At 32.0% G+C, this 54,014-nt stretch overlaps 1 protein-coding gene across 1 annotated transcript; it reads right to left on the bottom strand.

The window, feature by feature from the left end:
• Nucleotides 1-23,132: 23,132 nt before the first annotated feature.
• On the bottom strand, nucleotides 23,133-41,883 carry LOC145312272 (uncharacterized). Its single transcript, XM_080151512.1, has 3 exons — nucleotides 41,562-41,883; nucleotides 40,041-40,433; nucleotides 23,133-24,848 (listed from the first exon to the last, which is right to left on the bottom strand). Exon 3 carries the CDS (start codon nucleotides 24,813-24,815, stop codon nucleotides 23,259-23,261), a length of 1,557 nt encoding a protein of 518 aa, XP_080007638.1. The 5' UTR covers nucleotides 24,816-24,848; nucleotides 40,041-40,433; nucleotides 41,562-41,883; the 3' UTR covers nucleotides 23,133-23,258.
• Between the last annotated feature and the right edge of the window lie 12,131 nt (nucleotides 41,884-54,014).

Raw genomic sequence — 54,014 nt, forward strand, 5'->3', positions numbered from 1 at the left:
ATATAGAATTTAATTATGATAATATGCAAGTGGTAAAATTTTCATCAATTTAGCTTGCTAACATTGATTTCGTTTATTAGTCAGTTCGTTCATCTTGTAAGAGGGGAGGGGAGGGGGGTAAAGTTAGTAATTGAGAGGTATCGTTATTTTAGCCCACTGCAAGTTCCACTTTATTCGGGAACATGAAAATCTGGTGTAAAATCCAAGTAATATTTATCCATTATATTGAGATACACTTTTGTGAAAGTGTTGGTCCACCGTTCATGACAGTCTTTAATTTAGTACACATAATAGATATATTTATAAGTAATAATTTATCTGTATATAAAATAACAGAATGTCTTTCTGTGAGTCTGTCTATACCAAAGGATCTCACTAACCACTGAATTCTTCTTTTAAGTGTAGCTTCTCACAGGTCTTGGGAAGGTTTATAGCTATTTTTTTTGGGGGGGGGGGGGGGTATACCAACACCCTCCCCTGAGCAATCTCACATAAAAAAATGAACCACGTCCAATTTTGCTCATTATGAAGCTAAACAAAAAAGGAAAATTAATTATTGATAATATTTAATAGGCAATGATCTTAAGAGATAAGACTATGGATGATAAATTGATATACAATATACATCCCCAATCATAATAAACAAAAAAAAAACCTTCTATAATAAAAATTAGAAAATTTATATTGACTCTAAGTTATAATATCTATTCTCCATGACAACCTGTGATTTAAAGGTTTTTAATTGAAATACTTGTAATAGTTTCACGTACAAACAATTAAAATAAAAAAAATATATAGACGTACAAGATTTGATGAATAAACCAAATTTTACAAATATAGTAAAAATATAAGTAAGTTTTTAAGAATAGAGATGTAGCTCTAGACATTTATCGCCTTCGCCCCTACAATAAGATTAAATCGCAGCTATGAAAATAACATTCCCCTCATAGTTCAAAGGACTTACGGACGGACAGATAAAGTGAATTATAGAGTAGTTCTTTTCCTAATAAAAATATTAATAACTAAAGTTCCAATTATGAACTTTCCACGCATTAGAAAGTGGCAAATCAAATATGCTAAAAAATATAAAAAATTGCCCTCTAATCCAATAAGTGGATTGTATTGTTGTTATTAAAGCAGGGGTTAGTTTGCAACTTCCTTTAAACCTTTTTAGATAAATAGATAGATAGAAAGATAGACAAAATCTCTATAATAGATTGATACATAGATAGGTTGATAATTTGGAATAAGATCTTACTTGATATCCTTATACTAAAGTAACAGGATGTTTGTCTGTCTGTTTGTACCGAAGGATCTGGCTAACCGCTGAATCGATCGGGTTCTCCTTAACAGGGTAGCTTCTCATAGGTTCCTGGAAGGTTTATAACTATTTTGGGGGAGAGTACCACCACCCTCCCAAGAGAAATAATAATAAATCGAAATTTTTATTTTAATTTTAGAGACTCCTACGTAACATTGCGAGGTATAGTATAAAGAGACTCTTACGCAACATATCGTAGAAACTTGAATGCAACAAAAAACCAAACATTTAAAGTGCCACTAGAGGCTTCTAGGGGCGTAGCCGCTAGTATACAATAAGATATTGTCAGCCCATTCTCTATACCTACGAATACAAAGCCTCTAGATACTTGGGGGGCAGGCGCCAGTAACAAATAAAATAGAAGACAGATATATTTTTTATAGAAAGATAGATATTAGATAGAAGATAGCTAGATAGTATATAGGAAGAAAGATAGCATATAAAATCAGGTGTATGGCTAATTTATGCAGTATAAGAAGAATGTCATTTAAGTCGATGTTGGAAGTCGAAATCACCCCATGATGTCCTAAGCACTACAGCTACTTACCCCCCCCCCCCCTCATGATGTCCTAAGCACTACAGCTGCTTACCCCCCTTTTTCTGTCTTCAAGCACACAGTTGAATAAAAGTCTTGAGCTCATTGCATTCCACAAGCAAAGAAACATTTTGAGATCAAGACAATTTATATGAATAAAAAAATAACAGTAGAGTCAATTTAGTCAATTTTTGAGTCTTTTTCATTTATTTTTAAGGAGAGAAAATTAAATAGTGGTGAAATATAAAAAGATTGCTTTGTTAGAATTAATTAAAGGATTTTTTAAGTTTAAAGAGCGAAATAAAATCTCTATAAGTAGAAATTAGAAATGATAAACTTTGGTTTCACGCACCCAACTTTACTACCAGTTTATTAAAAACTCTTGTTATATCCCATAGTATATGAAATTCTACTTATACATCAGAGAACGACATTGCATACTGTCTTATAGTAGTTGGTTTGGGGGCTACTTTTTGTTTTTAGCATGTCCGTTTGTTCAACATAAAGAACTTTGTAATAAACTTTTCCGATAATTTTCGTATTTAAAATGAATCCTAATTCATCTGCCATTGTTCTTTCCCTAAAGCCCTGAAAATATTTATCTATTATTTTCCAATGTCCAATCCCTGAAGAAGAAAATCTTCCTATACTACTTGTTGACAGCGGGTACATTTAGTTGACTTGGATGTTCCTACAAACAAAACTAAATTTTATTTCAATATTAAAGTAGCACAATTTACATTTTAATCAGTGACGATTGTGTCCAAATGTAGCGCAGCTTAATCGAGAGACAATCAGCCACTGACCCACAGATATAGTCAAGTCATAGAGAAGGGGACATTCGAATGTGAATTAAACTGGTCCCTATTGTTTTATAAACACATTATCTCATTTCTTGACCCAAAACCTGTGTTGAATGTACGAGAAAGCTCAAAGTGTCATGTGTGACGTCATAAAAATCCATCTCTTTTTTTGGGGTGTTCTTTCCCACTTCTCCTCTCATCCCTCCTTTATAGACGTATTTTTATGACTTACACATGACACTTTGAGCTTTCTCCTATATACAGAAGTGATTATTTTGTTTATCACTATTGGGTTGGATACATTGATCAGTGTCTTATCTATTAAAATCCATGGATATACCTATAAGTTATAGGATAAATATATATACTAAGGCAAAAAGACTTTTTAAAAACTTTTATTCAAAATCTAATTCTATTTTCTTTATTTGTGATTTGTTAAAATATCTGAACACTTTAAATGACAGCAGGACCCATAGTATCTCCTGGTACCTGTACCTATCACCCCCTGGGTAGTCCATATATTTACTACCTATGTAGCTCTCCTCAACCCTCCCTTCCTAACATTGATTAACAAGGACAAATATTTTCATAATTAGCACAGCAATAACAACCTTTCAATAACATCTATGGGCTCTGTATTCAAAGCACAATGAAAGAACAGAAAAATAGCCTAAAACTATCCGGGGACATGTGTGAAGCTTACTTTATTTGAGAATCTTTAAAAATTTGTCATAGCACTACAGTACACAATACGAAAACTCCATGAAGAGCAGACAGACTGACATTAACTTTTATAAGCGTAGCTGTGCTTTGCTGAAATGACACGAGTCCTTTTTTCGCTCCCCAACCCCTTTTTCTTACCCCATAACTAAACTAAATGTCTCAAGAACTAACTCCCGCCATTTTTTTTTCTCTTCTTTTGAATTAATTTTGCATATATAAGAGTATGTATGTCCTTTTCTGTTTCAGTAGAGCAGCTACTCTTTAATGACAGTACGCCAGTATTACACTGGTATCCAAAGTTTTATACTTTGGGTACCTTTATTAAATTTTGTTTGGATAGTTTTAGGAGTGTATAAACTTTCAAACAGTAAATTTAATCTACAGAAGGGATAATCTTGTCTATCATCATTGGAAAAGCATATCGTCCATTGTCTTATCCCTTAAGACATCTGAGGTGAATTCTTAAAAAAAATTTACCTCACTAAAATCAGTTTGCCTCACTTAAATCAGTGATGCTCACTAAAAATTTAGAGGGGATAATTTTGCCTCACTAAAATTTTAGTGAGGCAAACTGATTTTAGTGAGGCAAAAGTTTTTTAAGAATTCACCTCTGGTTTAATTTGATTTACAATTCTTTCTGCTGCGCTATTTATGAAAAAGCATTCCTTGTCTTTTTCTTGAATTAATTTTGTGAATGTTTTAGGGTTTATGTGACCTTCTTTACTTATTTAAAATGTCAATAGCTGCAGCTGAGGTGCGATGCATCTCTACAATATTTTCTTCATGTGATATTTCACTCACTGATAAAAAGAAAATATAATTAATCAAAATTTATCAATGTCCAAAATGATTATTATTCCACAAAATGTAATATTTTTTTTTAAATTCCGTTCTTAGTTACTTAACTCACCGAATTATAGACGACATTCTGCGGAAAGTTAAATATTAGATAAATTATAAGATTAATTCCGGTTTTGTTTGCCCCGAGGAGCCGAAGAGCTGGGCTAACAAAACTGATATTAATATTATGATTTTTCATTTTACTATTCTTTGAAATTGTTTATAATAAAACACGATACACAATTTTTTAGTATGGCTGAGGACCAGCGGATATTAAACGGATTGGAAACTATGCTATTTTCCTTGACGATTCTTTAAGTTTTGCATGGAGTTTAGGAGAAAAGACAATAGACGATAAATAGATGTAAACCCCAAAATATCAGTGGCAAAGTTTGGGCACTGTTCGTTTATAAAACTTTCTTGATCAGCACATCCCAAATCCCCTAATTTTTTTTGCTGTAAATGCATGGACAACTTTTGTACTTGTTATTTTTCCCAGCTCCTAGTGGAAAATTTATTCACAATTTCACAAAAAAAGGTTTCTTAACCTTTAAAAAAGATATATTAGCATAAGTTTAGAATAAAAACTATTTTTGTATTTCGTTATATATGTTACAACTGTCGTTTTATATCTTTTGATTTGCATTTTTATAATATTCAGTATGTAACTGAAATTTTAAGGGATAAGACAGCGGACGGTAAATTGATCTCCAATTAGGATTCTTAAAATTAGAAGTCATTGGTTAAAACGTTTGGACACTTCTAGTTTTGAATTAACAAATAATTTGAGTAAAAGTATCCAATAATTTTAACCCATCGTATTGGAAAACGTGATTATAAAACTTTGGATACTAGGGAAATTAAGTGTCCCATGTCCCCTTCAACACATATATTTCATGAGCAGGGTGATAGGGGAAATTGGAATGGAAATTACACGTTGATTAAAAATTTTTGGGTATGTTTATCTTGATTAAGTAAGACAAACTAAACCAAAACTTTTTTTATTTTAAATTATAGAGAGGGTAATTTTGTTTGTCATGATTAGGGTTGTACATTAAATTATCGTCCATCGTCTTATCCCTAAACAACCCTGAGAGATTAAGGGTTAACCTTTTAATGATAAAACAAAATGGTTGTGTCATGTCCATAAAAGTAAAAAAAGTTAAATTATTACTTTAATTGTTCTAAACAAGCAAAAACCCAGTAATTAGGTCGAAAGGAAGTTGACATCTATCTATCTATCTATCTATTTATCTATCTATCAACCCATCAATCTATCTATCTATCTATCTATCTATCTATCTATCTATCTATCTATCTATCTATCTATCTATCTATCTATCTATCTATCTATCTATCTATCTATCTATCTATCTATCTATCTATCTATCTATCTATCTATCTATCTATCTATCTATCTATCTATGTAATAATCCAGGTGTCCCCACACCTCACCTAATGTTTATAATACAAGTGAATGATAAATCTCCAAGATAAATAAACAAATCTTTATCACATGTTCCAGCAAAATTGCTAAAAATTTGATAGCGAATCAACTCTTTTTTTTCTGTTATTCTTGATAGAAGAAAGGCAACATTGGCCTGTTTATTACACTAGCCCCCAAAGTTTTAAAATAACGAATCCTCATTCGTTGGTTTAACAACTATGGGGGACTTTCATTGAATTTTTTATTGGTTGCTTCATTTAGTTAAGTAATAAAATGTTTCAACAAATATTTGTATATAATACAGAAGGAATAATTCTTTACGTCTTTTTGCTGAAATTATCCTTTAAAATTTTAGCTGTTTTTTAAAAACCTAGAATCTGTTAAATTTTGAAGTGTTACTATTTTGTTTATCTTTGTAAACTTATTTTTTCATTCATACGTAGTTACTTTATTATCAGTAGTTATCTGACCGCTAGTGTGATAACATTAACATGTGTGCTTGTCTATATATAGCACAATGTTTGTTTATGTTATACTAATGGTGTCTTAATATTTTAAGAGTGACTTATCTATTTAAATAAACTTAAAGTTAAAATATCATTGAAATACTAACATTTTAAACCAGTTAATATCTAAACCATAGCATCCAACTTTTTATCATCGTGAGCACACTGTGCTGATTTTCTAACATATTGCAATAAACATGACGGGTGCAAAAAGTAAAGTGAATGTTGACAAACGAAAAGCTCTGTCAAACTTTAATGGCAGAATATCAAAGATAGAGAGCGAGCTGGGAGCTTTATCCAAAACAGATAAGGAGCATGCGAATCATATGCTTGCTCTGTATGATCTAGTAAATGACATAAGAGGAGAACTTTCATCTCTAAAAACTAGGCTTGGGCTTGATTATGGCAGCCCTGACAATTTAGTCACTTTGCATAGTGATATTTTACCTCCTGAGTTAAGCTATCTACAGCAATCTCTTCATATCCCTGATGCTAGGCGTATCATGAAGGTCAATTATCATTTATGGGGTAAGCAGTATTCACATTTTCATGCATTTGCTGATTTGTTAGGCGTTGGGCCTGCAGGGATTGACCATGTGAAAGAGTTTAGACAACTTCCTGCTGTAGGCTCTGTTAAACGGTATCCCATCAACATTGAGTTTAGCAGCAGGATTGCCAGGGACATGGCAGTAGAGTCCTTGACTAAGTTGGGTAAGGAGAAAGGGGAAATATTTCCTGTGCACTATTGTGTTAATAAATTTCCTCTGTTAAAACACAATATGAGAGCTGTCACTTCTGTTCTAAAACAGCTACAAAAAGAAGGGGAGATCACTTGGTTTGCTACCAACAACCTTATGGCGATTAATGGAATGGAGAAAGTGGCCCCAATGTATGTTTTCAGAACACCAGGGATGAAGGAACCTACAAGCTACAGCGACTGTGCTACAAATGAGATGTTTCACAATGGAGTTTTTATTCCATTAGATGACAAAAGCTTTGAATCTGACGAGTTCAACATGCTCATGCACGCTATTAGAAAACATGTGGAGGGGAAAAAATCATTGAGCACACAAATTGATGGCACTATCCCTGTAGCCCCTGGAAACACACGCTCTCAGAGCAACACCACACCTCAGAATGTGGAGGGTAAGACTGCAGCAACCAAACCATCATATGTTGACATGGTTAAAACACCAGCTAGAAAAACAAAGCAAAAACCATCCGCCAGCAATAGTGACAGGCTAAATAGCCAAGGAAAGCGTGGGGCTAAAAGTAGTCCATTGTCTAATAATCAAGGGCGTAAAAAAGTTAAAATGAGTGAAAATGTTAAGTCCTCATATTTTGGGGAAATAGTATGCAATAGCACGCCACTTAACAGTGAAAAAAAGAATAGCATTTCCCCAAGGAATATAATGCTATCTCCTATTCAGCAATCAACCAATCATGCAACAATGCAACAACCCAACCTACCAATGAGTGCAATTATGGCAGACCTAAGGCTATCGCAACAGCCAAAATATCAAAACATATATACAACCACTTTTAAGCAAGGTCCATATTTGCAGCAAAAACACTATAGCGTTGCATATCAAGCAATTGGCCCAAGTATATTTAACAATTGTCCAATTTATACAAGCCCACCAGCTACTCAAATATATTCAATGCCACCACAAACAGTAAGCCAAAATAGTTCACTTCAGGATCAACAAGAACAAAATTCTAGCATTGATGCATTTGCTAATATGCTAATTGGATTTCATAATAGCCAATAGAATAATTTAAATAGTATTAGTGTACCTATATTAACCTTTATAATTGAACTGTATTATTTTATCTAAATTGCATGCAATAACAAATAATTATAGAGTAGCTGCGTTACAATAATAAGTATATATTTCTTACAGTTCACATGAATATATAAGGAGTTTTGTAGGAGGGGGGGAGGGGGGGGTAAGTTAACCCTTTACTTATACGTGGGAAAAATACTTATGTTATTCCTAGCTGCGGGGGTCTACTATAAGGAGATGGGGGGAAGAAATTTAATGGATAGATGGAGGGGGATGGGGGGGGGGGGGGAGGAAAGTTTAGATACAAAAATAAAAATTTTCACACATACACACTAGACTGGTAAAATACTTCTAGATTATAATTCTGTTTCAAAAAATTTATTTAGGAAAGTCCTCTATATTTTAAGATATTAATAGTTCTTCTGCTTCTTTTGATAATTACTCTACAAGGGAAAAAACCAACCCATCAATTTTGAACATTGGTTTAAGGGGTTTATTTGATAAATAGACCTTAGATTGTATTGGTTTGCTAACCAACAGCAATAGTGTAATACTTTTAGGGAATGAATAGTTTACCTAAAAGCCCTGTAAATATACTATGTACAAACGTCAGAGGTTTGGGACAGTTTAAGAAAAATAGATATAGATTAAATGGTGTCCCGTATAAAATTAAGGAAATGGTTTCTTCTTGCAGACATATTCCAACTATTTATTTTTGCCTTGAAACTAAACTTAAATCTTTTCACAGAAGGATTCGATTACCCAAGGGGATGAAATATATTGGGGAGACTTCATGTGATTCGGGGCAAGGAGGCATTTTTGGATTCATGGATAATTGTTATTCAATTGAGGACAGAAAAAGAGATGTAAAAGTTATTGTCTCTAAACATGCTATGTTTGTAAGGGTAAAAATTGGGAATGAATATTTGAATCTAGTCCCTGTCTACTTGCCCTCAAATAGGGAGGAGTGCAACAAAATATTAAAAAAAGTTAGCTCATTTTTAGACAGAAACAACATAACAAATTTTAGTATGTTTGGTGATACCAATTGTGATTTTAATCAAAAACGACATAATAACAGGAACATCCTTATTCAATCCTTTCTTGAAAAATATAATATGCATGATTTAGCAAATAAACTAAATATTGAACCAGGCTATACCTGGAGGGGTACGAAGCAAAGAATTAATTCTTATTCATATATTGATCATTTTTATACAAATATGGATTTTTTTAACTTTATTGAATTTTCTTACAATTCTTTCTCTGATCATAAATCAATGAGAATTGGAAACAAGAAAAAATTTAAATATTCAGCACCAAAATGGCAAGGGTATCTATTTAATAATAAGGATTTTATTAATTTAATGAAAGAAGAAACATCTAAATTTCTAATTGAAAATGCAGATCCTATTTCTTTTAAAATTAGCAGTCACAATTATAGTAATAATTTTGGGTTAATAGATAATGATTTTACATATGTAAGCTCAGAACATCAAAATAGCACAGTTTTATTTGATTTAATAAATCATCTCAAAAAAGCGCATGATAGATTTTTTTCTAAATTAAAGTTCAAATCTTATAACAAGACTAAAGAATTTGACAAACAAATTAATTTGCTTTATGATATGATTGATTCAAATATAAATTGTGGCCAGGCTAGTAAGGAAATCAATCGGCTTATACAACAACAGCAAGAATATTTTAAAATGCTTGTTCAAACCAATTCTGAAACTTTTCAAATGAGAGCCCTCTTACTAGATGGTTTACCAAACAACTTTACTTATAAAAACTTTAGAAACTCAAAAAAACAATGTTCAAACTTGCTGGTTGATAATGAATTGATTGATTGTCCAAAGAAAATAGCCAACATTTTTGGTGATTTGCATGCACAACTAGTGTGCCCAAATGTTATGCCTAATTCGAATTTAGATGAATTACTTAATTTTTTTGATTTAAAGCTTGATAATATGTATCCTAAAATTAAGCATTTAACGAATCCATATTCAACAACAGGTGAATTTAGAAAAGTAATCAAGAGCATGAAGTCAAATAGCATGCCTGGTCCAACTTCACAACCAACACAATTATTTGCTTTCTTGCTTGATAATTTACCTAAATTCACCACTAAAGCTTTTAACAACATGTATGATATTGATTTGGATAATTCTAGTTTATCATTTGTTAAGGAAAGAAATATTACATATATTCCCAAACCAGGACTTGATCCAACAATACCTGGAAACCGCCGCCCTATTGCACAAATGGAAAATGTTTTGAAAATTCTTGATAAAGCAATTAATAAAAAAGTTACTCCTTTACTTTCTAAAATTTGTCATTCTGACCAATATGGATTTATACCTAAGCGTCATATGGCCAATGCCACTATTTCTATTGTAAGCATAATAAATCATATAAAAGCGCACAACTACAATAGCCAACTTATATTTTTTGATCTACAACGTGCATATGATAAGGCATTACATTGTGTATCAAATACTATAATTAAACATATTTTCCCAGAAGGAAATTTTGCAAAATCTTGGATCTCTCTTACAAATGGCGGAAGCTTTAAAATTGTTGTAAAAGGAAACTCATCTAAGAAATATAAAAATAAAATTGGTTTCTCTCAAGGGGCACCTTCAAGTGGAAGTTTATTTGATATTTACAACCACATATTTTATTGTTGTTTAACAAGTCCTAAAATTAAAAACCTAACTTTGAAGTTGGATGGAAAACCATTTGATCCAATTTTTTTTGCTGACGATGGCTTTAATGCCTTTCAATTAAAATCAAATGAAGACATACAATTGGTTTCCAACTCACTTCAAAAATTAGAGTCAACAGTAAACATCAAAATCAACTTTCAAAAAACTAAAATTCTTACAAATGGGGAGTGTCCTCTTAACATATCAATTCTAGGGACTAAATGTGATATAGTAAAACATTTAGGGGTATATTTATCTTTTAATTTGACTCAAGCAGCAGATTATACATATGAACAGTTATTTGAAAAACTTAACACAAAATCTAAAAAATTTGCATTTTTTTGCAGTGATAATGTTTTCAAACGTAGAAATATTACTTTCTCCTTAATGAACACCATGGCTTTTCATATTTTTAGAATTTATGCTCCTAATCAAAAGCAAATAAAAAAACTTTGGAAAATAACAGCAAAATTTCTTTGGTCTTCAAAAAGCAATGAAGGCAACAATTCTTATAGATACAAGGTTGCAAAAAATAGAATAGAGATGGATTTTTCTCACGGTGGGCTAAATATGTTGCTACCATCTCAACAATCATTTATTATTTGGTTTAATGCTTTTTTAAATTTAATCAAGCACGCCCATCTTTTTCCAAACTCAAATATTGCAAGACTTTTGTCTCACAAACATGTACCAATAAGTAGTATTTTTGATAACCTTGGATCTGAAATCTTTCATAATTATATTAAAAATTTTAGAACCTTTTATCCATTAGAAAGTGGACTAATGTTTAGAAAAGCCAAAGGATTTTTAGTACTTTTAGAAAAGCATAGAGAAACCTTTCTTCATTCAAATATTACTTCATCTGTTTGGGCAAAAAATGTCAAATTTAACAATGTTGATATAATGGAACTAAACGAGCATGGACTAAACACCATTGCATCAATTCTTGATTTCATCAAAATACAGCACAAAGTTTTATATCGGCCATTGTTAAATTCTGCCATTAAAGAAAATCTTACTGAGAAACCAGTTTTATTAAAACTACAAAAAGTGGTGGAAAATATGTGTAGTGGTTTTGAATTTAATAACTTAATCTGTTTAACTGAATCAAAACAAAAGTTTGTTTTGAAGCCTATCATAAAGCTTTTTGAAAACTCTCCCAGAATATATACCTTTTATTTTAAAAAAACAAACAAAGAATTATTGCAAGATCAATTTGTCCCCCCTTCATTTAAAACTAGAAAAATGGATAAAAAATACAATCCAGAATTTGAGGTTTTCAAAAATAGCTTTAATAAAATTCTGTCGCTTCCTATTGTTTTATACTATAAAAGTTTTCTGTTTGAACAATTTAACCGTACTCTTATAAGTAGAAGCAAATTGTATGAAATGAAATTATTGGATAATAATCTTTGCTTGAAATGTAACGTAAAAGCAGACACTGATCATTCAATTATGGAATGCTACTTCCCTAGTTATTTTACGCATTGTCTCGCATTATTTCTTGATAATTACTACAATGATGGTAAACCAGATTTTATTTTTTTGAAAGAAAACTTTTATTTGTTCAATATACATTTTCCTGTATATCAAAATGATGAATATATTCAAATTAGTATTTTAACACTTATAGCAAAAGACAGATCATTAAAAATAAGCAAGGATGAACAAATATTGAAATTCAGCGATTTTAATTGTTTTGCTCAGACAATGTTTATTGCTCAATTTGCTTCTAAAATTCTCAATAACACTGGAATTAATAGTAACTTAATTGATAAATTTATTGATTATTTGATGCTCAGTAAAAATAATGTCCACTTATTTCGCATTAGTTAGATATTATAATTTACAATATTGTATTATCATAACATGATAATTATACCAAATATTAAATGTGTTTAATTTGTTTCATTGAAATAAATTTTAAAACAACAACGTAGTTACTTTATTAGATTAAATTATAAATAAAGCTTAGGGGAATATTACCTGGGAGACCTGTTTATTACAGTAGTCCCCAAAATTTTCTTATTTCAGTATCTATCTATATTTTTTTCAGGGAGGGAGGGGATATTGGGATATTTATTACACAAATCCCCAAAGTTTTATAATAATATATCAACTTTGGGAACTTTTATTGGATTTGATTGGTTGGCTCATTAAGTTGAGTGTCCAATCGTTTTAACCACTGATCTAAAGAATGAATAATTTTATGTAACATCATTGGGGAAGTCTGTAAATTTATCGGCTATTGTCTTATCCATGGAATTCTATTAAGCAAATTAAACATATTTTTAATTAATCATAAGTAATAAGACAATGAATAATGAATTAACGCATTTATATCCTCAAAGATTATAAACAAAGTTACTTCTTTTTGTAGAGTAACATTTGTTGAAAAGTTAGAACAGTACCAATTTGTAGCCAACCATCCAAAATTCAATCAAAGTACGCAAAATTTTTAAGCCCACAAATAAAATAAAATTGTTTAAAACTTTTCATGTTTGAGATGCAGAATCCAAGTACAATGTCCAAAATCCACAGTAACTACGCAATCTAAACAGAATCTCGTTTTAACTATTGTTAGCTTTTTATTGCTGTGCTACTAATGGATATAATTGCAAGGCTTTTCTATGATAAGTTTCGGTCTGTCCGTCCGTCCGTAATGGATAGTTTTGTATGTTAATTTAGTATAGTTTGAATAGTCCTATCGGTTTCAAACTTTGCATTATGATTTCTGTAACAGTTTGGTGCGTCCATTTAAAACATGATGATTTTTAACTTTCATGACAACAATTTTTTTTGTTAAATTAGCTTTATTTCTAGAGCACCAGAAATGTTTTTATTTTTAAATGATATTAACTGCTTTCCAATATAACAGTTGGGACAACGAAACCAAAATTAAATCCTTAGAACTAAGTCATTAAACTTGTACCAAAAGCTTTTTATAACCACATTTTCTTATTCGTTGTCTTACAAGCTTTAAGCACTTTCATTGAATTTTGATTGGTTGGTCATAAACTAGGAGTGTTCTAACTTTTCAACAAATGATTTTGATTTAACGAAGGATTAATACCACTTGATTAATATCGTTTCTAGGTCATACTGAAAAATCATGTATAGCAGTCGATTTTCAACGAATATTAGAATATTAGAATTAGGGGCTTACAAAACTGATTAAATCTTAAACCTTTTCATTTTAATATCCGCGGGAAGCTGAACTATTCTTCTATTCATATTCGCGGTCCCCCAACTTTAAAAAACTGTTTTCCAATCTAACGTGTAGATGAAATATGGCTGTAGATTAAAAACAAAAGAGTCGAGATGTTCTTTAAAAACAGCAATTCTTATTGATTAGGTATGTCTAGAGAGAGAGGGGGGACAATGGATTGTCTATTACACTAGTCTCCAAAGCTTTGGGGACTTTTGTGAATTTAATTTGTTATTTTTTTAAGTTGAGCGTTTAAACGTTTCAACCACTTATTGTAATTTACAGAAGCGGTAATTTTGTGTCCCATCATTGAGGATTTATATTATTTAATCGGCTATTTTCTTATATTACTGTTAATTTTACATGAAAAATATGATTGTTGCCCTACTTGTGGAAAATAATCACAAATGTCATTGTTTTTTAGCTATTGACCTATCTCTAAAATGAAAATTATGTTACGCTTTTTTTGTTTGAAAAAAAGGGGTTAGTTGTGCCAAAACAAAACAATTGGAAATTTGATACCTAAAATACACATATTTAGAGTATCCACGACTTTTCAAAATTTTGAGTATAGAAACCAGATTCATATTTAGACATTGAGTATCCTCGACTTTTTTCCATATTGGAGTATAGAAACTAGATTTAAATATAGACATTAAGTAACTACGACTTTTCCCCATATTGGAGAATATAAACTTGGTCCATATTTACACATTGAGTATCCACAACTTTTTGCCGTATTGGAGTATAGAAACCAGATCCATATTCACAAATTAGGTATCCACGACTTTTTCACATATTGGGGTATAGAAACCAGATCCACATTTGGACACTAAGTATCAATGACTTATACCCAACAAAAAAATCTTAAATAGTTCAGAAATTACATTTCCCATAAATTTTTCAGACAGGCGGACAAACAGAGAGACTTACAGACAGACATTCCTAAAGATTGAGTTGCTTCGCTACTAAAAAAAAATCTAAACACCATGATTTGACTTTTTGAACTTTGAGTGCTGTAAAATCTTTTCCGAGAAAAAAAGTTTGCTTTATGTCTTAATATTTCTTTTTATTAGGGAGGGAGGGTTCAATGGACTGTTAATTATATGGGTAGCCAAATATTTGTACGCACATTCCCCCCATCCGTTGCCTAGCTTTTATAAATCTTAACAATTTTCAACCAATAATTTGAATGTATAGAATTGGTAACTTTGTTTATCATCATTGAGGATGCACATCATTTTAGTATTGTCGCATCTTTAAATATTCCTGCTTATTTGTGCAGCTACTCTATAACTTTGGCATGTTCATACGTTTAACGTCCCTATAAATATCTTATCCTATAATATAAAGATTTTTTGTCCGAAGCTAAAGTTTTCTTAAAAACTGAATTGATTGAGTTTAGGAAAGCTTCTCATGTTTCCTAGAGTGATTTTAGACTATTTTTAAAAAAGATTTAAGTCTTAAAATAGTTTTAAGCTATTTTTTCAACCATAGATTATATAGCCTCTAGATGCTAAGGAAGTAGCCGCTAATTTCAAATATTATTTTTTAGCTTTGGTGTAACAGTAGTTATAAGTAGTACATTCAAAATGAAAAATTAATTATTATTGAAAATCAATCATTTTTATGATTATGAAATTTGGGTAACAACCGGTATAATTTACAGTCAATTTACCCTCCATCCCTGCTGTGTTCCTTGGGAGAATCTATGCTATTTTCTAAGGATTAAATCATATTTTTTTTTTTGTAGATTTAGGGATAAAATTTAGCTTCCTAACTATTGAACTAACGTAGTACTAACTAATTAGTATATTTTTTTTAGATTTAGGGAGTCAGGAACAAAGTTCAGCTTCCTAACTATTGAACTAACGTAGTTTTAACTTATTAGCATATTTTTAACCAAACTCTGTAGGAGGGCGACCCGCAACCAGCGGAAAACGGGGATGAGAATCCAATAGAGTGTTGTAAGAGACATAACTATTCTTTTTTTTGTCTGTGGCGAAGGATCTCGCTAACCGCTGAACCTAAATGAGTCCTTTTTGTAGTGAATCTTTTAATAGGTCCAGAGAAGGTTTATAACTATTTTGGGGAAATGCATATCCATCCTCCTAAAATAACTAATATGCTTTAACATAATATAATAAGAAATAAAACAAAAAAACAAATTGATATAGATCCCAAATTAAGATATTAAAATTATCTATTCTGTAGATTAAAAATATTGATGGAAAAGTTTGGACACTGAATATCTGTTTAATCAAATCAAGATTTTATAAATGCTTAAAGGCAGTGAATGAGTGTTTTCAAAACATTGGGTACCATTTTTATTTATCTGTTTATTTTAACTTGACATAACAGAAGAAGGAATATTTTAACATCACTGGTTATGTAGAAGTTTGGAAGGGGACACAAACCCAACCCCTCCCCCAAATTCTTATTATTACTTATGAAAATATATTATGATTGCTCTAAATTTTATCTCCTGTGTCTAGTCATTCTGGGGGAGGGGGGGGGGAGCTTAGGTGGCCCCCCTGATGACATTTATATGTCAAGGAATCTTGAATTATTCAAGGACCTGTGGTTTTAGACAGGGAGGGAGGGGACATTGGACTGTATATTACAATAGTCCCAAAAGTTTTGTATAAGAATGATCTTATTTGTAGACTTAACAACTTTGGGGACTTTAGTTGGTTTATTGAGTTGAGTTTCTAAACGTTTCAGCCACTACAGAAGGGGTAGTTTTATGTATCATCGTTTGGATTATTAATTGCCTTATCCCTTTAGATCCCTGGGTTTTTAGAGTTAACTGGAAGAGAGAGAGAGAGAGAGAGAGAGAGAGAGAGAGAGAGAGAGAGAGAGAGAGAGAGAGAGAGAGAGAGAGAGAGAGAGAGAGAGAGAGAGAGAGAGAAAAAGAGAGAGTGAAATGGATATCTTTGATTATTCAGAGCTCAGTGGGAGCAATATTGAAATATGTATCATATACTTCTGTACAACTTTAAGTAGGAAAACAAGGATGACAACATCTATAAGTAGCGAAGGAAGGACAAACTACAAAATGAATTATAAAGAAGATAGCGATAAATATGCAATAATTCAAAAAATCAACAAACCTTTCTGAAATAATAATGTCCTTTTATTCATGACCGACAGACGAACAAAGTAAATCAAAACATATGCATATTCTTATACTGTAAAGAAACTTATAGCACCAAAATTTGTCATTTCTGCATTGTTATTACAGATTTTGTCCAAAACCTGATTTCAGTTTTTTCTCCTCAAAGTTCAATTGTAACTGCAGTTCGATTTCATTGATATTATAAAAAGTTATTTAAGTAACTTTTTACCGATTTTTTTCTTACGGGACATTAGACTATACTGGTACCCAAAAGTTTTCCAACTTTTTTTTCTCGTGTGTTGGCTTAAATATTTTGGGTACTTTTATCATTTATTTATTTGTTTATTCAAAATTGTGATAATAATTTTACTTTATAAAAATCTACTCTTCTTGTTTGACTAAAATAGCTTCTTTCTCGTTCGAACTTTTGACATAGAGGGAGAAAGGGTTAAATAACTGTATCTCCCCATCGCAACCGCCTTGTGCAACCTTTCTATTGGGTCATTGAAAATCAATCAATAGTGTCGCTTATATTAACACAGCCAAATAGCAGAAAATAATCTAGAAGCAGACGAAAGAGGTCTTTGAAAAAGGAAGGGAGGTAGTTGTCTGTATATACATCTATACTTTAGATCTGTTGACATAAATCTAGTTTTCATATGAAAAATTGAGCCTCAGAGAATTGATCACATAAAAGACTATACCCTGCAAAAATTTGTTGCAACACAGGCTATTTTGTCCTTTAGCTGGACACTACCTACCAATTTTACCTTTTTTTCTACTGCATTTTAGGCTTACAGCGATTACTTGAAAAAATAAAGCAATAAAAATTGAGTAGTTAGGAGAATAAAAAAAGAAATATTTTTAAGAATCAAATGTTATTGTTTGTTTTGTAACTGGACAAAGTGACTCAAAAAACAGCCATTTGACGTCATAAAAATAAGGGAGATGAGAAGAGAAGTGGGAAAGAAAATCCATTAAAAAGAGATGGATAATCACTAATTTTTTTGACGTTACATGGATTATTTTTTAGACACTTTGTCCATTTACACTATTTTCCATTTTGTTATTTATTCATTAAAATAAAATAATAGAGGGGACATGAGGTATATGTAACTCTGTCCATATTTGTAATTGGTCTTTGAAATCAGCTTTTAACAACTCCCAACTAAAGCAATTTGTTAGCAGACGAAAAGGGTCTCCACAAATTGGACCAATTAGTTGTCTAGATTATCTATCTATACCTATACTTTTATTATTTATTCTGTGTTAACCCTATTATGCATGTACGCAAGCCAAGCTTTATAGTGCACCTTAATTATATAGAGAACTTTAAACAATTTATAACTGAAATCATAGACATATTAGATTTAGATGATCATTCTTTAATCAGAGAGTTGATTTGAATATCTTTATCATTGCAGCCACAGGATGCCAGCAAACCTGGCAGAGTCATTCATTTTTTTTGTATTTCTTTTCAAGGGACGATTTCTCTTGGGAGGGTTGTGATACCCTCCCCTAAAATAGTTATAACTTTCCAAGGACCTATGAGAAGCTACATTGAAAAGGAGAAATATATTGGTTCAGTGGTTAGCGAAATCCTTCGGTTCAGTCAGACAGACAAAGATCCTGTTCTTATAAAATTGCTACAGCAAATATAACCTTGTATCTTTTTTATTTACAAAACACACTGTTCCTCTAATTTTAATGACTTTACTTTTAATGCCCCTAAGGCGAAGTCCACGTAATCCATTTTTAAACCATTACTCAAGTCCAACCACGGACAATGGACGAGAATATGGCATCGTATTATAGCCAGCTTTCCGCGTATAAATGAAAAAATTTAATCCAGTTTTGTTACCCAACATGGGAAGAAGGTCCAGGCTAACAAAACTGGTAATAATTGCTGATTTTTATTTGTAGATTTGTGGGATATTGTCTGTAATACGATGTTATACATGTATTTTTTCAGTATGGCTGTGAAACGGTTCTAATCCAGCGGTTATTAATCGGTTTCAAAGCAATACTGGAAAATAAAATTATCTCCGATTATTATGTCATCTATTCTGAGGAAAAGAGATGCAGATTTATTTACCCACCATAATATATCCCCAACCTTGCATAAAAATAACCTGATTTTTACGAGACATTTTATTATCAAAACTCTCCATAATTTTTATTTAAAATTTACCTAATAATGCAAATTTAGAACAATGGCAGATAAATCAATCTTAGGATTTTACTTTAGTTAGTTTATGGGAGTTGTGTTAAATTTTGATTCTTTGGTTAAGACTTATAACCGATGATTACAATCTACAGGAGGGTTAAATTTGTTTATCATCATTGACAATAAACAGGGGACAATGTTCTTGCTGCGTTACTTGTGGATAAAAATGAGGTTGTTAAATTTATAATCCATCAAAAAATGTCTTACTTAAATACAGGCAACAATGGGTGGGGTTTAGAGGAGTTATATAAAACTAGTTAATTAGTGGTTTCCCTCCTAGCTTCTAGGGGCTTTTAAAACAAATTTCTTAATATATTTTTTTCCAATGCTTTTAAAATTCCGTTGCCTATTGTTTTTGGATTATTTCTTTACCTTTTTTGAATTAAAAAAAGCTGATGTTTAAACAAAATATTTTCAGTTTAACTAGATTAGATATAGGTATTAAAGACGAATTTGTGTAGCTGCAATTTTGTATCGCCCATTGGATACAGATGCTGTTTTAGCAGCTTAATCGTGTAATAATCTGCTTTGAATCAGCGGCTTAATATGGTTTGAGACGCGTCTTTCGAGCCTTGATTATCATGGTCCAGGGAGGAAGGGGATATTTGGCTGTTTATTACACTTGTCCCACATTTTATACTAACGTTTTCTTGTTTTTTGAATCAATAAATTTGGAGACTTTTATTAGATTTGGATCGGTTTGTTCAATAAAATGCAGTGTCCAGACATTTCGACCACTACATCTACAGGAGGGGACATTTTGTTTATCATCATTGAGAACATCAATTTATTGGCAATTGCCTTGTCCCTTTAGATCCCTGATTATTATGATCAATCACAAAGAAGTCAGGGTTTTATAACAAAATAATTGTCTTTCAAAATTAAAAATAACCAGTGTTTACTCGTTTCAACAAAATCTATAAGCAGCACAAAATATATATAAAAAATGTATAATTCAATGGGGTTTAATTGGTCAAAAGAACAGAAAGCAATCATTAAAACTTGAAAATTTAATGCAAATCTAAAGATCGAAAATTCAGAGCTGTAGGTGTACTGGTCTGTGCTGAAAGTAAAGTATAATTAATGCTACTATAATCTAGCCATTATAAATCGATATATATATTATTACTTGGAAGTTGCACCAGGTTTTCATGTACTTTGATAAAGTGATGCTAGCAGCTGGCTAAAATAACAGTACCCGCCATCCACACCATTTACCCCATCCCTTCCAACTGGATGAACAAGCTGAACAATAAATGAGGTCCATATTTGGAAGCTTCATTGACGACAAACTATCATCTGTCAATATATTCACATATATCCTATATCAATTCCATTAGATGTCTACAAAAGTTAAGCTTTTGACTCTATTAGTTAAAAACAAGTAATAATAAATGTATTTCATATATAAAAGAATGACTTAAAAATAGGACCAAATAGAGCATAAGAATATTTATTTAAAGCCTTTATACTCAGGACTCTCAATTATTTTACTAAAATATATCTCAATTTTTCTGCTAAATGGCATGGACACTAAAATAAGCTGTTGCACCGCTTTTTCTTCGAGGAACTTGGAATAATGATATTAAGATGATGTAGAATAATAGACAGGTACTGTAATTGATTCCAATTAATAACATCTATGATAAAAAACGTTATGCTTATCTTTTTTCTCTTAAAATTCTTTTAATTTTTTCAATGAATCTTTGTGATCATGTATCCTTTTAACCATTTTTCAATCTAATTACCAATTTATCCTTTTATTTATACATCCATTTGTCTAAATATACATTTATTAATCTTTTATCCATCCGTTCATTTAGCAACCTATCCCCTCATTTAGCAACCTATGTAAAATATTTTTCTCTTTTAAAAAGTTATCTAATCAAAAAGAGATTTACTTCAGGGAGGGAGAGAGCAATTATAAATGATGTTAAATTAATCTCTTCCAATGCAACTAAAAGGTATAATTTTATTCGTAAAAAATTAGAGGAAGAATTAATTTGTCTCACATTGTCCTATCCCTCCCTATTTTATTGAATTTACTTAGAAACCAATTTATTAAAAATTGTCAATTAATTTGGGCCTTTGGGATATTGTTATTTCGTTTTTAACAAGAATTACAGCAACCATAAAGCTAAAAAAATTAAAAATATAGTTCGCAAAGATTGATGATAGCTTAAAAATAGAAAAAAGGTTTTAAGTAGCCATGATAATTTTCTATAAAAAAAATTGTTTAGATTATTGTAAAAAACACTAAATAGTAATTATCCTAAAAATCCAGCGAAATGGAGCTATTTATAGTGCCTATAAAAAATGACGTCATACAATACACAAACTTATTTACCTATGGCAGTCCAGTATGGTGTCATTTTTTATGCCATAAAAGCTTCCAGTTCCTAACAGCATATGGCCGCTTAAAATAGCAGAAGTTACAAATCCGCCGATGAAAATTTTATATGCTTATTTAAGGCATATATTTCGATTTTTGTCACACTTGTAGAAGTGAATATCAAACAATTAGTCGTTTATCAAATCACTAAAATTAACTGAATGAAACTATTAGAAACAGCATTTTAGTTGACATTTTCCCTCATTCTTTTAGAGGCCTCTAGGGGCATGCAAAATATCTTCTTTTTAATATATGTTAAGATCAGTTGTTTACAACAAGAATATTTTTTCGCCGCTAGATGTGGTTAATTATATTTAATTGCGATTTCTCTCACAAAATAGCTATAAAACTTCCCAGGAGCTATGAGAAGCCACGCTATAAGGGAGAACCATATCGGTTCGGTGGTTGATGAGATTGTTCGGTTTAGACAGAAACGCATCCTGTTAATTCATTAATAAGGATTTCGGTCTATTTCTTATATCTCATCCTATCTATAATTCCAAAAATCAAATGAATAGGATACTTATATCATCTCTGGTAACAATTATAGATTTGCTACGCTTCCTAAATCGTACCTAACTGAATCATCATACCAAGTTTGAAATCAAAGGGATAATTCTAACATGTCAAATTGTCGATTTGAAATATCCGGTACGGACGGACCGACCCTAATTATAGAAAAGCTTTGCTATTAAAAAACAATTTTTAACTCTTTTTTTTACATATTTATTGAAAGAAACATATTTACTGATAAAATGATAAAAACAGAGTTATAATAATGATCACAGATTTTAAGAAAAATTGGTTAATAATAATAATATTTTTTAATACTAAAAACTCAAAATGATGCAAAATTTTCAACAAAAAAATGTAATGCTTTAATTATTTTTTATTTATAGTTTTATTTTATACTTTAAGAATCCTTTTTTAAGTCACTTTATATGGCTTTTAAAACATATTGACTACAAGTTTGAGAAGAATTAATTTTGTGACTTTTAAGGATTCGGCTTCAAAAATTGCACTTGAGCTGCCGAGTAATTTTGATTGGTAATTTTCAGGGAGGGGAATATTCACAAAAAAATATTCCCCTTTTAATTTTATATACATGTAATAATATGAGATTTAACTACTGTATGGCACAATTTTAATATAATTATAACAAAAATTTACAATTCATTAAATATTAAACATAAAGTTTTTTTTAAAGTTGATTTCAACTAAACAATATAAAATACATGCTTTTTGGAACATTTAAGCAGCTCTGAAAACCATTTTAGTGGCTGAATCAAGTATTAAGTAACCAAAAAAGCATTTCCTAAATGCACAACATAAATTTATAACATTAAATTTGACACAAATTATTACAGATATTTTTTTAGTGAAATTTTATCTAGGGAAAGACTTTTAAGGACTTTTTAGAATTTAAAAGAAGTCCTTTTTTTAGTTTTATATTAAGTCAAGACAAAATTTCGTTGTTTTGAAGCACTGAATAAGGATTGTTTGAATTAATCTATCAAAATAAAGTTCAGGATCACTTTAATTGAAAGAAATATAAAGTTCACAATTCCTTTAACATATAATATAGTTTTTATGAGGTTTAAGTGAAGATAGCCAATTTTCTATCTGTCTGGATGTCTAGATGTCTAATTTTGATCATCATCCACGCTGATGCTGTCAATATCATCATCATCATTGTCCATCATAGGATCAGGGAATCCCTCGTCACTAGCACTGTCAGAGGACACATGTTCCACCCCCGCCATATCATCGCCCAAATCCAGATGCGGCCGTTTTGTCGGGTTCTGGCTCTTGCGTTTGCGGTTACCGTCTTCTTGCGCCGCGTTCATCGCCGCAGACAGGCTGGCCATAGCGGCTGCCCGGTTTTTCAAGCTCTCAAGGTCCAGAGGGGCGGCGGCTGCAGCACCATTGTTGTATAATTTATGAAGGTCGGAAATACGTTGAAGGTCGGCTTGCAGGCTTTTAAGGTCGGGCGGCAGGAAGGGGTTGAAGCCGGGCAGGCCGGGGAAGGGCAGCCCTGCGGGCGGAAAGCCGGCTGGCAAATTTTGTAAGCTACCAAAATTTTCTTTTTGAGACTTTTGGTGGGATGGCTCTTTAGGGATGAGGGGTGTGATTGGGCCGGGATGGGTGCGGCCATCCGTTTGAGAAATGCGGCGTTTCACTGTTGGCGTGTGCAGCTTCGGGTTGGGGTTGGCCGAGTGGCGGTTGCGGCTGCGACGGCTGCTGAACATCATATTGCAGCCGGGCACTGTGCACTTGTGCATTTCGCGCAGATGTACGGCTGAAAAGTGAATTTTCAGTGCACCCTTATCGCAGAAAGTTTTCATACAAACGTTGCATTGGACTCGCTTCTTGCCGGTGGAGGGACTGACAAACGTGATGCCCAAATCATCGGGCAGCTGGCTGCGCTTGTCGCCGCTATTGTCGGTTGAATTGCGTCTGCGGGAGGGAGAATCTCTGCTGGAATCCGCCGGGCTGCTTGACCTATCCATAATCAAGCTAGATCTGCTATTTTCGTGGCCGTTTGGCAGCCGCGACAGATTCAAAGCGCCGTTATCAGCATTAGAACTTGGCACAAATGTGGGCGAGGCTATTGAAGATTGTGGCAGCGAAACGGCGGCCGGCAGGCCGTGAAAGGGAAACATGGGAAAGCCAGGCGGCAGGCCAGGCAGCTGTGGAATACCTGCCATAGTGCTGGACGGCGGCAGCGGAATTCCACTTGAAAGGCGGCGGGAAAACATATTCTCCTTTGCTGAGCTAGTGCTGAGGGGTGACACGGATCGGCGGGCGTTGTATGACAACGGGCTGCTGCTTCGCATACGGCCTTCTTCAGAGGCATTTGATGCCGGTCGCCGTGGCGGGGACATGTCAGGCTGGCGGTTGTACAATTTATGGCTGGAGACCATTTTCAGGAGAGATTCTTTTGGGGAAGGTTGATGTTTAGTATCATCATCAATATTAACAACTTCATCACTATCATTGTTATCAAGCTCTGGTTTGTCCTTAATATCATCATGAGAAATATTTGATGAGCTAGAAGTAGTTGGCAGGGAGTGAGAAACGGGGGGAACAAGGCTTCTGTCCGCCAGATCTTGCAGGATAAGCTGTTGGGTGATGGTGCGGGTCTCAGTGAAGGCCAAGAATTGGTGCAGGAGTAGGGTCTCCTCACCCTTGGTGCACATAGTCCAGCGGTCTAGCGGAACTCCATTAGCGTCCTGAAATAGAGATATATAGTTAGTTAGGTAGATAGAAAGATAGCCAAAAAGCCACCTATTGTTTTATTAGTGTTAGTGTAAATTATAAATAATGATTTTTTTTCATCATTAAAATTTCCTAATATTGAAATTTTATTATTTAAGGAAATGAAGGGCTGTTTGGTTTTAGATAGATAGATATAGAGATAGAGAGAAGGTGTGTGTGTGTAAGAGAGAGAGAGAAAGAGTGAGAGGGCCTATGGAATGCATAAATTAATAGGCTAAAAGGTGATATATACAATATTATGTTGCAATAAAACTACAACAATATAAAATAGCGTCATTTGGTAGATACAGGTTTCTAGTTGTAATGCTTAGAATAGGGTAGTATTTTAGCCATGTCCAATTTAATCCACAAAAACTGTCTAAATATAACATTGTTTTTTTTTACTGTTTTGTGTGATAATAAATTTTTAATGGTGATACTTGAAATTACTTGGGGGCATATATGCAATAATTAAATGGATAAGGGATCTTAAGGGATAAGACAATGGCTGATAAATTGATGTACATCCCCAATGATTATACCTAAAATTACCCCCTCTGTAGATTATAATTAGTGGTTGCAACGTTTGGACACTCAACTTAATGAAACAACTAATTCAAATTCAGTCCCCAAAGAAATTAAGCCAAAACTTTAGGGAAAGTGTAATGAACAGGGCCCTTTTTCTTTGGTAAGGGATATAACAAATGGGAAAATATTTTTACATCCATTGTCATATCCCTAGTGTCCCTGGTAGTAATGAAGGAGTGTTTGCCAATGGACAAAATTAATATTATTAACCAGGGAATTAGGGATATGTTTCATGGAAAATTATTTTATTTTTCGTTAATATGTAAGGGAGGGGACAATGGGCTGTTTATTACACTAGTCCCCATAGTTTTATTATAACTTTTTTTTATTCGTTGGCTTATTAACCTTGAAGACTTTATTGAATTTTGATTAGTTGGTTCATTAATTTTAGTTTCAACCACTAATTGTAATGTACCTAATTTTGTTTATCATAATTGAGGATGTATATCAATTTATCGGCCATTATCTTATCACTTTAGATCCCTGATTATTATTAGTTGTCTTTTTATTCTTTAAACCCTGCATTTCTGGGGAGGTTAGGAGGGGGAGGGATTAGAAATGGTATTGCCCGTCCATAGTTTTAATTAACGCATGGGATGGGTTTGGGGTGTCATGACTTAAATTTTACTTGAAGCAATATTCGCTTTATCAATCATATCAAATGAAACAATATATCATATAATTCAAATTTTAATTCATTATTCTCAGTCCTTATATGGATTTGACCCCCCCCCCCCCTCCGAAAAACCCTTTGCACGCCACTTAAAACCAGTATCAAGTATTGAAAAATATGATTTAAAAACCAAACAAAAAAACAGCCCCTAAAAATACCTATAACATAGATTTTAAATATATATTTCTAAATTCAATAAAATATGTACATGTATGTCTTTTTGATGATCCGTATTTTCATGCGCTTGACTGGGCAACTGATTTCAGATTAAGGTATTAAGCTTGAAGCTTTTTAAATAGTTACACGATTTAAAATTTTATACAACGATTATTATACTTAAAAATCTGTGTTTTGTTGATAATATCTGTTCAAAATGATACTTTTTAACCCTTCTCTTTAAATGAAAATAAAATATAAAAAAATGTAATATAACATTAACATATTCTTACTCCTAAGGGAATAGAAAGTCCGGTTGATATGAAAATTTAATTCTAAAATATGAATTTCACTTTTTGCTTCCCCTTTTCAAAATAATATGATATCTTATTCATATTTTTTCATATTAAAAATTCACGAAATCTTTCATTTTATTAAAAATTAATCTGGTAAACAAAGAATATATAATAAACAGAGAAATTGACGTAAAGATGGACACAGCCAAGATACAGAGTAGCTTCGCTCCTAAAAAGTAAGAAAGAGAGATAAAAAAGATTTGAAAAAAAAAGTAAAATTACTTTAATTGACCAATTTTCTTGTTTTATATTGATTAAAATGAACCAGTATTGATTTAATAATTTAAGAAATTTTTTTTTACTTAATTTAATATCTTTTAAGCCTTTAATGATTTATAAAATAGACATAGATAATTTTATTTACAATAAGGGAGCAAATTTGGCTATTTTTTAAACTAGTCTCCAAAGTTTTAAAATAACGTTCTTATTCTTTTGCTCAACAACTTTGGTCCAAACGTTTCGACCTCAAGTTGGAATTTACAAAAGGGATAATTCTGTGCATAATCACTGGGGATGTACATTAATTTATCTGCCATTGTCTTATCCATGCCTGAAAATGAAATAGCTACTTTAGCACTCTTAATAGGTGTACTTTAATTTTTTAATTACAATTATAATCATAAAAACCATAAATTGCGACAGCACAACAGAAAACAATGTATGTTACATGGATATTATGTCAGGGATAAAATGGAACTTATTTATTGGTCAGTTCATTCATCCAGCAGGAAAAAGGGTATGGAGTAAAGAGGGAGGCAGTTATCTTAGCCCGATTTAAGTTTCACTTTATTAGAGTACATAATAATCTGGTGTAAGATCCAAGTAATAATATATCCATTATTACAGCCTAAATTATTATGAGACTCAAAAAACAAGTCTAATAATGTTCATAAACAACGCAGCAATAACAAATTCTATACATTTCTTATAAAATAACAGTGATAATAAATTATACTGTTTTCGCATTCGCTAACCTAAGAACTTTGGATACCTCTATAAAATTCGAATGAAAAAGACATAAAAATGTGTATAAAGTATAAAATCAAAATTATAGAAAAGCTTCACGCCTAATTACAATTTTGATAATTACAAACTTGTTTTAGAAGTTTTAAAAGTTAGATAACAATGAAATAGATAGAAAATTGAGATAAGACATTTAAAATTTGACAAAAAATAGTAAAAAAACGATGACTTTTAATTAAATTTAAAGACATGACATTATTTAAAAAGCTGTATTGTTTGTTAAAAGATGTATAATTAAAACTCAAAAATCATCGTAGTTAAACTTTTTTCCTCATTACAAGTGGCGAGGCGACTCCATAATGTATGGAGTTTGGCTCTGCGATACAATAACTTGAAATTCCTTGTTTATTATTAGATTTAAAACAAACATTAACTGGTGTACATCCTCAATGATGATGCACAAAATTACTCCTTTTGTAAATTACAATTAGTGGCTGAAACGGTTAGACATTAAACTTAATAAACCAACCAATCAAAATTCAATAAAGCTCCCAAAGTTGTGAAGCCAACGAATAAGAAAAACTATAATGAAACTTTGGGGACTAGTGTAATTTACAGAACAACGTCCCCTCCCTCCTGTATTGCTGTCATATTGATATGAATTTAAATGTTAACAAATGTCGACATAAAAATGAATAAATAATACCATTATACATTCAAATTTATCGCAGGGATGGGGGGCGGGGGGGGGGGGTGTTAATGAAAATTAAAATTGATCAAAATCATTCTTTGCATGTCCCTTATATTAGAAGAAATATTTAACACATCGATTTTAAAAGGGGGAAGAATAATTCAACGCCCATTGTCCTATGCCTTCATTTCCTGAATTTTCTTGGGATGATTTTGCATAATTTAGTTATGAATAAAATCATAAATGATGGATGTCAGGGGAAAGGTAATGGCAATGAAAATGTTTGAAACCGCTAAACCGAAATAGTTTCCATTTACAGGGTAGCTTTTCACAGGTTTACGGAAGGTTTATAACTATTGTTGGGGAGGGTTCCACCACCCTCCCAAGAGAAATTGCCAAAAAATGTTAGAATATTTATATCTAAAGGCCCCTTAATCCATGAATTAAAGATGAATAAGGCTTGAAAGCCTGTAACATAAATTGCCCCCAGCCCTTCTTAAAACATTCCTAACCTTCAAAAACCCCTCACTTACCATTCCCTTTTTAGAACCCTCCTCCACTCTTTTTTTTCTTAGTTATGATGTAATAATATTCAGGGAGGGAGGGGGCATTAGATGGTAAATTATACTGGTACCCAAAGTTTTAAAGACCGCATTATCTTATTAGTTAGCTCAAAAACCATAATCTGCTTTTATTGCATTGTTACTGATTAGATCAAACTTGTTTAACCAATAATATTTATCTACAGATGGGGTATCTTTTTAACATTACTGGGGATGTATATTAATTCATTTTCCATTGTCTTATCCCTTAAGATCCCTAAAGAATATTTCTGTGAACAATGTTAATTTTTTAAGGCTTTATCATCCCATTTGCTACCATTAACTAGGAAGATAGCAAGAGATATAGTCATAGTAACCTTACAATAGATAGTAAGATAGATAATTATTTCAAAAAATATCTAAAAATAAAATGGATATCCTACAAAATAAAGTAGAACGTTTTTTGTCTGTAGCTTAAGATTTCTATAACTGCTCGACCGGTTGAACTTTTCATTTTAGAGAACTTTAAATTGGCCCAGGATAATGTTTTATTTTAAATTAGTCTTAACATGGTTTTAGGCTATTCATAGATGCTAGTTGCGCAGTCGCTAGTATTTAGATAAAGAGATATATTGTAGCATAGAAAATCATTTTTATAAATAAAAAGGTACCCTTATAATAATAAATCACAAAAAATGGTTTATTCCGAAAAAATATAAGGGCAAACTTGTAAAAAAAACGTATAATCAAATAATCATTAAATAATATTTTAGTTAAAGTTAAAATGTGACTTTAGCATGATATTTTGAATATTAGTGGCCATATTTTAGATGTTAGAAAGAGAGAGAGAGAGAGAGAGAGAGAGAGAGAGAGAGATGGCATGAATGTTTAAAACCAGCTTTAAATGTGTTTAGACTCTAGAGACACTTTCTCTCCAACCAAGTTGGGGGCATTCATAACTATCTATCTATGCATCATGCTGTGAAGCCTGTATCTATCTATCTATTCAAGCAGTCTGGCTCAACTTTAGTTGACCCCCCCTCCTCAATTTTTTGTACCCATTCCTACACTCTCTAACACACACATACACACACACACACACACTTATGCCCTATAGCATCTTATGCATTATAACTTGTGGTCACAAATTTTCGTGTGTCTTTTTTTCTATCTTTCTATCCATTTTCTATCTTATTTGCTATCCATTTTCTATCTTATTTTCTATCCATTTTCTATCCGTGTTCTTCTTCTTTTTATAATTTATTCCCCCAAAAGATTGCTTCCCCCCTTATAGATAATGAAAGTCAAATATAGAATACTAATAAGGCAAACACATATGTTTAAAATATTGTCATCTGCTTGGCATCCGTCAACCAATCAGAGGCCAGCATTCAACAATGTCACCCAATCAACCAATAGGAAGCCAGTATTTGGTTATCTTTATGTTTGATCTTTCAATATGGACCCCTTCACATCCTTCCCCCCACGCCCCTTGGTGACATTTTTATGGTGGCCGTAATAATTTACTACATATATTTATGTATATAATATATATATAAATGGCCTTAACTTGCTTTAAAATCGGCGGCAGGTTGAAAAATATATGTATTTTAAAACAGGTTCCCTAGCTCCTAAGACAAATTTAAGATTTTATAGATATGCCATTTGACTTAAGTATATATACTTATGCATAATTTTATGTTTAAATAAGTTTTTTTGGGTATCGTAGATTCTCTATAACTAAGTTTGGGAGGGAGGGGACATTAGACTGTGTATTACACTGGTACCCAAAGTTTTATGAACACGTTGGCGTCAAAACTTTGGATACGTTTAATGGATTTTGATTATGTTCGTTTTCATTTTCAAATATGATAATTTTTCAAGGAATTTTCCGAGACTAAATACATGTAATAACCTTTTTGATTTTTTTTCAAGAATTGTGATCTATTCGATTTTCATTTCCCTTTTATTTAATCCATAATAGCAATTCTAAAACAAAAGGTCGCCGCAAAAATGGCGCGTTTTATATGCTTTTTTTTGGGCAATGACTTTTTACTTTTGTCTTCGAACTAACCCATTTTTTTTATCAATTTGGCGAAATTATAATTTTGATTTGACCCACGTTCTGGGATTGGTTATTAGGACCTAGTAGAGGTAAAATAAATCAATCATTTCTCCATTAAAGCTCTTTATCGCATAATATTATCGGTAGATTTTCACGAATATTAAAATGAAAAAGTAGAAGATTAAAACTGGTGTTAATTTTATGGTTTTTAATAAAAATTTTAAGATTAAATTTTATTTTTGATTGTTCTAAAAGTGAGAGACGGATTTTTGACCTTAAGTACATTGTGTAATATCATAGGATCAGACGTTTTTTGGTGCATATGTGTGAGTGTGTGTATGTGCATGTGTGAGCATGTGCATGTGTGTGTGGGTGTGTGTAATCGTGCGCTGAGTTGCATTTATTTTGGATTTATTTTAGGTTAGGATAGATAGATACCAAGATAGCCAGCTCGATAGATAGATACCAAGATAGACAGCTAGATAGATATATAGATAGATACCAAGATAGCAAGGTAGATATTCCAAAAAATATTAAGTGTAAAACATGATATTAAAGGTTCTTAAAAGAAGAAAACAATATCTATAAAAATGGTGTAAAACAGTTTATAAAAGATAGTTAATAAGATAGATAGATAGATAGAAAATTATATTCATAAAGACAGTATAAAGAAGGCTATAAAAGATAGATAATAAAGATAGGTAGATAGATAGAAAATAATATTCATAAAGACAGTGTAAAGAAGGCTATAAAAGATAGATAATAAAGATAGGTAGATAGATAGAAAATGATGTTCATAAAGACGGTGTAAAAATGGGTGTGGCAATTTTGAGACAAAAGTTCACAATTTTTAAAATGTCTACAAGTAGCGCAGCAATAGCAAGCTAATAAGATGAATTTATAGCAGGTTTTGTCAATAAGTCACTATATATGACATTCTAATACTTTTATTTAGCAGATAATATCTCTATATCGTATTTTAACCCTCTATAGATAATAACTTAAAACTATTACATATTGTGTAGGTTTATTAATGTTTCATATAAACTTTATATGGGCTATATAAGCAGTTATACCCCCCTTTTTATTAATACCCCCCGCCCCCCCCCCCCCCCTAATATAATTTTCAGAGCACCCCCATTCTCAGCTGTAATGGTTTTTTTATTGGCTGGTTAAGTTTCCCCCCCCCCCCCCATAAACATGCAAACCAGGTGGACAAAATTGCTTTTCCAGTATGGCTCCGAAACCGATTAATATCCGTTGGATTAGAACCAGTTCTCAGCCATAGTGAAAGCTCTTTGAAAGCACGGTATTACAGACAATTTTCCATGAATATTAAAATATAAATCATAAAATTAATACCCCGAGGCAAACAAAACTAGTTTTAATTTTAATTTCCCATTTTAATATCCGCGGAAAGCTGTCTATAATACGATGCGATAAACAATTATTATCATATTGGCTATTGAATTTGTATATACATAAAAAAATAGCAAAGTTTTAAAGATTTTGATCAACTTTTTTCTTCTGTCGCTAAAAACGTATTTTTCAGCTAGTACGTTGGTTAATAATATATCTAGATGACGTTTCTTCATTTTCCAAAATTGAAGATTTGTAATTTTAGCGTTTTTTGCTGCTTTTAGTGGCATAAAAGTGTTTGATCTAAATCTCACGAATCTATAATTTAAACATAATTTATTGAGTACAAAAATCATTATGCATAATCGATAAAGGCAGAAAAACAGACAATTTTTACTTAATTTTGGGAAATTTTAGGGCTTTTTAAAAGGTTAAGTTACAAAAAATACTTTATTATAATGTTTTGTTATCATCATTTTGATGGTAACTTTGAAAAAAGGAGTCTTAAGAGGGATAAGACGATGGCCAATAATATATTTACTTCTCCAATGATGATACACAAAATTACCCCTTCATTAGATTAAAATCATTGGTTCACACGTTGGACACTCAATTTAATGAATCTACCAGTCAAAATTCAATAAAAGTCTCCAAAGTTTTAAGCGAACAAATAATAAAACGTTATAGTAAAACTTTGGGGGCTAGTGTATGCCTTGTTCAAATGACAAATAGACATATAAATCCAACTATAAAGTAGCTATGCTTTATAAATAATATTTCTAAACAATGTGTATTGATAAAAACGTGGAAAAATACGTTTTTGTCAACATTTTGTGTTTGAATAATTATCTTTAAATTACTGTCATTGCAAGCTATAGTGCTGCTTTGGTGTATTAATTAATGGTTGAAAATTTAATAGATTAATTGATGATACCTGCTATAAAATCAACGTTATTTAACAAAATAAGATAATAAATGTTAGTTTGAAATAAATTTTTAAAAAATATTTTGTGTTAATTATAAAACTTTTAGTAAATTATCAATGAAAAATACAATGAAAAAGTCCAGATATAATGTTTTATGAGCGTAGCAACTCTTTAGACAACTCAGGAATGGAGGGGACATTGGACTGTAAATTACACTGGTACCCAAAGTTTTTCTGTAGCTCAAAACCTTTGGGCACTTTTATTCAATCTTAATTGGTTGGTTCCTTGATAGTAGTGTCCAAATTTTGCAACCAATAATTTTAATCTAAAAAAGGAGTAGTTTTGTTTATCATTATCGGGTATGTACATCAATATATCGTTAATTGTCCTATCCCTTAAGATCTCTGAAACATCCCCATGTAGACAGTCTTATATTGATAAAATAACTGCAGAAAACGCAATATTTTGGCAGTTATTTAGTCACAACCACTTGTAGCTCAGCGATAGTTAATCATAAATTTAAGTTTAGAAAAAAGAAAACTGTCTCATTAACGTTAAATTTAGTGGTTACGGCGATAGTTATAGTATATATGTACATAGGTGTTCTCGTAATGTTGCACTAGATTTTCATGAACTCTAATAAAGTAAACCTCACAGCTAGCTAAAATAACGATACCCTACATCTATTCCCTTTATCCAATCTCATCCCCTACTACTGGAAGAACGAACTGACCAATAAATAAGGTCAATATTATAACTATGCACAGAAATACTGAAGAAAATTAAAGAAAGAACAATAAACTACTATACACTATTATTTCTTGAAATATATAGCTGATAGTAGTATCAATAAATTATTGGCAGAAAAGAATGAACACTTCACTTATGATATTTATATGGTCCTCTTTTGCTTGTTAGTCGCTTTAAAATTCACTCTTAAAAACTTTGAATTTTTAATTTCTTGTTTTTTAAAAATCAAATTTATACCTATTGAATTTGTTATAGAAAATGTTAGTGTAAGAATAATAAAATATTATTACAAAAAAATATATTTAAATTCTTTTTGGATAATAAAACTTTTTAGAGTGATTTTTGCCTGTGCTTAACAAGCAAACTGCTTGGTCTATTTTGGTATCACTTACACACACACACAAACACACACATGTAACATGGACGCCGTAATGAGAATAGCAATTAAGGTCGTCATGAAGAGAGAGAGATCCTTATTATGTCTTTTATATGCTTGCCATTTAGATAGATAGCATACACTAACTATCTATCTGTCTTTTTGGATATCTAGATATATAGCAAACTAACTATCTATCTATGCTTGCCATTTAGATAGATAGCCAAACACTATCTATCTATATGTCTGGATATTTAGATAGATACTGAACTAACTATCTAACTGTTTAGATAGCTAGATAGATAGAATATAGCAATTCATGTTTCAAAACTACTATTTTACTAATTTAAACGGACAAACGGACGTTCGGTAAGATATAGCGCAGCTTCGCTACTAAAACTGTGTGTCTTGGTGCAAGATTTGAAACGGTGATAGACGAAAAAAACAGGCAATTTTAATAAATTAGGAACACGCCTACAAAATTCTATATGGCTGGCGGAAAACGTTGGGGGGGGGGGGGCAGATGGTTTTGGGAGGTGGAAAAAAGTAGATAGAAAGATAGATAGAGGAGATAAAAGGAGAAAATATAGAGAAAAGGGCACAAGTTAATATAAAAAACGGTCAAAAGCCCATTCGAGAATTTTCTTCACACAAAAACAAAAATAATTAATTTTGATTGCTTGGTTCAAAGAGTCCTAATTTTTCAACCAATAATTGTATACTAAAGATAAGAGATGTACAAAAAAAATTATAATTCATTGTCTTATCCCTTAAAAAACCCTAAAAATACTAAATCTAAATTTGATGGATTTTTTTCTTGGAGAATTTTCTCCGATAAAAACTGGACAATTTCTATCAATATATATTAAGTATATATAGGCCCCTTGTCCATAGATATATAAATCACCAATCTATATTCTATATATATAGATATTTATCTCCCTCCCCATATATATTATAGTAAGATACAATCATATACTAAACAATCACTGTAAAAAAATCTTCAAAAATTTAAAAAGTTTTACCAAGGATCTAAAGGGATAAGACAATGGCCTTTAAAATGATGTATATCCCTCATTGATGTTACACAAAATTACCCTTTCTGTAAATTATAATTAGTGGTTGAAACGTTTGGACATTCAACTTAATGTACCAACCAATTAAAATTCAATAAAAGTCCTCAAAGTTGTTGAGCCAAAAATTAAGAAAACGGTATCATTAAACAATGTCCCCTCTTTCCCAGATTAAAAGATCCAACCTCAATTTATTGTACTGGCATTTGACCTAAACTTTTTTTTAGAGTGATATTACCGTACTATAATAATGTAAAATTATAAAAGATATCTGGCTGGCTTGTTTATTAAACTTCCTCGGGCTAACTTTTATCTATTTCTTTGGACAAATTAGCGTCTGCGCACCTAGCCCCCAAGGGAGGGATATATAAGGCAAACTTGACCTAACAATGACCCATGAAACGCCCCTACCCCTCTAAAAAGTTGAAAAAACGGCGTGTCCTCTAAGACTGAACGAAAAAATGTTGGGTTTTAGGGTTTTGAACAGGTTTTAGGCTGTTTTTCCCAAAAAGAAGCAAAAACAGCCTTAAAGTTTTAGCGATTAGAAAGATCTTTATGGACAAACAGACAGTAGTACGTTATATAGGGAGTATCTGCACTCGATTAAAAAACTTTAATATTTTCACGGGTTATGATTTTGTATACATGTACATGTTATTATTACTAATTGCTTAATTTTCACTTATAAGTTTCCTAATTTATCAATATCAGTTATATCCAACATAATTACACATATTTATCGCACCAAGGGGTAAATTAGCAGAAAAAATGAAAATTGATTATTTTTATGATTGAAACGTCCGTGTTCCTTTAAACTTGCTAAAAAGTGTTTTAGGAAAAGAGAAAAATTTGCTTATATTTTACAAGTTTTGAAGATTTAAAAACCCAAAAATTTTCGCGTATCAAACAAGTTATCTTACTGTATAATACTTTAATGTTCTCTATTATGCCTTTTTTCTGTTGATAACTTGTTATTGCTGCACTATTTATGGCCATAATTTTCCTTGTTTTAAAAAAAATTGTGGAGTTGATAATTTGTGTATGTGACAGATCACAGAAAATGGATATTATATACGAGGATATGTTAACAGGGGAAAATTTGTCATCAATTAAGGTTGCTAACATGGACCTCATTTAGTGGTCATCTTTTTCATTCAGTAAAAAGGGAGGAGATGGGGTAAGAAGATAGATTTGGGTCTCGTTAGCCAGCAACGAGTATGGCTTTATTAGAGTACAAGAAAATCTGGTGCAACCTCCAAGTAATGATATATCCAATGTGACAGATCACAGAATAATTTGTCCAAGATTAATCGCGGGAAAATTTCGCCCCTTTTTACAGAATTTTGCTAATAATCAACTAATTATTATGTCAATAAGTAGCGCATCTACAACAAACTAAATCTGTAAAATTGGATTTTTTTATGTTTAGGGTAACCCTTTTAGATTTGATCAAACTTATTTCTAGCTAAAAATAGTTCCTTTTGTCTAAAATAAGATTAAGACATAAAAAGTTACCACAACACTAAAGTAATTTAGAAGACAGATAGCTAGCAGGCTCGCTAGCTAGATATCCAGAGATAGAAAGATAGAAATTAATGTCTTACAAGACAATGACAGATATTCATGTGTCATATGGCTTCAAACACACAGACACACACACACACACACATACACACACAAAAGAATTAGCCATTAGCATTTTTTTAACATGCCAGTATAAGAGTGCAGAAAAATGGTCTTTTTTTCCCAGGATAAATGTTCCCTGGCGGAAATCCCGCATATATTGTAATTGATTGAAAAAATAGCAACAAAAAACACGACCAAGTATCATTTTTCAAGACTTTAATTGCAAGCATTTAAAGATATATAAGTAGCTTTTTTATATCTCTTAAAGGCAGAATTTGAAAAAAAAGGAATGGATTTATTATTACTTGGATCATACACCAGATTATCAAAGTAAAACTTGTAGCTGGCTAAAATAACTATCCCACCCTTTCACCCCCTTTACCAAGTCCCCTCTCCTTCTACTGGAGTCTATGTTAGCAAGCTAAATTGATGACATTTTTACCCCTGTCATAATATCCTTGTATATTATATATCGAATGACTATGTTCACTTCAGACCTCAACGGGCAATTATTAGGTTATGAATAACAATTTACTGTTTCATTTTTCCCTGCAAAGTCGAACAAAATTGTCCTTGGTATGAAACAATGTTTTCCCAGTGCTTTTTGTTGGTTTTTAATGCAGTTCCCGAAACTTTATAGTACAGTAAAATCACAGCTGATTTTATATGAGAAGAACTTGCTTTTCTGCTGTGATTATTATTAATATAATGATGTCTATGAACCCCGCAATGGTTAGGTAATTGTTTAAGTTGAAACAAGACACAATTTTTATAAATTAATTATGCTATGTTGTCTGTATATCTATCTTTCTTGATATCTACATATTAGCTATCTGTCTTAAAGAGGTAAAAAAAACTTAAATTGCCTTTTGTCATTGTTTAATTAGAGCAAAAAATTAAATTAAGAACAACAAGAAAGGAAAAATCCATTAATTAACATTCCTTTAGAGCTTATGTATAATGTACACCCTAACTGACTCACTATTTTACTAAGAAAATGATATTAGATGGCAAAAATATTGCATATCTTAAAATTATATATAGTTAAACAAACTTAAACCACCACGTTGTAATCATTTGGGTTTTCCAAGATAATAGTTTTGAGTCATTCTTGTAGTGTACATTTTTTATTTACTTTTCAAAGGCCTTTTTCATAGGAAAATTTAATATATCTATAATACAAAGTAGAACGATGTCTGTCTGTTTGTACCGAAGGATCTCGCTAACCACTAAACCGGTATGGTTCTCCTTTTCAGTGTAACTTCTCATAGGTCTAAAGAAGTTTTATAAATATTTTGGGGGAGGATACCACCAACCTTCAAAAGAAATCGCCCCTAAGGGAAAATGATCCCCCACAAAATTTTTTAAAACTTTCATTATTAAACTACTCAAGGATCATTAGAGGCCTCTAGTGGCGTAGCCGCTAGTATCTAAGAAAGGGTTATGAGAAAACATAATCTGTATATTAAAAGGGAAAACAAAAGTTGTATATTCGCATATTACAAAAGAATTGCTAATCAATGGTGCGCAAACATTTCCGCATAACATATTTGCTAAAAGACACCATAGCAAATCATCAAGAGAAGGTGTTTCAATAATAATAGTGAAGTTTGTGATGTTTGAATAATATGCAGAAATGAATATAGAATATACGTGGATATATTGACAGGGGTAAATTTGTCGTCAATTTAGCTTGCTTACATGGACCTCATTTATTGTCCAGTTTGTCGAGGGAAGTTGATGGGGTAAAGCTGATGGATAAGGAGTATCGTTATTTTAGCCAGCTGCGAGCATCACTTCTTTAAAGTACATGAAAATCTGGTGCAATATCCAAGTAATAATATATCGATTTATGCAGATTTTTACTTTGATTTATACGCGCGGAGGGGAATGCACCCCCCTCCCATAATCAATTTTCCCAAGACCCATATTCTCTCTCTTTTATCTTCTGCAAGGACTAAAGGAGTGCTTTCTTAAAGGTCAGAAAATAAGAAAACAAAAAAAATATTTACATCTCCAATGATGAAAAAAGTACACTTTTATAACCTAATAATTTTGTTTAATCAAACAAATCAAGATTTAATAAATTTTTAAGTCCTTAAATAAAAAAAAAACTTTTGAGACTAGAATAATTTTCAGTCTAATGTCCCCTCCCTCCATTCAAAGCATCGGAAAGACTGACAGATGAACGTATAAACTTATCACTACTAGGCTATGTCACAAAACCTAACTTATTTCCAAACCTGTGTTGAATATAACCCTTGGAAGAACATAAAAGTAGATAGATTGTGGGTTTTGACAGAAGAAAGAAAAGGTTTTAATCTACTTAACTCAGGGATTTTAAGGGATAAGACAATGAAAAATATATTAGTTTACATCCCCCAATTATTATAAACAAAAATACCAATTCTGCAATAGATAGATGGAAGGTAGATTCATAAAATTACTAAAAATCACAAAACCTTTCAAAATAATGAATTATTAAATTACTCTTATATATGTGTGAAAGGAATTTTAATTTATTTTTCATTGTCTTATCCCTATATTGTCGATCTACTACAAGGGAATATTCATAATAAAAGGCTAATTTGAGTTATCAAAAAGGGAAAACAACATATTAAAAATGGTTTCAGAGTTGTTTAAAAACTTCAGTATAACAGTAAAAATTATGTATATTCAAAGGGGTGAATTATTTGTTTTGTTGTCAAATTTATTCTTTAAAAAAATATGGTTTTAAACACGTTTATATTTCAATTATTAGGAGCAAAATTGCTCTTTCTCTAGATTAAATTATTCGTTGAAAAGTTTGGACATTGTTAGTTTCAAACCAAGTATCAAAAGCCAAAGAATAAGGAAACGTGGTAATAAAACTTTGGGTACCAGTGTAATTTTGTTCATTGTCTTATCCCTTCATATTCCAAAATCATACTAAAACACCTAATATTAATAAGCCCAATTGTCCTCTCCCTTCCTGGCAAAGGAGAGACAGGGATAGTTCAATTGCAAACAAAAATATTATTTACCTTTAATTTATATCCTCTAAGGTAATCTTCATAGTTCCAGGAACACGCGGTCAAAACAATATTTCTCTCCTCCGATGGCGGTCAAAACAATATTTCTCTCCTCCGATGACAAACGGTCAAACGCACGGTCAAGCAAAATTTTTAGCCGTGTGGGCACCGCATGACTGCCTGCCAAAATACTGCGGGCCAGTGTCAAAACGGCGGTGGGCGTCAGCGATTCTGGGGCCGATGCGGCATTAATTAAATCACTTGCGGGGTCTAGCCGCGTTGGGAGGAGGCTTTCTGAGTTGGGTGAGTCAGATCCATTTTGGTCTAGCGGCGATCTGGAACCGTTTCTGGAGGCGGCGGACGATTCCTTGCTGGCAGCTGCTGAGAGGGACAGGTAGCTCAGGGCTGAAATATGAATGCATATTGAAATACAAATAATATTTGAATAGGGTGGGTTAGTTCAACAACAACAAAAAAAGTCTTTGCCTTTAACTTTTCAGCAGTTTAGAAATCAGTGATTTGTATTTTGATTAATTGTTATATTCTGGGAAAACATTTTCCAGTATGGCTTCCAAACTGATTAATACCCGCTAAATTGGAGCCGGTTCTCAGCTATAAATAAAAATCATGTATAGCATTATATTACAGACAATTATAATTAATCAACAGTTATAACTAAAATAATTACATTATTACTTTATTACTTTTAAGTATCAATTTCATTAAATTAAAAAAGTTTTCAATTGCTATAAATGAATGAGCTAATATTCAGCATGAAAAAATCAATTAAAAAAATGTCATTATCTTTTAATTACAATTGTAAGCAATTATCTCTTTTTCTAATTTACAATTACCGCCATTTGATATATATCACTTATTTTCCAGTATGACTTCCAAACTGATTGATATCCGCTGGATTAGAACCGGTTCTCAGCGATACTTAAAAATCATGTATAGCATCATATTAGAGCAAATTTTCCAAGAATATGAAAATAAAAATCTAAAAATCATTATACGTTTTTAGCCTCTCGGGGTTAACAAAACTGTATTTTTATAAAATTGCAGTTCTTTTAGTTCTTTAAATCAGTACATAAACAGGAAAAACAAAAGTGAAAATATTAGTGGTTTTTTAAGACACTCACTTTTAAAGGCCCAAACTGTATGAATGTATAGTCTTAAATGCATTTTTTTCTGCTTTTAATCCATTATAATTTTATATATAGAGATATATATAATTAGATAGATAGATATATAGAGAATAAGATATGTTTCCTATTATATAAAGTAGTCTGTAGCTTATTATTTCAATAACAACTGAACCGACTGGGTCCTTTATTTTATTTAATTTTTAAGTCTTTAAATGGTTTAAGGCTATTCTTTTAGCCCGTCTCTGTCCCTTTAAATATAGAGCCCCGTTATGTTAGGGGCGCATAATGAGAGAAATTAATGAAATTAATTAAACTTATGACAAAAAATAACTATTTTATTGGCCAATTTTAGATTTCTAAAATTATTCATATAAAAAATACTTACGGTCAAAGGAACCCGAATGAGGGCGAGGTATATCAAAATTTGTTCGCAAAAGTAATTCCATTTTGCGGATTTATTTTCTAACAATTTCTAGATAAAATTTCACAATGTAATATCAAAAGTCTTGATGTTGTAAAAATCACATTTATGAAGTTCTATTTTCCATAACCGGTTTTAAGAATAATATAACTCCGGTTTTGTTGTATATATGAAACACTTTTTAGTAGCGAAGCTACTCTATAATTGTGCACAAATTGTGATATCGGGATAATTATGACAGAACAAATGTCTGTTCTTCCGTTCGAAGTGTCTTTATTCCGACTAGTGTAAGTCAGTGCAATTCATAAATGTCGCCACACAGAATTATTCTGTGTGTGTGTGTGTTTGTGTGGGTGGGTGGGTGACGGTGCGCAATAAGAAGTAAGGTGTCGCACAAATACCCCCCCCCCCATACTCTTTTAGTGTCCATTTCTTTCCCACTACTCTTTTATTAACCCCTTCCCCCTAAGGTCCCTTTACCGCGCCCCACCAAACAAGCACACCGCTCACCAACAGACACACACTGCACTCACACAGTCCACACTCAGAGAGTGTTGCAGATTGTCGCAGTACTCTACTGTGGCCGCCAATTTAACCCCACTCCTCTTTAACCAACCCCGCATCTCTCCCGCCCCAAACAGAGGGAGGTATGGGGGTAGCGGCCCTACTTGACAAAAAGACACACGATTGGTCGTTTCTCTCTCTCTCGGTCCTTGGCTTGTCTACTCTCTTGCCCCCACGTCCCCGTTTTTTCCAATGTTCTGTGACTGTCATATATTTCCCCCCATCCCCCTATCTTTGGACATTTCTTTCCCTTTTTTCGTTCTAAATGATATAACCTCCCCTCCGTCTAAATGAGCATCACTTATTGAGAGTTAGGGATGCTGTAACAATAGAATGTATATATATACAGGGAAGAAATTATGTCTTTTTGAGAGGAAAGGGGGGACTGAGGGAAAAAAAGGGATGTCTGTTATTTCTCTGTCACTGGAATTGAGGTCCATCTTTCTCTCTCTCTCTTTCACTCTCTCTTACTCTCTCTTTCTCTCTCTCTGTGTCTCTCTGTCTCTTTCTCCCTCTCATTCTCTCTCTCTCTCTCTCTCATAAATTCTTAAACCCTATCTTTCTGTGTTACCTAAGAAATTTATAATGAGGGAGAAAGAAAGAGAGAGAGAGAGACAGATAGAGAGACAGAGAGAGAGAGACAGAGAGAGAGACAGAGAGTGTGTGTATGTGTGTGTTTGTGGACAAGGTGACCAAAATTCTGTCTCTCTCTCTGTCTCTCTCTCTCTCCAACTCCCTCACTCCCTCACTTATCTTTCTCTCTCATCTTCCATCTTGACTTGTACTTCTGGCTCAAGAGAAAGCATGATCAAGCAACACACACACACACAAACTTACCCACATACATACACAGGTTTATTGTGTAGCAACCCTTTAGATGATGCTAAATGTATATGTATATAAATGGTGATAGATAGAGCACAGTTTGGTTTCAGGAAGGGAGGGGATAATGGGCTGTCAAAAACACTTGGCCCCAAAGTTTTATAATTACGTTTTCTTATTCGTTGGCTTTTCAACTTTTAGGACTATTATTGAATTTTGGTTGATTTATGAAATTGAGTGTCCAAACGTTTCAAACACTAATTGTATTCATCTGAAAGCTCAATTTTGTATATCATCATTGTGGATGTACAACATTTTATCGGTCATAGTCCTATTACTTAAGACCCACAGTGTGGATATTTAGATAGTAGATAGAGTATAAAATATTAATTAATAGATAGATGATAGTTAGTTAAAAAGATGGAAAAATTAATCAATAGCCTGAGATATATATAAGAAGATGAATAATTAGATTTTTTTGATATATTTGGAAAAAATGTACCCTCATCCATGTATCCATTTATCTTTTTGTGAATTGCTCATTTTCTGTCTGTTGTTTCAAAATTTTGCAATCTAACATCGTGTTTTGGTCATTAAAACTGGTTTTGCAATAGCTAGAAAAACAACCTAACTTTTTTCTGCAGTTAAAATTCTCACTGAGACATGAAATGTTTAATTCATATTTAAGATGTAGATTGTAAAACACTACAATCCTTTAATTGTTATAATAATTGACAAGGATGACAACATCCATAAAAGTACAAAGGCTTATAAATATTGTAGAGTGTCAGAACTTTATAAGCAGAATTTTAATTTGTAAGTCTAAACAAAATACATTAAATACAGGATACAGTAAAAGGATTTGATTCAGGATTTGAAGAGACACCTTGCTTATAATATTTTAAATTTCAGAAAAAAAGTTGGATATTATTCGGTTTCGAACCCATACTTGAAAACTGTTTCTTATTCTCAAAAGCAATTTAAAATTCCCACTGATATTTAAAGAAAGGAATTTAAAGTTTAATCCCACAAAAAACATTTATTTTTCTTTATTTTTGTTCATAAAAATCAAATTACATATTTGCTATTATTATTATTGGTTTATATTTTGGGTGTTTGTTCGCTTAGGTGAATATTTCCTTTTAGCCAAAGTTAGTAAAATAATGGATTAGCTGTTTATTAGATCTTAATGAACATACAGACAAAGCAGACTTCATTTTATAATACCAGGTTTGTCTGGACTGAGAGGCCGAATGCCTGGGGTGAGAAAACTAGTATTTATTTTATGATTTTTATTTTAATATTCTTGAAAAATTGTCTGTAATACGTGGCTATACATGATTTTTCAGTATGGCAGAGAACCGGTTCTAATCTAGCAGATATTAATCGGATTCGAAGTCATTCTGAAAAGTTTACTATAAGTTATTCTTATTTTTAAGCTTTGCTTATATGATTGTTGTCATCTTTGCTACATATAAATTTTTCTTCAGAATCATTGTTGCAACATATTGTTATATATTTTCTCAAGCTAGGATTAAAATATCATTTTAGAGGTCACCAGGGAGGGTGGAGACATTGGGCTAGTCCCCAATTAAAAAAAAAATAACTTATTCGTTGGCTTAACAACTTTGGAAACTTTTATTGAATTTTAATGGTTAATTCATTGAGTTGGGTTTCTAAACGATTCAACCTCTAATTGTAATCTACAGAAGGGGTAATTTTGTGTATCATTATTGGTGATGTTCATTAAATTTATCGTCCATTGTCTTATCCCTTTATATCTCTGGATGTGACCCTAACAATTACTAAGGGTTAAGCACGCTTATTTAAACTTACAGGAAGCGTAGCTACTCTACAACCTAATGTTGTCTGTCCGTCTGTATGTCATTTATATCCTAAATTATATAGGTTTTCAGAGAAAAAATCTACTTAGGTTAAGTTTGACAGACATTTTTAATTGTCCGTCTGTCTGTCGGTGTTATAATGCTGATATTTTTGTACACATCTTAAAAAAACTTTTTTATGCTAACTTTTTTGACACGAAGATACTCTTTAACTAATACTGTCTATCTCTCAGTAAAACTTATTAATAAATAAGTATCATAGTATGGCTCCGAAACCGATTAATATATGCAGGATTAGAACCGGTTCTGAGCCACACAGAAAAACGTTTTGTTGGCTCGTGCCTTCATTCCTTCGAGCCCAACAAAATTAGATCAATTTTCAAAAATTTCTATTTTACTATCCGCGTATAGCTGTCTATAATACGACGGGATTTATGGCAATTAATTATCATTTATTGTTACTGTGCTAGTATTTGAAATAATTGTCCTTGTTTAAACCTATTTAAAGGATTATTGTATCAAATACAAATTTTTCATGGGAACTTTAAACATTGTTTTAAATTATTATTTTAGTATTCTTACAAAAATAGGAATTTTAAAACTTTTCTATTTTAATATAGAGTAATCAGTTATTAATTTTTACAGCCAAAGATCCTAAAAATCGATATAATTATGTAAAAAAAACTCGTGAACCTTGAGAACTAGATAAATACACCTTCTGATTTCCGACGCTATTGGCTTTTATTCAAAGACCCAATTTAAAGTACCCTTTTTAGAGTTACTATTTTCCCTAGCTTATTTTTTTTTATATACAAATTTGTGTCATTGTATGAACTCTTTTCTCAAAAGTTCACAAAGTAAGCTTTTGTGAAATTTTTATTATTTTTAGATCAGTTTGCGCCAAATTTTAAAATGTCTTGCCCAATAAATCATAGTTTTTGGTAAATTTTTAAAAACTTTTTAAAATTGCTTGCTATAGTTAAGTAAGATTACAAAAATAAATCTGTAAAATTGAGAAAATATCAGGGATGAATGTGAAAGTTTGTACCACCCAATTAAGACTTCATAAAAGTCTTCAAAGCTTATGGAATATTGTCTTTTTTTTTATAAAATTGGTAACCAGTATAATTTACTTTAGATTTGCATGCTTTAAGATTTTTTCACATCTTTAGTTATGACACGTTTGAGGCAATAATCAAACTTTTCACCTTTTGACATCCAGAGGATACAATACGGTTACAAGTTACTAATAATGGATATAGAATATACGTGGATATTATAACAGGGTATATCTAGGTTGCTAACATGGACGTCATTTACTGGTGTGTTCGTTAATCCAGTAGGAGGGGAGATGCTTGGGTAAAGGGGGTTAAGGGTGGGAAGGGTTGCGTTATTTTAGCGAGCTACAAGTTTCACTTTATAAGAGTAAATGATAATCTAGTGCAACATCCAATTAATATTATATTGATTGTCACGTGGTACTAATTGAATTAACTAACTTTTCCCTAATTAGAGAAAATATTTTTTCTAACAAATGTGTTAAGTTAAGTTTAACATTAGACAAAATATTCTAGAGTATTTGAGGATATTGTACTCGTCATAATAAGTTATTTAGAGGGATTAGATAAGGGCCAAAAAATTTATGTAAATCACCAATGATGATACACAAAAATACCCCTTCTGTAGATTACAATTGGTGATTGAAACGTTTTGACACTCAGCTTAATTAACCGAACAATTAAATTCCCTAAAGTTGTTAGACAAACATATAACGTTAATATAAAAGTTTGGGGGACTAGTGTAATAAACAGTCCTTTGTCCCCTTCGTCCCTGGTGTCCAAACTCTTCCACCAATAATTAAAATCTACAAGAAGGATACTTTTATCCTTATTGGAGATGATTAACAATTTATCTTCTATTTTCTATTCACTGACCATTTGACACGTAGTAAAAATCACTCTAAATCTCCCTCTATTGGTTTATAAATGAACCATTAAAGTTGACGGGCCATGTAACCTCACAAATTAGTACTCCACAAGTAACAAGGACAATTATATCCATAAGAAGCGCAGCAATAATAAGCTATTTATTAAGAAACACCAGGGAGGGTGGGGACATTGGGCTGTTCATCATAATAGTCCCCAAAGTTTTAAAATTCTGTTTTGTTATTCTTCAATGGCTTAACAACTTGTAGGAATTTAATTGAGTTTTGATTGGTTGGTTCATTTAGTTGAATGTCCAAACGATTCAACCACTAATTGTAAACTACTTAAGGTTGATTATGTGTATCGTCATAGGGGATAGATGGATCAATATATCGGTCATTGTCTTATCCCTTTATGTCCTTGGTTGTAATATATAATAGTTATTTCTCGCATCGTATTGTAAACAGCTTTCCGCGGATATAGAATGTACAATTATGAGATCAAAACCAGTTTTTTTAAGCCACGAGGTGCCGAAGGCACCGGCTAAAAAAACTGGTTTTAATCTTATGATTGTAAACTTTTATATTCGTAGAAAGCTGGATATGATAGGATGCTAGACATAGTTTTTTCGTATGGATTAGAACCGGTTCCCATCCACTTGATTCGAATGAATACGAGAAATCAATTTACTCTTTTTTTGTATTTAAACAAATTACTTTTTCATAATTTTAGAAATACAGACGGACTTACTTTTATCATAGAAAAGATGCTCTAACTTATTTATTACTATACCCCCCCGGCCCCCCCCTTCCCCCATCTCTCTAATAAATGTTCAAAATGTACCCTAATAAAAATTAAAAGGCCTGAATAATGGATGACTATATACCACGTATTCCAAGAATGTACGAAAATTTTAAAAGTACATGGATAAATTACCACTAAAAAAATGTTAAAATAAAGTTGAATAACACAATATGTACTGTACAAAATCGGTTCATCGAATAATGTGTTCTTAAATAATGGATTTATCATTCTTGGATCTTACACCAGATTATCATGAACTCTAATAAAGTGAAACTCGTAGCTTACTAAAATAACGTTACACCACATCAACCTCCACTTACCCCAATCCCTCCTCTTCTATTAGATAAACGACCTGACCAATAAATGACGACAATTTTGTCCACACTGTAATAATATCCACGTGTATTCTATATCCATTTCTAAAATAAATATTCTTACCCTTTGTGAAAACAGCATAAAACTTGATAGAAGCATTCATTAATAAGTAAAATACTAAGCTAGATATCTATTAAAAGTATACATACATGTATAAGATAGATAGATAAGTAGATATCCAGCAAGGTAGAAAATATAGACAGTTTAACTTCATATTCAATTACATTATGGTCACCTAAAGAGTTGTGTTTATGACTTAGTGGTTCAGCAACTTCCTCCCAGGGAAGAAGGGAACAGTAATATTTAGATTCATCTAACCAACCAATCAAAATTCAACAAAAGTTCCTAAAGTTTTTATTCCAATGAATAAGAAAACGTTATTACAAAACTTTGAGAACAAGTGCAATAAACAGCCCAATGTCCTCTCCCTCCCTTGGAGACCTTGGACTAAAATTGTTATTAATTGGTATCCAAACTTTTTAATCATGTTATCTTATAAATTGGCAGAAAACAATTGAATACTTTGAATTTTGATTGGTTAAATCTAGAAAGGGAGTTATTTTGTTCATCATTTTTGGGGATGTAAATCAATTTATCGTATATTGTTTTATCTAATGAGATCACTGAATTAATTGTTTGAGTGAAGATTTATTTATAATCAATAATCCTATCCTCCGATCCCTGGCTTCCTTTAGAAAACTGAGACAAAAAATTTAAACAGGGGTGTATGTGTATTTTATTTATTTTAGTAGAGAAGCTACTCTGTAACTAGTGTGGATGTCTGTACTACGCAACATCCTTAACATATCTGTCCAAATAAAATAGCTAAGAGATAAGACAATGGACAATAAATTGAGGGTGTGTCTGTTTGGCTAATATGGGAACACAGTAAAAATGTCGGACTGATTATGACGTAAACAAAAAAATTAGCCAGTGAGAGGCCACCATAAATTTTACCATTGGTCAATAATGGCCTCTCATTGGCTAATTTTTTTTTGTTACGTCATAATCAGTCCGACACTTTTGCTGTGTTCCTAATTTGGTCCTTCTTTACAATGTAGCTTCTTATAGGTCTTAGGAAGATTTATAAATATTTTGTGGAGGTAACCATAAACCTCCAAAAAGAAATCGCTCCCAAAAAATTATCTTCCTTTTTTTTCAGTCTCCCCACTGATGGATGCAGAAAAAAATGTTTTTAAGAGCCACTAGGCATTGCCAGTAAATAGAACTAAAATTAACATAAAAAATTATTTTCATTTTGAATATATTTTAAGCGCCACTAGAGGCCTCTAGGGACGTTTAGTTCCTACATATATAGCCCTGTTTTCTAAAATGGCAAATGGAGTGAGTATTGTACGACAATCATTTGTGGTTAGCTAAGATATAGAGACACAATTATTGTCTTGAGAGAGAGAGAGAGAGAGAGAGAGAGAGAGAGAGAGAGAGAGAGAGAGAGAGAGAGAGAGAGAGAGAGAGAGAGAGAGAGAGAGAGAGAGAGAGAGAGAGAGAGAGAGAGAGAGAGAGAGAGAGAGAGAGAGAGAGAGAGAGAGAGAGAGAGAGAGAGAGAGAGAGAGAGAAAGAGTGAGTATTGTACGACAATCATTTGTGGTTAGCTAAGATATAGAGACACAATTATTGTCTTAAAAGGGAACTCCACATTTAAAATATGTTTTAAAAATATGATATAATTATCCTATTCATCTGAATAATGTTGCCTGTGACAACAAGGTACTATATTATAAGTATCTCTACGATTAGATCATAAAATTAAAATTATGTCCTCATACAGTATTCAATATTAAAGCCATGTTGCAACAACTTTATGTACAATTTTGTTTAGACTTACAAATTAATGTTCTGGTTTTTGACTTCTGACACTCTACTAGAGTTAATGTTATTTTGTCCTTCCTTCTGATTTTAGAGTTTCGCTTTTATGGGTGTTGTCATCCTTTTTTTCACATGATTCTATTATAGGTGTTTATGTTATGATTTGATTTGATTTTAATTAATATTCTTTTATTTCAAATATTTATTTAATTTATTGCCAATTGTCTTTTCTAATATGATTTTAAAGATTTTATCAAACTGTAATTTCATGAAATCTTTTTTTTTAAGTAGAAACAAAAAATAATTTTTAAATTCTTTAAACAGATTTTCCCTTTCATGAGCATTTTCAAAAAAAGTTAACTTCTATGAGTGTATCTTTATGCAAAAGAGTTAAATGAAAAAAGTGTATTTGTTTCAATTCTAAATATAATATTACTTAAAAGTAGAAAATTTAAGCTTAAAAGTTTAATGAACTAAAATTAAATTTAGATAATTTTTAAAAAGTAAATTGAACTCTTAATTATCAAGATATGATAATCATATAAATATAAAAGTTATTGGCTGATACGTTTGGACACATAGGCGTCCAAGGGGGGGGGGGTAATGGGCCATTTGGCACCCCCAAAATTTTGTGAACAATACCCCCCCCCCAAAAAAAAAATTACCCCTACCTTGGGTAAAAAGGGAGGAGAAAAATAGCCTAAAACCACTCAAAGGATTGACCTATAATAGTGTGGAACCATCATGGGATCTATGTGAAGCTTTCCTAAAAAGGAGAACTCAGAATTAAAAGTAATGAAATCTGAAGCTATAGTCAAATAAACCTTACTTACTACTTTATGGTATAAGATAGTACTTATTATTAACTTAATAGACTAGGTAGGAGCTTTTTTTACATAATTAAATTACCCCCCCCAAAAATTTTACCCCCGGGGTAAATTATTTGGGGGGAGGGTAATTACCCCCCCAAACAGATTTGGGGGGAGTATTTACCCCCCCCCCCCCAACAGACTTTAGGGGGGGTAATTACCCCCCCCCAATAAAATTTTAACCCCGGGGTAAAAATTTTGAGAGGGGGGAAAAAAAAATTTCGGCGCGCTTCGCGCGCCATTTTACCCCCCCCCCCCAAACACGAATTACCCCCCCCCCCTAAAATTTTTTACCCCCCCCCCCCCCAAAAAAAAAAGCTTGGACGCCCCTGTTTGGACATCTTTAGTTTGAGAATCCTATCAAAATTCAATAAAAGTAACAAAAGTTTTTTGAGACAATGAATAAGATAAATTGATTGTAAAACTTTAGGTACTAGTGTAATTTACAGTCAAAAGTCCACTTCCTCACTAAAATTCATAATATTTATAACCTTAAAGTATGAAATCCCCGTAGCAAAGGTAAACCAATTATATCACAAAATTTGGTTAACTTTTCCCTCATAAAACATATTTCTATGTGAATTTTAATAAAAATAGACAATTTTGTCAGGGATCTAAAGGGATAGTGACATTTATGACTATTAAATGATGATACAAAAAATTACTCCATCTGTAGATTACAATTAGTGGTTGAAACATTTAAACACTCAAATTAATAAACCAACCAATGAAAATTCACTCTAGTCCCCAAAGTGATTAAGTCCACGAATAAGAAAACGTTATTATAAACTTTGGGGACTAGTGTTATATCAGCCCAATGTCCCTTCCCTCGTTCCAATTTAGTAAATACAGAGAAAAATAGTAAAAAGCTTATCTAAATTTTAAAAAGAGAGAATGAATAACAGACGGAAGAACTATATAATTCCAATAATTGAGTAGCTTCGCTACTAACCAATGTAGAGAAAAATTACAATTTTAACTTTTCTGTCAATAAAAAGTTGAAATATTTTTAAAGCTTTAAAATAAATTGTCATTGTCATCTTTAAATATTTTTAATTAAAACAAGGATAACAACATCCATAAAAGCGAAGCTCTGAAATTAATGGACAAACAGACATTAACACTTTTAGAATGTCAGAACTGAATATGCAGATTATTATTGCACAAGTATAAACAAAATTGTAAGTAAATTTGTTGCAAAACTGCATAAATACTAATTACTATTTAAGGACATACTTACATTTTTGGACTTGATTATAGTAATGACGGACTACTGATCCTAATTATAGAAAAGCTTCGCTTAAAAAAAACTAATCATTTCTAAATAAGAATAAGATAAAGTTATTAAACTTTGGGTACCAGTGTAATTTACAGTCCAATGTCCCTTTCCTCCCTGCCAACTTGAAACAACAGACAAAGTGACGCGAAGTTGTCAAGCCATCGACTTCAGACAGTTTGGGTATTAAACCAGTAATGGCTTAATGAATATATTATTACTTGGATGTTGCACCAGAATTTGATGTACTCTGATAAAGTTAAGCTCACAGCTGGCTAAAATTACGATAATACCCTTCCTCTCCCTTTACCCCATTCCCTCCCTTCCCATTGGATGAACAAACTGACCAGTAAATGAGGTACATGTTAGCAACCTAAATTGATGACAATATTCTCTTGTCAATTTATCCACTAATATTATATATCCATTAATGGCTTTAATTCTAAACTTGAGCCCCGGGCTACAAGTCAATTTGAGACATACCACCCCTGTGGGACGTGAATGTCTGGCGTTGACATGCAATCTCAATAGTTTATGCGTCGACAGTATTTGATTAATAAATGAATTTTCATTTACACCATAAAGTGATAATCGCAGCGGTCTGAAATACCTCATCTACCCCACCCCCTTTACACTATACCCTCCTATCCTACAGGTTGGACGAACTGAAAAATAAATAAGGTCCATGTTAGCAACCTAAATTGACGACAAATTTTCCACTGTCATAATATCTATGTATATCCTATCGTCATTGATACATTGAAAGATAGATTTATAGGTTTTAATTGTAGATTTTTCCTAGGGCATTTACATACCAGGGAAGAAAGGGAACATTAAACTGTAACTTATTCTGGTACCCAAAGTTTTACAAAAATATTTTCTCATTTGTTGGCTTGAAAAACATTTCAAAGACTTTAAAAAATCTTGATTGATAAGACTTTACCACCGATAATATTTTCTAAAGAAGGGGTAGTTTTAATTGTCATAATGTATGAAGTACTGTATTAGACACATTTAAGAAAAAAAAGCTATACCTTGTTTTGTCTGTATTTTTTTGTACTACTGTAGTTTACTTCTTTTTAGTAGCGAAGCTACTCTATAATTCACTTTGTCCGTCCGTCAGTCCGTCCGTCAGTCCGTCCGTCAGTCCGTAACGCTATGGGGGAAATGGGATTTACTCAGCCCCTATAAAAGATAGAAAGCTGAAATTTTTTGACAACATTCCCCTCATTAAGGAGCACAATTAACTATAAAACATCAATGGCGGTCGGACAGCTTTTTAGCAGGTTTTAGGCTATTTTTTTATTTTCCACATTTTTCCTCATATCTTTGGTGTTTATGGTCCGATTTCCAAAATTTTTTCAGTTAGATATATCAGAATTAAATTTTCCGTCGTTTAGAGACCCAACAATGACGGTCAGACTGCCTTTTTGCAGGTTTTTGGCTATTTTTATATTTTTTACATTTTCCCCCATATCTTTGGTGTTTATGGTCCGATTTTCAAACTTTTTTCAGTTAAAGATATCAAAATTAAATTTCCCATCGTTTGAAGAAAACAACGATGACGGTCAGACTGCCTTTTTGCAGGTTTTTGGCTATTTTTATATTTTTTACATTTCCCCCATATCTTTGGTGTTTATGGAACGATTTTCAAAATTTTTTCAGTCAAAGATATAAAAATTAAATTTCCGGTCATTTGAAGAAATCAACAATGATGGTCAGACTGCCTTTTTGCAGGTTTTTGGCTATTTTTATATTTTTTACATTTTCCCCCATATCTTTGGTGTTTATTAATCGATTTTCAAAATTTTTTCAGTTAAAGATATCAAAATTAAATTTTCCGTCGTTTGAAAAAAACAACAATGACCGTCAGTCCCATCCACGAAATTTTGTGCTTCGCTACTTATGGATGTTGTCATCCTTGTTTTAGAATGAATTTAAAAGTTACCTGGGTATTTAAGTTTAGAGGTCGATTGTCAATTGTTAATTGTCACAGTTTTAGTAATGAAGCTACTATACAACAAAAACATTTTGCCTTTGGTAATGTTTTGGTCTGTCCGTTTGTCTCTACTTCTGTCTGTCAGTCTGTAATTCTTTCTGTCTGGCTGTCT

Source organism: Acartia tonsa, chromosome 2 (genome assembly GCF_053477335.1).
Source record: "Acartia tonsa isolate MP-2025a chromosome 2, ASM5347733v1, whole genome shotgun sequence".
In the NCBI taxonomy this organism is placed as follows: Eukaryota; Metazoa; Arthropoda; class Copepoda; order Calanoida; family Acartiidae; genus Acartia; species Acartia tonsa.

Bases quoted from the DNA above. Each gene is read 5' to 3' on its own strand.
- LOC145312272 (XM_080151512.1), bottom strand. From the start codon at position 24,815: ATGTGCACCAAGGGTGAGGAGACCCTACTCCTGCACCAATTCTTGGCC.